This window comes from Stegodyphus dumicola, chromosome 5, assembly GCF_044657685.1.
Source record: "Stegodyphus dumicola isolate Sdum_Otavi_A_Nest chromosome 5, ASM4465768v1".
In the NCBI taxonomy this organism is placed as follows: domain Eukaryota; kingdom Metazoa; phylum Arthropoda; class Arachnida; order Araneae; family Eresidae; genus Stegodyphus; species Stegodyphus dumicola.
This window is the reverse complement of record NC_140772.1, coordinates 230,125,960-230,198,048: the sequence shown is the minus strand read 5'-3', so window position 1 is coordinate 230,198,048 and position 72,089 is coordinate 230,125,960. Positions and strand designations below refer to the sequence as shown.

The 72,089-nt window shown below is 33.9% G+C and overlaps 2 protein-coding genes across 3 annotated transcripts; both read right to left on the bottom strand.

The window, feature by feature from the left end:
* Positions 1–17,767: 17,767 nt before the first annotated feature.
* Positions 17,768–42,869, bottom strand: LOC118186446 (GATA-type zinc finger protein 1-like). Of its 2 annotated transcripts, XM_035356548.2 has the most exons (5): positions 42,601–42,860; positions 26,428–26,786; positions 22,945–23,039; positions 20,798–20,888; positions 17,768–18,015 (listed from the first exon to the last, which is right to left on the bottom strand). In XM_035356548.2, the coding sequence occupies exons 1-5, from the start codon at positions 42,745–42,747 to the stop codon at positions 17,898–17,900; spliced, it is 810 nt and encodes a 269-aa protein (XP_035212439.1). In that variant the 5' UTR covers positions 42,748–42,860; the 3' UTR covers positions 17,768–17,897. The 2 variants fall into 2 exon arrangements, with proteins under 2 accessions (XP_035212439.1, XP_085672506.1); XM_085816380.1 differs by lacking the exon at positions 22,945–23,039 and having other exon boundaries at positions 42,601–42,869.
* A 9,066-nt stretch (positions 42,870–51,935) lies between these two features.
* On the bottom strand, positions 51,936–60,477 carry LOC118186447 (uncharacterized). Its single transcript, XM_035356549.2, has 3 exons — positions 60,370–60,477; positions 57,527–57,715; positions 51,936–52,154 (listed from the first exon to the last, which is right to left on the bottom strand). Exons 1-3 carry the CDS (start codon positions 60,442–60,444, stop codon positions 52,077–52,079), a joined length of 342 nt encoding a protein of 113 aa, XP_035212440.2. The 5' UTR covers positions 60,445–60,477; the 3' UTR covers positions 51,936–52,076.
* Between the last annotated feature and the right edge of the window lie 11,612 nt (positions 60,478–72,089).

Genomic DNA, 72,089 nt, shown 5'->3' with positions numbered 1-72,089 from the left:
TGATGTGAGCGGCACGCAAATGGCTGGTCTTCTCGCATACAGACCACCTTCGTGAAGCCTTGTATGCACGGTTGACGTTAACAACAAGCTTCCGGTAGCTGCAGCAAGGGAGGATCTAAGAAGAGTCGGAGTAGCGGTTCTATTCCTGAGTGCACATAATGTCATATATCGGTCATCGGCGCTCGTCGTAGCAGTTGGCCGTCCTTGGCTGAACCTCCTAGAGGCCGAATCTGTGGTTTGAAATCGACAGCAAAGTTTATGAACCACTGAAGGACTCACATTTAGCCATCTGACCACTTCTGTTTGACTTTATCCTGCCTCTAGTCTCTCAATGGCTCTCCATCGTAGTTCTACAGGCAAATGATGCTTGGAGGTCATTGTTACGAATTGGCTATCTCAGATTTCTGATATCGCTATCACAGTGAAATATGTGAGCTTGCTCTCAAACATGGACTCCTCGCAGATCACGTATTCCGAGTGCAGCGCCACTAATTTGCATATTACAGTTTTACTCTTACTTGGCAACATATTCAAATTTTACACGGTTTGGTTTATTTTTGAGGGAGTTATCGCTATTTTTCTGATTTTTCCTTAATTTATGATAACCAGTGTATGTTTTTTTTAGGCATACTGATTTCACAAGGTGTAACACTGAAACCCGATATTACACTTTACTGGTCTAAAAATGAATTGATCGAAACTCCATTTTAGGGATCTTTTTTATTATAAAAACATTATTTTTATTATACTTACGTCTTTTTATTATACTTTTACTCAAAACATTAAATTTTATACATTCATTTTTTTTCTTTTATTCTTTCTTTTGTTTTTAGAACGTAAAACATGCACTTATTTTCCTCCTAATACATCGCATAACTACGTGCGCCTATGTGAAAAACCGTGCACTGGGAAATGAATCTTGTACGTTTTCCATGGCAGTTAAAGGGTTAAAAGTTGTTTGAGTGCGGCTAAGCCTAATTTTTGTTAACCATAGCAGACATAGTTGTTTACATTTGAAACTTAGCAGAATAGTGAATTGAGTCTTTCTGCATCTTCAATGTTTTTTTTTTGCCCCCAGCGGGACCAAAAGTAAACTTTCAGTTTTGCACACTGAAAAATCTGCTTTGTTGCCCGTTGGCCAAATTGCTTGTTTTTCCGTAGAAACTCTAATTTTACTTGTAAAAATGGTTTTAACTGTATTTGGTAGGTTTTTTTTTTTTCCTATATCTTTCAATTTTTAATGAAGATATTTCGAGGTTTTTATGCCTTTTAGCCTTACCACGAAGTGAGAACTGAATTAATTGAACGAGAAATCTATCTGTAATGAAATTCGAGGAAATAAATTTAAATGAAATGCAGCAAAAGATGCGTATAATTTTATTTGCCGTACAAGGAAGTCGTGGTGTTCGCATCAGGTTTTTTAGAATGAGTGTAAACTTGGACTATATGCAAATGTAGGGATTGAGTGACTGTACAAAAAGTTAAATTTTACAATTTTTATAAAATTGATTTTTTTTTTTTTTAAATTTGAAAGTCGCAAGACCTGAATTTTTGTAACTTAATTACTTAATTAATACGTTATTTAAAATCGTTCTGTAACTGAAAGTATAAGTACTATTTGTTTAAAAAAATTCAGCATAACAAATTAGTGCAAATATTGATAAAAAGGCTGTTCACTGGTTTAATTGGAACTAGTTTACGATTGTCAAAGCATTGCTGTTACGGGAAACACCACAGAAATTATAGTGGAGCTTTGGAATAGCATGAAGGAAAAGTTTGGTCTGAAAATATTATTTTTCACTCCTTCGATAGGAACAAGGGGAAGCTAAGTCAATCAGATTATTATGTAAAACTTTGGAAGCTTCTTGAAAATTCAAGCTCAAAGGCAAATTAGTTTGAGCAATACTTTTGGTTTCAAAAATCGAAAATTGTGGTATTCTAACAATGGGAAGCATCTGAAGACTTTTTTGACTTTCTTTTATTTTACATACCTAATATGGCCCACAAACGGCCGCTCAGTAAAGTCCTTGAACACTGGTATTTCTAACCTGGGTTCGATTCCATGGCTGCATGTGCGTTTTCATGGGTTTTTTCCCATGTGTAATGTGTATACGAACCAGTTCCGTTAAAAAGTCCTCCATGAAGACTTCTCAGTAAACCACACCATACCTATACCAAACCATACTAATACTTTCCACCATACTAAACCAAACCATACCTTCTGCATCTCGATAAACCATTCCATACCTAATATGTTCCTTCACCCTGAGTTTTAAAGGTCTGCAGGTTTGTCCTATATAGACATTCACAAGATATTTTATAAAATGTCCTTGCATGAAAGTCTGGTATTTCGCCTTTTATAAATAAGAACTTAATTTTAATGACAGAACAAAAGAAAATCGTAAAATGTTTGAATCATATTGAAAAGAGAGGTCAAGGTTTAGGATGAAGGTAGACAAATCGATGGAATTGAACTGTCCTTAGTTTGAACGCTTAAGTTTCCTAAATGCGATATCAATGACGGTACTAGAAGGTTGACCATTTGAAGCAACAACACCTTTCAGAATGTTGAGTTTTTTTTTTTTTTTTTTTTTTTCAAACTAAAAGGAGTCGAGAATAAGTGAATAGTCCGATGAACAAAAGTGTAAAAGGCTGCAATATTTTGTTTATATTGCTCGGTAGAGTAAGCGTGAGGGGGGCAAGAGATAACAGATAATGAATAAAGAATAGTTGCATGGAATTCATTTTCAGATTTCATAACAAGTATGTTGAAGAAACATATTAAGTTCAAATTCGTGCGTAAATTGCATGTCATTATCAAACAAGATCCGGTAACTCATCAGTAGATTTGCCCCATAGAACAACTGTTTTATCAACATACCTTACCGTAAAGCGCAAATTAAACATCCTAAATTCGAGATTGTTCTGACAGTAAAAAAAAAAAAAAAAAAAAAAATGCCGCCTCGATCGGTATAGTGGTTAGATCTCCTGACTGATGTTGGGTAGAATTCGAATCGCAGAAAAGACGTAGATGCTTGTGTTTAACGTACTTGCGTCATGGAGTCACTTAAAATGCGCGGCAAGTGAAAAGTCCACTGGAGTGCTTAGTGGAGGGTGGTAGGGACTAGGAGATCCTCGACTGAACCCCAGTGTGTTTTCCATCAAAGCTTGGGCAGTGATGAATTTCTGGTGTCTCGCTCCACTTATATCTGTACCTTACACTAACAATTTTTTATCGTCTGAGATATGATGTTAGCGGCTCGTCACGTGTTACATCTTATATTTCAAATTAACTTTTGATCATTCTATATCGTTTGTAATTGTTAGTTACCTGCTGTAAATGTCAGAATGAAGGCTAAAAGAAGTTGTTAATACTGTGCTTCTTGCGCATTGTTATGAGAAATAAATATAATTTTTAAGCTGAGCAATTCTCCCTAATCGTCTGGCCCACCAGCGGCCGAGCGGTAAAGTCGCTGAACACTGTTAGTTTGGTCCGAGTTTCGAATCCCGTCTACGGGCTGACTACATGGGCGTTTTCATGGTTTTCCCCATGTCAAGAGTATGTATGTATTTTCCCCATATCATGTATACGAGTCAGTTCCCTTATAATGTCCTCCACGAAGGCATCCTTCCGCTTAGGCAGCTAGCCCTTGAGGCTTTGCCACAATTAAATAAACCACAAAAAACCCTAATAGTTGGTGTTTGATAAAGGAGGAGGAGTGGAATAAAATCAACCTTAATATTTTCAAAAAAGGACTTATCTTGGAAATCAAGATGTAATATGATAATTCAACAAAAGGGCTATCAGACTGAACATATTAAAAAATAAAATTCTAAGGTTGTGTATATATAAATTTTTGCAAAATCGTTACAAAAATATGGGAACATCCTCTGTATAAATATACACAGGTGTCCCGTAAATGTTGCGACAACTTCTGAGGAAAATTAAGGATTAAGAGTTGCATCGGAACCTCTGCCCAGAAAGGTCACTGTACACCGCCAGGGGTTATTGTACAGGAGAGTGATAGTGGAAAGTGAGGATTGCCTCATTCGAGAAGCAGGCACTATACGAAGAGTATGGAACACTATACGATCGGAGAGCTTGTGAACATGTGGTAAAAACATGATGGGGCGCCTGCTCATTTTGGACTGGATGTTCGTTGTCATTTGAACCAATCATTCCCGCGTCGATGGATTGGGCGTGCTGGACCGGTTCCCTGGCTCTCACACTCAGCGTTGAGCCTTGATTTCTTTTTGTGGGGCACCATCAAAAGTGTCGTGAATCACGATCTTATTGTGTCTGAAATGGATATTGTGGAAAAACTCGCTGCTACAATCAAAGAAACTCGCGGTGTGTTTGAATATGTCTGGCAATCAATGGTCCGTCGGTGACACACACGTTTGGAGTCTGATGGTGCAAACTTCGAGCATCTGTTGCCTCATTCAAGCTATCTTACATCATTTGTATCTCTTGTTTCCTTTTCCATCTTCTACCTCCGCTACCACTTACCCCTGACATTTCCGGGCATAGGTTCCTATGAAATTCTTAATCCTTATGATGTGCCCTACCTCCCCCAGAAGTTTGTCGCAACATGTACGGGGCACCCTGTATATATCACGGACACAAGCAGAATTTTTCAACATGGAACAATTACTAACATATATGCTAAATAAATAAATGTTGTCCTTCGCACCTAATATATATTGATATTTATTTATTTATTTATTTTACAGAATTGTAGTTAGGAAAAAAGCGTAAAGAATGATGTCTTGGAATCTTATAGATACACTAAGATAGTTATTCCTCAAACAAATCAAATATCTCTATTCATGTGTTAACTTCTAAAGTTTGAACTCTGCTTTTAGAAAGAACGTATTTTTCATTTTAGAATTAATCTAGTATTTGAAATAACACATATTATAGAACAAACACCGTGAATACTTTCAAAGACTCCTGATTCGAAATAATTTTGATTTTCAGTGGAGGTAACAGATTTATAGAGCTAGTGTAAATTTATGCCCTTATAAATACAGATCATTTTCAGAAGTGGTGGCAACGAAATAATATACTGTAATCATATTTCACCGTACTGTGAAGGTATCTAGTATCATTGACAATAAATGTTTCATATCAAATTATACTATTTCGTTTCATCCGTATAATTAGTTCTGATAAACGGTTTCTTCATTTTAAAATAAATCACCTTGTACTTAAATTAGAATAAAATATATTACAGAACATATTACCATAACATACTTAATTTACTACTGCTTAGAAGGGAAAAAATATTTTAAAATACGCATTTTTATTTTACATTTATTTAAAAGAAAATTGAATTTAAGTCCTTTCATCATCCCATTCATTGTTTTGGTATGTTATCTTCTTTTTATAAATATCTGAGCTATATTGTATGCATCGGTGATGAGAGTACAAAGTAAACACAGCAGATTTGTTTTTCTTCCAATGAAATCTTCATTCGAATCGTGGAATCTAGGAACTAGAAACACATTTTACTTCGATGTTTGGTTGTAGTCGAAGTAACTTGAAAAATGTGACCCTTTCTGCAGTTGCTTTGCTTACTAACAGATTTTAAATAAATTAAAAAAAAAAAAAAAAAAAAAAAAGTCAGTCAAACACATGGAAGCACCAGTGACTGCCGATGAAAATTGTTTGCGACAGACGACTTTACTGATGATGGTCTCTCGGATCGGAGGTATCAAAAGTTTATTGTGAATACTAAAAATGACATTGCATACTTCAATGACATCTTTATTCTGAATATAAAAATAATTATTGATTACTTTCTCTGTAAGACTTCTTTTAAAGAAAAACGTTTAAAATTATCAACGTGAAAGCTTACAGACGTAGGAAAAGTTTGCATCCTTTCTTGAAGCAACATTGGAAAAGCTTACAAGAAATCTCTTGTAGTATTCAAGATGAAATTTGACCATCTACAAAATTTAATCTACAGGAATGCAATACAAGCTGTTATTCAGCTTTTTAGATCAATCTTAAATTCGAATGACAAAAGTAAGTTCTATTTTGAAAGTAAATATAGATTACTTTTGAGAAATTCTTCTCTTTTTCTTAATAATTTTGTACTGTATATCACAATGTGGTAACGTTATTTAATAAATTTTTATTATTATTATGAGCCATGAATAGTTTATCGTTTAATATGTGTAAAAAAGACAGTAATATAATTTGATAAAATTTTTAGTAAGTACTGTTAATTTTTATAATGTTCTATAATTATTATTATTATTATTTAAAAAAACTCTTATGAGGCCTTTTAATAGTGCTTACTCCTTAATCCAACAGTTTAAGTATATCAGTCTTATATTTCAAAATTAAGGAAAACTTTATACACCTTTATCTCAAAATTTCGTGTTTCAAGTTATGCCAGTATTGCAGCCCGTATGAACAAAATGTAGTAGATGACATATGTATTCTTAATCATGCTTAGCTTCATCATACTTCTTAAAGAGAATCTCAATCCAAGCGGTTTATATATCTTATTTTTTTGCACTGAATTATATTTACATAACTATTTAACATGATTATAACTGAAAATGCAGTTATAATTCTTATATAAATAAGAGTTTAAGGGTAAGAAGAAAATTATGTCTTTTTCTAGTTAATCTTAAAGCATTTAAAAAAATGGCACAGTAATACAGATCACTGAACTAAGATGCTCGATAGAGGACAGAATAATTAGCTAATAAATTTTAGTTTTCATTGCGTAAAAAATTAATTCATTCGCATTCTGTAAGAAAGGAAACATTCCAAATAAACTTTTTTCTATTTTCGCAATCATAATTTTTTTCTTAAATGTTCAAATAATTAATATTCAAATATTGCAATCTATTATAATTAATAATAGCTACCTAAAATGCAATTTTAACCGATTTTAATTATAATTTTTTGATAGACCTTTCTTTAGAGTTCAATAGCAGTTCGATTAGCATTTCCCGGGTTCATTTTCTTTCATAGCATGCTTACGCTATATATATTTGAATACATTGCTCGTACTCGTCACTTGAATCTTTTATTATCTCTGGGAAAAATTCAATATGCGAATCCAGAAAATGATTCTTAGTGATGCTAAGAATATTCTTACTAAGCATTTGTATGCCGCAGAGCCTAAAAAATCCCATTATCTAAAGGTAGATTACCTTAGCCTAAAAAAAGCCGCGATTCAAAATTAAGGGATTACTCATAGGAATTCTTAATTAAAAAGCAGTTATAGGGAATGTTAATCAGTGCTTAATATTATCACCTGGATTTAACACTTACTCACTATTTGATCAAGTGCACAAACAGATCAAGTAAACAGATATTCAGCATGTATGGCAAACAGATGAGTTATATTTTCGTTTTTTCAACTGCAAAAACATCTTAAGATACTATTGGAATTAATCATTACATTATTACAATAATATTTAGAACAATGAGGGCCATTATTCTTAACTATAATTCATCAAAACAAATCCTATTTTGGTTTCAAATGGTTTTTCATTCATTACGTTAATGATGCCGATATTTGTAGAAAATATTAGTAAAAAAGTTATAAATACTTTATTATTGATGTTTACAATGTTATCAAAAAGCTTATATTTTATTTACCTGAGTTTTTGTACTGATAAGCAATAAATTTTATAATATGAAAGAACAAAAGAAATAAAATAAATTATTTCTTGATATTTGGGCAAATTTCACCAAGTTTCATGTATTTGGGCAAAATTTCATACACGAAAAATATCTGTAATTGTCATTAAACTACCCACTTCCGACTCCATTCAAGTTTTTATTGCTTATATACTGATAAGTGAACGAGACCTAAAAATTTCTTTCTTTTACAATACAGTGGTAGCCAAAATTGTGGACACTTTTGGAACTTGTTATGTTTTTGAACTTTGTATGCTTATAGAAAATGTTACGTTTCGCAAAATGCAAACTTGTATATATCATTTTAAAGAGAATTTATTACTGAATTCAATACAAAACACAAAATTCAATTATTTGCAATACAAAAAAAGTTATATGTACTTTAATATAAATAAAAAACACCGTTATGAAGTGGTTTGTAATGTCTAGCTTTCCTGGCCAATCACTGTTCTTGTTCTGAGAACCAATCAAATGTTAGTAACTGCCAATAGAAGCTGGCATCATGTTTACACTTGAAACAATTCATTATTTTGCTTTGTTCTGTAGAAGGAGGACCTGTTTCTTATGCACTACAATTACAAGTAGGAATTCTTGTAAAAATTTATAATATTTAGTTAAGAAGCAATGACATCAAATAAAAGAGTAGATTGCACACCTAGAAAGAGATGTAATATTATTGTGTTACGAGAAAGTGGTCTTTCCTATGCTGAAATTGCAAGACAGGTGGTTGGTTCAGTGACTACATCTGGAGTCCGAAAGTTTTGTTTAGGATCTCAGGAGACAAATTCAATAAAAAAACAAAGAAGGAAAAGGCCGAAAAAGGTGCACCACATCTATTGATGACAGAAGAATAAAGACTATGTCTCCAAGATAGAAAAATGTCATCAGCGGTCATCAGAAGTGATCTGAATGATGCTGGTGTTTCTGTCAGTTCAAGAACAATCAGGAGAAGATTAACAGATGTTGGACTGAGAGGTAGAATTCCACGAAAAAAGCCTTATCTTAATTTTCAACAACGAAAAAAATGACTATAGTAGGCAAAGGAACACATTAATTGGACAGATGATCAGTGGTCACAAGTTATATGGAGTGATGAAACTTAAGATATCGTTATTCGGTAGTGATGGGCGAAAATATGTAAGACGTAGAATAGGAGAAGAGCTATATCCTGACTGCATTCAAGCAACTGTGAAGAACCCAGTTAGTGTTATGATTTGGTCATGCATGTCAGCAGATGGTATTGGTCGCCTTCATGTCATCGATGGAACACTGAATGCCAGAAAATACATTGACACTATTCTAGAACCAAAACTTCTACCTTCCATCAGATATCTGTTTTCCAACAATGCTTCGTTTATTTTTCAGCAGGATTCTGCTCCTTGCCACACGGCCAAAATATCGAAAGAGTGGTTTCGTAAAAATAGCATTAAATTGTTGTCATAGCCAGGCAACAGTCCTGACCTCAATCCTATCGAAAATTTGTGGCACCGTTTTGAAAAATCTTGTCCGAATGAGGCGCCCATCAAATGAAAGGGAACTAATTGAGGCTATAATTGTTTCCTGGCATCATGTAATAACGAAAGAAGAGCATAAAACTTTTGTCAGCTCGATGAAACGTCGACGTGAAGTTGTAATCAAAAATAAAGGGTACCCTACTAAGTACTGCTAACTCACTGCAATCATCACTATCTAATGTATATCGATAACTATTATCGTTTAACTTTTTTTTTGTATTGCAAATAATTGAATTTTGTGTTTTGCATTGAATTTAGTAATAAATTCTCTTTAAAATGATATATAGAAGTTTGCGTTTTGTGAAACGTAACGTTTTCTATAAGCATACAAAGTTCAAAAACATAAAAATTTCCAAACGTGTCCACAATTTTGGCCACCACTGTATATCCACACGTGTAACCTCCAACTCACCCCTTTCATAATTGGCGCTATTCTCCCTTTCTTGACAACATATGCGTAATAACATTTGCAAGGACAACATATGCGTAATAACGTTCAAATCTGGTAAGTAAGATGGCCAAGTCATTCGAGTGATATTTTCTTTTTCCAATGTTTTGATACTAGAGATGCGTGATGCGGAAGTTGTCGTCAATTAACAAAAAGTTTAAGCTAATAGACCCCTATGTATTCTTACATCTAGTTCCAGCACCTCTACATAAATGTGACCGATTATAGAACCTTCATCAAAGATATGCAGCTATAAGTCTACTTTGTCTGTCTTCGGTAAGGCTCATTTTTGGTGAATCTATCTCAAACCTTGAAACCGCTTCCATGGAAACGGGAGCTTTCACGAATAACGAAAAGTTGACGAAAAGCGAATAGTTGTTTTTTCCTCGCTCCTTCCATGTCGAAGCACGTCTAGAATGACAGTTCAGGCTATATCTGAAATTGTCAGTTCATAGCATACGATCCCATTCCTCTTGGCTCCATTGCCCATGACGACATCATATAAATTACTTATTTTGCGATTTAAATTCCAACCTCGTGGAGCCTCTGTACAGCGGTAAATGTCCGATTTGAGTTCCCGTGGCAGCCTAACTAACTTTATAGACACTTAACGATTTCCTTGAACCTTTCTCTTGGTCATTCTTTAACAGACTACTTACTACCTGATTCAGTCTTTAAAATGGACTTGAAGTTTTGATTCAACAGAGTTAGGTATATTCAGATTTTTAAGTAACCTTCATTTGTGTTTACTCCAACTCAAGTGGACCAAATAACTGCCAGTTTCTCCATGATGCTTTTGAGTCAAAGCTAATGAATACCGCTTACACGTTGTCCTCGTTGCGAGTTGCACGAGTTAACTTATGGGCAGAAGTCTCATTTTTTATTCAGTTGCAGATAATGAATATAAATAATATTATTTAAAATAAGTAACTACATCATTGAACATTCATTGAAAACTTTAGTGAATGACCATATTTTTCAGATTGTCTTCTTGATACGCAGTATTAACTAGTTTAGTCTTTACAGATGCTTGTTATAATGTGCAGACAGAAGGAGGCGCTTCATCAGGATTTCTTCTTGAAGAAAGTATTTAAAATGGGCTTTCATGATCATTCGATGAAAACTTGCCTCTTCCAGGCTTTTCCCATACAAAAGTAAATTGAAAATCACAATTTAAATTGAAATATAACCCTTTCGCAAAGAAAATGTTTAATTAGTTATTGCAAAACACGTGAGGGCTATCGCTCTATAATGAAGAAAATTTCCTACCACTTAAATTACTTTGGCGATGCTTCTGAAATACGATTTTGGTTTGGTTTATTTAATTACGACAAAGCACACTAGGGCTATCTGCCTAAGGGGAGGGATGCCTTCGTGGAGGACTTTCTAAGGGAAACTGGCTCATATACACGTTACACATGGGGAAAACCACGAAAACGCCCATGAAGCCAGCCCGTTCGCGGGATTCGACCCTCGGTCTGAAATACGGAAGAGCCTGTATAAGCAAGGCATTTTTCACGGTTGCTGTTGGAAGTCGTTGGTGAGTAGTTAACCATATTTATTTTAAAACTAGGTTGTTACTTCGACGTAGGTTAGGAAGTTACCTTCCAGATTCATGACTATTTCATGTCATCAGCATCAGTTAAAAAGCAGTCTTCGGATGCGGACTTTACACACTTTGACCTTTCCGACGACTGCCATTAATATATTATTCAGAAATAACTTTCATGGCTTTGAGATAATTCTTCATGGAATTGGTTTTTGTTGATGTCTAACTGCTGCAGATGATTTCTAATCCACTATCCACTTATCACCCCTGATAAAAGTTATCATATAAAGTCAGCTTTCTAAGTTTTTTTAACCATATCTAAATGCTTACTATTTTATTAATTTAAAGTCAGAAAAACACACATGAACTCTAATACTCTTTCGAAACCTTAGTCGCTCGCCTTTTACTTATTTGCATATTCTGCAAGATAACAAAGGAATACGTTTTTACGTACTGTAGCTTTAAATCAACATTTTGTAGAATTTTAATCGGTTATAGTGGGTCAAATAGAATTTCTCAACTAATTTTCGGTTCCGCCTTCTTAGTCTGCCTTCGTGGTGTAGTGGTATGCATGCTGGGTGCGTATTCCAGAGGTCCGCGGTTCGATTCCCGGCGAAGGCGTTCTTAATTTTTCATCTCTCTTGCTTCCAATTAACCTAATGTCTCTACAGTGGCGCTCGAACTAAAAGGGTGGTGGATGATGACACTTCCCACCCGGGATTTAGCGATTGGGTCCGTTAGAAACCCCAGTCGCCCTTTAAAGGGGGAGTATATAAGGCGTTTCTCCCACCTTCTTGTCATGCCTTCGTGGTGTGGTGGTCTGCACGCTGGGCGCTTATTCCAGAGGTCCGTGGTTCGATTCCCAGCGAAGGCGTTGCATATTTTTAATACTTCCTGCTTCCAAAATATCTAATGACTCTACAAGTTAAAACTGAGGAAAAGCACATGCGATCTGTCGGCTTAAAGAGAAGACTGCTTTTGTGGACGTTTTTTTCTCAGGTTAGTCTCGCGTTCATGTTTTCTGTACCATTTTACAAACAAGGGAAACTAAGAAAACGCTCAGCTAGTAAAGCCGTTCTCGCAATTCAAACTCGAAGCGATCTACCGGTGTTCAGCAATTTTAATCACTTAGCCGTAGTAAGGTGTATATACATTTGAACACTCATACACATTAGCCGGGATTATGTCTGGCTAACGATCTAGATAGGCTCGAAATTTTTGTATTAATATAGGTACGAATCAGTTTCTTATATAAAGTTAAAAAGTAAGTAGATAGGTAAGTATGGCACGATCAACCCTCCTGGTAAGCCTAACCTCGCCGTATGGTTTTCTAGGCCGGCCACGAAGGAAAAATATATAGGACACCACAACATAAATAAACGAAGTCTACAGCTGAAGCCATATTGGGTGTTCTTTGTTATTATTCTATTCCAATTGCCACAAGGTTTTTGATTAATTCTTTTCATGATCTCTTTTGCTATGTTTTTCGCTTTCCAGTATAAACCGGGTCTTGAAAGTCCCTCTTGCTACTCCTAAGGTCTTTTGTTAATTTACATTCTTCCATATAGTGCTTGCTATTTCTCAGCTTTCCGCATACTAAACAGTTTGTGTTTTCATGAATTTTAAATCTGTTTAGGTATGCCGGGAATTTAGCATGACTTGAAAGGACCTGAAAAAGGTCTTTGTCAGTTATGGTTTACATTTTTTTCGAGATTTCAATGTTTTCTAAGTAATCCTTCCTACGGTTTGAATCTCTTCACTTTCTATTCCATTCATTATATATATAATTAGATCCATTTTCCTTATTGCTTTCCCTTTAAATTCCCATTAATCCATTCTTTCTATATTTACAATGGTATCAGCCTCTTTTGCAAGGGCGTCCGCCCGCTCGTTTATCTCATATGCAACGTGCACTTTCACCCAAGAAAGTTTTATTTGATGTTTTGTGGAAAGATCCCTATACAGTTGTTTCACTTCTTGAATATCCATACTCGGCTGGAGAGGCTTACTACAAGGGGTGATCAAATGAAAAGGTACGAAACGACACGGTGGGTACAAATGTAGACTTTATTCAAGATATACACCATCGGCCTGAGCACAACGATCCCACTGATGAACAAGCCGCAGGATTCTTTGTTCCCAGAATTCCTGTGGCCGTGACGAGACTCAGTCCTTCACAGCGTCTTTGAGTACATCGTCCGAGTTGAAGCGCTTCTCTTTCAGGTGTTTCTTCAGTGGAAATGCATGGAAATCGCAGGGCGATATGTCCGGACTGTAGGGCGGATGGTCCAACGTCTCCCACTTGAACCTGGCCAGTTCCATGTGTGTGACTCAGGAGACGTGTGGACGCGCGTTATCATGGAGCAGAACCACACCCTCCGTGAGTAGCCCGTCTTTTGTTCTTGATGGACCTGCGTAGGCGTCGGAGTGTCTCACAGTACACATCGGAGTTAATGGTTTTTCTGTGCTCGAGGAATTCCACAAGTAGCGGACCTTGAACGTCGAAAAGACGCCTTGCCTGCTGACGGCACGGCTTTGAACTTTCTGGGGGGGGGGGTTACGACGCATGCTTCCACTGCATGCTGTCCCGCTTTGTCTCTGGCTCGTAGTGATGGCTCGTAAAGTATTTTCTCCCTCTTTTTCAGTATACCTTCGTGGTGTAATGGTTAGCACACTTCGCGCGTATTTGAGAGGTCCAGGTTCGAGTCCCGGATAGGACACTGTTTTTTTTTTTTTTTTTTTTTTTCATGTCTCCCGCTTCTAAATAACCTAACGTCTCTACAAATTCTATAGAATGACAATCTTCTAGGCAGCTAGCCCTCATATGCTTTGCTTTAATGAAGTAATTAAGTTTCATTAATCCAATCAAACTGCCATTGCTTTTATGTGCTTTAAAGTGTCATTTGTTTTCTCTCTATGTTCATCTGCTATTTAGTACGGCAGTATTCTGAACTTATTTCTTCACCTTTTTTAAAGAATATTATTCAAATGTATTAAATGCAAAGTCCAGCAGCGAATTAACTAATTAAGTCCAGCAGTGAATTTACCATTTAAACATATTTAAAATTTACATAGTTGTCATCAGTTTCGTATCCTCCAGCCGTCGTCTACCTGTAGTATAGAAGCATTTTCTGTTGATATATAACAATCGTTTACTTCGGTTCTGGTAAATTTTAATTTAGGATATTAAGAAAATAAGGCTATTAGGAATAAACATAGAGTCTATCCAGTCTGCAAGTATAGTGTTTTATTTCGCTTTTTAGTCAGTAGAGTTTTCTGTGGAAACTCAATTCTCACAGAAAATTTTTTATCAAAATTTAATATCGAAATCTGGACATTTTATAACAAATTTGTGTTTGTATATAATGATAACTACTCAAAAACAGAGAAATCATGATAGGCAAAAAAAGGTAAAATGTCTTTAGTATTCTTCATAATTTACTGCCACACGTTTTGCCATAATTTTTCAGTTTGTTGCAAAAAACCTAGTGTGCATTTATTCGTAAAAAATCAGGAAAACAGTTCGTCTGTAGTTTACAGCTGACTATACAAGTCAAATGAAAAAGAAGACTAGAATATTTGGCTTAATTGTTTATGATAAATTCTGAGAGAACAAGCTCATCTCAAATTATTTTTTCAATGCTTATAAGTACTTTATTTTATTCTAACCAACTATTTTTAATTTAACTTTTGTTTCCCTCCTGATTTTAGTTTCATGACGGAATATAAATTTCTAATGACGTATTATGCTAATCTATACGTGTTTCAGAAGCAGTATTTAGCTGCACTTCAAGAGTTCGGGAGAGTAGTAGAGGAGTTCCGATATTTATGCTGTGTGTTTGAAATTAGTTTTCTAGTCTGTGCTAGACATCTTTCAGTATATATACCGTACATCTAGACTGATATTTCTAGGCTCGGCTTTAATATGTGCAGCTGATTTATCGGTATTAAGCTAAAGAGCCAGTCGTTAGCCTTTGAAATTTATTAATGATTTGTCACATTCTTATTTTCTGTTGAATTTAAGTTAGCCACAAGTGGTGGCGAATTGTGAGCACAGAGTGCGTGCATCTTTTTAATTTAGTTTTACGTAAAAAGGTTATTTAAAACCTTCTGCAGTAGTTATTCTACAAAGACATAACAAGCATTCGCTACTTCGTCTTCTACGTAGCCTCCATGTTCTATGCCACCAAAAAGAAGACAGACTCTATATGCTTTGTCATAAGTATCCGCTACAAGGACTAAAAGGATGTCTTTCGTGGAGGAATTTCTGGGGAAAATGGCGTACTTTACACAATTAAAACATTCTTTCAGCTAATCCTTTCGACGAGAGCCGAATTCGGGGAGAACTCCGTTCCTAGAGATCTTATCTTTCAATAGTAGAATTTACCAAAAATTAAATTGTAGAGTAAAAGGCTTGCAACTTTGAAGTATAAACGGCAAAAAAAGCTCAAGTACTGAAGTTTAAAACTGCTTGTATATTTCTACAAGAATGGTTTGTTCACATCTTACATAACTACGATATATACTGACGAGCCCAAACCCCATCGCCACTTTTTTTAATGAATTACTCTGTATGACGTGGACAGCACATGATTAAGTAAAACTGGTATTTAACTGCTAAGGTAAAGAATCATTTTTGCACTTACTTTTACGAGTGATGGGAAAGGATGCTGATCTAAACGAACTTGATAGAGGGCAGATTGTAATGGTCTGAAGACTTGGAACGAATATCTCCGACTGGTAGGTTGTTCACGAATAGCCGTTGTTAGCATTTATACAAAGGAGATAAATGACTGTGAAACCAACAGCAGACTCCAAAGTGTTGGACATCCAGGCGTCATCAAAGAAAAAGGACGCGAGAGACTGCCTGGCTTGATACAGCAATATCAGCACCAGGTTAGTGCCTCACCCGACAGCCCAATACAATTCGGGTCCAAACGCAAGTTTTTCGGAACATACAGTTCAGCGAACACTGTCGGATATGGAATGTGCAGCACATGTCAGACTCATGTACCTTTGTTGACTAAGCGTCATTATCAGTTACGCCTACAGTGGGCCCCGGAACACCGAGATATTGTTATAAGTGGAAGATTGTTACTTTGATGAATCACGATTTTTCGTTCATCACATCGATGGACGTGTCTGGGTACGCCGACTTCCAAGAGAACAGTTTCTCCCCTTCTGTACAGCAAGTTATACACAGGCTGGTGGTGGCGGTATTATGCTTTGAGGGACGTTTTCGTGAGTGCTCTGGGACCCTTAGTTGTGGTAGAACAGAACAACTTTCATGCTCTGGGACTTTATTTTTCATGCTCTATTTTTCATTTTTATTTTTCTGGGACTTTCTTTTTCATGCTCTGGGACCCTTAGTTGTGGTAGAACAGAACAACTACCAGTTGTGGTAGAACAGACCATGAAAGATGCTGACCATCTGAACCTAATCGCGGATCAATTGCATCCTTACATGGCGTCTGTCTTCCCAACTGGAAAAAAAGTCTTCCAGTTGGACAGCGCTCCATAACACATGGCTCGAGTTACGTTGGAATTGTTTAAGCGACATAAGGATTAATTCCAACTAATGTTCTAGTCACCTAACTCGCTGCACCTTAACCCGATACAGCACATTTGGAATGTGATAAGGCGGCACCTCAGAGCTCAAACACCACCATGTCGGAATATCTCAATATGTTGGTGTTTTGACCGCTGCTTAGGCATTTGGTATCTCGCCATCTACCAAGAACTTGTGGCATCCATGCCATGGTGAGTTGAACTGTTTTGTAATCGAAAGGTCACGCAAAGCGTTATTGAGTGGGTTATCACCATGTTTTGGCTCTTCAGTGTGTATATTATATATGTAATAAAAGATCTGTTACAGTAAGTTATTTTCCAATTTCGTTAGAATAGTTTATTTCTGATAGAGAAGGATATCGTAGTTTTCCTTCTTCTTATGGCGTCACTTTTCTTAACGTTACCAATCACAGCCTATTTTCACAGTTTTCGGTGAACTCTATCAGTAATGGATTAGCAAATTGTCAACTCTGGAAACGTTTGCAGGTTACAATGCATATCATTTTAAACTTTATAACAGTTCATTTCTCAATAGGGTAAAATACCCAGGCCTTTTAAAAATAAATAGACTTTATGTTAATAACACATGATGGGGAAACAGAATCTGTTTTCGTGAAAACATAATGAAAGAACTGGACAGAAGTCGGTGAAATCTATACGTCCATGGAGATTTTCAGTGTGAAACATTACTTTCTTTCAGATTAAAAAAAATTAAAAATATGCGAGTTACAAAATAAAGTGAAAGTCGATTAAGCACTTAATCGTATATATAACTAGTTGAAAATAAATTTCTCATTAATTTTGATATTGCAAAGGCAATTGTTTAGATTTAATTGAAACTGGAGTAAATATTTTAATCAATCAATTTAACTTTCATTTCTCTCAACTTACATTCAACTGAAATTTCCGAAATATCTTATTACGGTTTAATAACCTGATATTACTCAGTTCTCAAATTTGAGTATTAACGCAAAAATTTCCAAAACGTAAAGTACGCAAAATAATTTCAAATGTGAGTAACGAGAATAAATTTAATTTGCATTCATGAACCACTGTACAAAGGAAAATTATTAACACAAATAATAAATTAATGAGAGATTTTCTCGACGTAAACACGCTAGCATGTTTTTGTTTTTGTTGAATCAACAGTCAACGACGCAGCGACACATACTGATAGAAAGATCCGCAGAATCTGCAGGTAGGGCTGAATTCGTCTTTCTTTGGAATATGCCAGCAAGTGCCGCACCTTAGTTTGTATTTTTTGTACCTGAAAAAAAGAAAATTTCATATAACATTAAGAATATGGCTTTCATAATGCAATACAGTTTGCAAATTAATTGGAATAAAGCGAGTTTTTTTTTATAGTTCACGTATATACAGTGATAATAAGACATATATACAGTGAATTTGTAGAGATATTAGGTAATTTGGAAGGAGGAAAGATGAAAAATGAGCAACTGATTTCGCCGGGAATCGAGCCGCGGACCTCTGGAATACGCTCCCAGCGTGCAGACCGCGAAGGCATGCCAAAAAGGCGGGAGAAATATCTTATTGACATACAGTGGTAATAATAAAATTAATAGGAAATATGTCCCCAATCGAACGAGCTGGTTGCATGATTTTCGTGATTTTTCCCATGGCAGCAGGAATACGACCCATTTTCCCTTAAAGATAGCGTCCGTGTGCTTTGCCATATTTAAATGGCCAACCAACTTCATGCGTGATTTCTAAACTAATAAAACTAGAAACTCACCGAAGACTAATGTAGTTATCCAATCGGATGGAATATGATAGACACCTTGCCAATCGTCCAATTGCCAACGCCACTCAGTTTGTATTTTTGGCAGATTTAACCAAAAGATTAGAAGTTCAGGTGTTAGAATTTTGACCGATATAAAATTAGCAAAACGTCCACAGAGAAAGAGAACCTTTTAAATTTTTGACATGATTTTGCAAATATGCCAAATTTCAAAGCACGCCACTATATAAATTTCATGCATTAATCTTTGGAAATTTTGAATAAAAAACCTGATGTGGGCACCACATGACTTCCTTGTACGGCCTATTAAATTATCCACATTTTTTGCACATTTATTTTTTCGAATTTCATTAGATATATTTCTCATTCAGTTCTGACTTCGTAGCAAGGCAAAAATGCACAAAAATTGAAAACATCTTCATTAAAAATTGTAAAGTACAGAAAATCTAAAACACCAAATACAGTTAATGTTTTCTATTTTACAATTGAGTTTATACGAAAAAAATAAATCATTACGGCCAATGAACAGGAAGATAAAAATTTTAGTGCACAAAACAAAAAGTTAAATTTTGATTCCACTGGTCAAAAAGACACTGAATTTGTTTCAAAAAGTGACTTAATTCACAATTCTTCTAAGAATTTCAAATGTAAATAAATCAGCCTCGTTAGGTTTAGCACTTTTAAACTGTTGATAACTTTACAACTATTACGTGCAGATTATCTAAAAACAGTAAAGGCATAAAACCTTCAACGAAACATAAGAACAACATCATTCAATCACTTTTAAAGCAGCAAAAATGCATAATTTACCAACATATAAAAACAAAAAGAGTTTAGCGAGCCAGGTAAGATTGGTTATATATACGAGTATATCCACTGCGGCCGATTGTGACGAAAAGTGAAGTGTACAATTTTATATGTTATGGCAGTTCCACATGCAAAATCTTCAACATTTTACTGCTAATCGAATCCCTTTTGAATCCGTTTGACGAAATTCAAATTGCGTTTTTTCATGTCTCTAAAGCTCGACTTAGGATTTATATTAGATTTATATATAGCATTGTTCTAATATAGGTATTTTGACACAAAATCAGACTTTTTCTGAAATGACATGGCAATGTTTTTCCATATTTCGATTCTAAGACACAAATTATGCCGAAATATTAAATATAAATTTGATGCGAAATTTACAGAGAAATTCAAAAATTTATCTTGGCGCATTTTTTTCTAGTTTGCGCCAAGAATTCACTTAGCGAACTTCCTAATTTATACCAACCTATTTTCCTCTCCCTTTTTACAATGTGCACGTGCGGGAGAAAAGCAACATCTTTCCCACTTTCAAATAATCTTAACAAAGTGCGTAAACCCCATTTGATGTTTATATCGCTTTTTAACAAATATGCCATATTTCAAAACTCGCCAATATGTAAATTCATGTATATCTTAGGAAATTTTCAATGAAAAACTCTTAATTTTTTTGCAGGTTATTTTAAGATGGTAAAAATTTTATTTGAATTTCTCTGAAATCTAAGATAAATTTTAAGAAATTTACTTTAGAAAGGTGTTTTCGAAGGTAATTTGCTCACTGCAAATACTATTGCGTGCTATGACGTATCTCCGAAGATGATACTTATGAGGCATGGGAAAACTGAATTTAGGTGATCATAAAATGATTTGATCAACTGCGAAAGCGAGGAAGCATTTCTAATTTTTGTAAGTACAGACTAGAAATGATCTATTTCAATGGTTGTGGTTTTGTTACAAAATATCCGATTTTAATGCGGTTTGCGGCAAACGATTCAGGAAGGAGGAGACTTTAGTGGTCCATCCCGTTTTTTTTTTATGTGCACACCGAAACGGAAAATAAGAAATAACGTAAACTGCGAAATCCTGTACAAGGGAGGGGGGCTTGCGCTTATAAAACACTGTTAAAACTCAATTGCCCTGTGGCATACCGAAACGTTACTAGTAAAGGTTATAAAGGTTTATGATCACTTGCCCTACTGGACCTCTGTAGTTAAGACTCCAGCTGGAAACCAGGTGAACGAATTAGTTTCATGGCTGGTTTTTATTGTGTTTTTCATTGTGGCATGAATGAGTGCTAGTTTTTCTAATAATGTACTCCATGAAGGCATTCCTTAGGAAGATAGCCCTCGTATGCATTATATTCAAATAACGTAACTACTCATATACATAGTGATGTCCTTCGCAAGGAATTAAATGATAGGTAAATAATAAATATGAGTTATTTTATTTCTTAATAGATTTATACACATTAGGAATTACTCACCGAATTCCGCAGGCATTGCACAAAGGTGTACCATCTTCGGCGTCTCGCCATAGGGGCGTTTTTTTGGCGCTGCAAGAGGCACAATGTTTCTCTAAAAAAGAAAAAAACATCCCAATACCTTTTTTTATTTCAAAATATATCACTTTTCTAAGAATTATGAATTTCATATGTTTTTATGAACTTTGATTAAAAACAAAATTAACTGTAATAATAATTAAAAATAAAATAATTACCTAACTAAGGAGGTTAATAGTTTCCAGGAATAGGATCAATAAATCAAAAAGTCCAAAATTTAAGCGTCCAAAAGTAGAGCCCAAATTTTAATTTGCATAGGATTTCAACTAAATTTTGGTTCTGATAGCAGAAATTTTAAGTTTACTGTATTCAAGTCGTAAGGTTTTAACAGTTAATTTCGAGTTAAAGCCACTATCCTATCACTCCTAATTTCAGCTTACAATTTCCTGCCAGAACATGTCTTCAGAATCAGGGTTAAATGCAAATGAAGGAAGTGCAAGTATTTAAAATTGAAGTTCTACTGACTTCGTTAGAGAGCCAGAGATTCTGACCAACGCGCGTTCGTCTTTTAGGTTACTCTCTCTCTCTCTAAAGCTATTTTTTTGGCCCTTGATATCTTCGCCGTTTAGTTAGCGTTAAGGGGTCAACTCCTGTAGAATTCCGATAGCTTCGGTCACATCGTTTTAGTTAAGTTTTGTTTTAGTATTTCTGAGTTCAAGCCCAAGTAGCGGCTTTTCTGTACGTCCTGAAAGAGGACAATCTGTTAACTTTTTTTTGAACAATAAAGGGTAATCAACCCTTCGTACGTTTACGTTTCTATTTTTCTGAACTAAGCGTTAGTTCTCAAGGTTCCACACATTTAGCTTTAAATTCTAGGGTGGAACATGACAAAGTTAGTGCTGCTTCATTCCTAAGGGAATGACTAAGACTGAATTATTTCATCATTACAAAACATATTATGGCCATCTAAGTGCACAAACGAGTTTGAGAACTTTCGGAAAGAAACTAATCAGTAATTACATCATACAGATCACGATGAAAACTCTATGCAGCTGGATCACAACATAGAGCGTAGTTTTTACCACTCGGGAAATGAAGATAAGGAATTTTGTTAGAAATCACGACATTCAATTGAAAGGGCTAAACAACGCAAACAAGCAAACACTGCCTAATGGAGGAACTCATTTCTGCTCAAAGAACCTGCAGCTAACTCATTTCAAGGAGGCATTTTTGTTGTGTCGCAAAAAATTATTATTTGATAAAAATAAAAGCGGAAAATCAAAGGAACTTAACGGATTTGAAACATTAACTTTACAATTTCATTTTTAAATTCTAAACCTATCGATATAGCAGAAGTTATCAAAATCTTGTAAGGCGTAATAACAGTTATTTTTAATTTTGAAACCATTTCCTATCAATTCTTGTTTCCCACTTACAACTCCTTACTAGAATGATTTTTCAGAATCGCGTTGAAAGCAAATGAGTTAGAAGTAGTATTTAAATAAAATTCAACTTACTTCGAAAGAAAGTGCTTAGGAGTCTCTAGTGGCGCGTGTTTGCCTTCTGGCTATTTCATTCTTGAATTTATTATATACTCGGCCATATTTCTACGTGCTTGTTGATAATCGCCAGCTAGTTTAAATTAAGGGCAACTACATTAGATAGTTGCGCCTAACTTCGGCTAAGTCTATCTTAGTGTCTTATTTTCTTGTCCTGACTTAAAAGCCCGAATGGGGGCTTTCCTGTAAGCCCGAGAAAGGGCCAACTGTTATCATTTATTTGAGTGAATAAAAGGGTATCTTAACCCTTCTCGAGTCTACGTTGTCTACTTGAACTACTAAGTCGCTACTTAGTTCACCACATTTTATCATAGACAAAGTAGTGAGGAAGATTATAATCTCATTCCTACTAAGTGAACACAATAAAACATACGGAGTACAATTGTATTTCGTAAGCGTTTTATTACTGCAGTCTAAGGAACTCTCTTTTTATGTAACTTTGTCTTAAGGTAATATTTCGATCAATTAAGAAGAGAAGACAACCACGATAACAAAATAATCTACAAAAAATTTCGAAACTACCATCAACACTAGAATAAAATTATTGAATAGAAGATAAAGGTGTTGAAATACCTTCTGGTGCTTGATAATAATTGGTATTCATTTCTTCCTCTTCAGAACTATCAACGTAAGTTCTTACTCTCTTCTTTTTCTTCTTTGGCGATAATCTATAATTTAAAAGCTCAAATCGATCATTTAGAAGTTTCGAGAATTGTAAGCTGATTTGACAGTTTATCAACAGCCGAAAAGGTAAAGCATTGAGTAATAGAAATTAAGAAGTGGATTGATTACTGATGGGCAGAAAGAGTTTTGTTTGTTATCCAAAACGGTTGATAGAGTTGGGCTCTTAATACCTATCTATGGGTCAGCGCCCATTATTTGTACGTGCCTGTAGAATAAAAAAGGATCAATATTGAATGGCCAATGAAATGGTATGCTTACACACTGGAAGCGATTGAGTAATCAGTAAGCAGTTTTTTCTGATAGAATCGATTTGGTTTGCTTATCACTCCAAAATATGGGCTGTATAATTTTTACTCAAAAGTTTCACAGATATTTACCCTGCAACAACGTTCAAATGTATTTTTAGCAATCAGCAGCTGATTGCGCTTTAGAGCGATATCTTCATGAAGTATTTTCTAAGGAAACTGGCTCATTGGTTTATTGAGATTGCAGCAAAGCACACTAGGACTATCTGCCTAAGGGTAGGGATGCCTTTGTGGAGGGATTTCTAAGCGAAACTTGCTCGTATACACGTTACACATGGAGAAAACCACGAAAACGTTCATGCAGCCAGCCCGTTCGCAGGATTCTAAACTCTGATCGAACTACTAGTGTTCAGCGACTTTACCGCTCATCCGCTGGTGAGGGAACACGGGCTCATATTTACTTTATACTTGGGGGGAGAAAGCACTTGTAGCTAACTTGTTCTTCCGCAACTGAATCCGCGATTATTTACGAGTATTCAATAGCTTATCCGTTCGATGACTGGCTGGCTTCTTATCTTAATAATCCACTTGCATCAATTGAATTTGCTGTAGTATATCAGTAACAGATATATTACAACAAATTCAATTGGTGTAATCTGTAATTGATAAAACCATTTAATTTTTGCTCGTTATTTTATTCTAGGTTTGTTTGGCTATATGAATATGGCAAAGCATAAAAAGCCATTTGCCTAGAAAGGGGTAAGCCTCCAAGGATAAACGTTACACATTGGAAAACCCATAAAAACCTAACCATACTACACGACCGTTCATCTAGGACCCAATCAGGCTAAAGCCTCCAAAATTCAGTAATTTTAATCACTTGGCCACAGGCGGAGCTTACATGATTTTAGAAATTTGAAATTTTACTAATATTTGAACGATATATTATTGATTCTCAAAATAGAGTTTTATTGCCAAATTAGTGAGAATTCAGTCAATAAGAATTCTCAAGTAAAAGCTTAAGAAGTTTTCAAGGAAAAAACTGAGGGACTAATAAGTACTGCCCATAACAGCATTAAATTGTTTTCACTAACACTGTACTGAATTTAAGCAAGTCACATTTTTAAAATTTTTATGATTATATTTCACACAGCCGTCTTCTGTTTAGTACATGTAAGTAATCAGTTGCAAACATAAGAAATGAGTATCTTAAGCTTAGCTATACTGAAATTATATTAATTTTTAAACGAAATCAGATTTCTCGTGAATAGGAGTAAGCTTATTTTAATGTATTTTGAAAGGTCATGAAGCAAATAAGGCTTTTATGAATTTTTGAAGATTTTATATCCTATTCGAAAAGAAAGACCAGTCTAGGGACTAAGAGGCTTCTTATTACCAACATAAGGAAGCCTCATTACGAGCAAATATATTTCATACACGAAATTTTGTTTTCAATTTATTTCTCATGTTTACCATATCTATGGTTGTAGAGTCATTAGGTTAGTTTCAGGCAGAAAACATAAGAAATGCCCTCGCCGAAACTCGCACCTGGACTTCTCGAATACGTGCCGAGTGGGCTAAGCGTTACACCACGAAGGCATGCTAGAAGGAGGGAGAAAATAGCTTATAATGAATACTTTAATAAATAAAATTGTTAATGAAATTAAGCAGATATATTTAAGACTACGAAACAAGCATATTTTGAATTTACATTAGATCGAACTCACGCTGGTCATTATGGGAATGAGAGAGCGAATGAACTAGCAAAAGATGCCGCCTTGGGGGTTGGAATCGAAAAACTTCTATTGAAGATTCCAAAAAGGAGACATGTACTATAATAAAAGTTAAGCTTATTCAAGACTGGGAAAATCTGTGGGATCTCTCTGAAAGAGACAAAAATTATCCAAATTGTTCAAAAATTAGCAAATAATTGCGAATTTTAGGAGATGTAGACGTCAATCAAATTCTAACTGTGCACGGAAGTTTCCCTGCTAACTTAAATTCCACCTCCACGGAAATGATATATTAAAGTTTGTAATAAATTTGGCTATTCAAAGAATTTCGCCGAGGACTAGAAAAATATAAATTAAAAAAAATTGAAGATTTATTTAGCAAATATAAGATTTATTTACTAAATATAAATTGTTTAGAAAATTTGCAACTGATATTATGCAAATTGTGAATGAGAATAATGAGAATATTTGTATCAAGATATAACAAAGCAGAAAATCATATTGAAAACAGATATGATTGAAGTAAACCCATAAATTTAAGATGGATTTTGATAATATAAAGAAAATTTGAATAATGATAATTGAAAGTAAAACTTATAAAGATTTAAAACTTAGGAAAGAACATAGAAATGGAAACGTTACCTCTACATACAGATTTCACCGAGAGCATTTGTAATGTATGTATCTGTTTTACGTGTTGTGATTTTATTTCTTTTGTAATCCGTTTTTTTCTTACGAGTTTCTTATATTCGTTTCGTGTAATTGTATGAGCTGAACTTGTCATCAGATGTTTATTAAGTTTGTTATATTCCGTTATTTAACCATTTATTTTGTTATATTTCTTTATTTAACATTCATTTATTGTTGGATTGGCCCGTCTCCTCATAGCCATATGGCAGGCTTTGCCTGCTAGGGGAGCTGGGGGGGCAGTGCTCTGAACTAACCAACCTTACAAGGTATACAATGTAGTAATTTATAAGAATCAGGGCATGAACCTCAATTTCTTCCATTTGGAGGCAGAAAATATTCACGGAAGAATATGGTCCTCAACAAAGCATAAATTAAAAAGAGCTAGGAATTGTTTTTTTATAACGTATATTGGTAAAACAGTTTTTCCTGCCCGACGGCGATGCTTTGCGTTTTACATCTTTACAGCGTACAGCTCTTGGGAAGGGGGGGGATAAACCATGACTTACAGCCCAAAACGTTTGCTTGCTAAAGTAAATGAGCTTAAGACTGAAAGTTTTGGTGGTATAGTTCCAAAACAATACAAATATGCCCCATTCGCTGTTTTCGGGTGCGATTATACATGTAATTTTTTATGTGACTTAATGCAATAGCACAAAATCTTTGTCTCAGCTGACATATAATTTCACAACGAGAAATATACTTACGAAAAGGTAGAGTGGATAACCAGTTTCCATTCAGAATCGATAAATTTATTCTCCATCGTTATTGTTACTCCACGAAAACTGGGATCATCTGGCGGAGATGAACGGCATGGTGTAGAACTTTTCCTTTTCTTTGATCCGAAGACTCCACCATTTGTTACACGTTTAATTTCATTTTTCGGAGTAGTTTCGTTGAATCTTGAAATACCTAAAATTTCGTTAACTTTTGTATTTTCGGACACTTCATCTAAACTTGTAAGTGAATCGTTGCTGTCATTTGTCCTCTCCATTTGGCTGTTTTCTGAGCATTCTGAAAAACTGTCTGAAAAATCCAGGTCCATACTAGAAAAGATGGCTATATTCTGTAAGATAACATTTTAAAAATTTGCATTAAAATGTTTTATACAGTATAAATAAAATACTACTTTACTTCTTAATTATTTAATTAATATTATTTAATCATTCAAACTTGAGCTAACAAAATTACATTCCTGAAGGAAGTGAGTTTCAGTGCCCTATTCAGCTTAGGAAATAGGTGGTTTGGTTTATGCCTAAGGAGACGGATGCCTCCGTAAAGGACTATCTAAGGGAAACTTGCTCGTATACGCATGGGGAAAATCACGAAAACGTCCATGCAGCCAGCCCGTTCGCGGGATTCGAACCTCCGAACTACCAGTGCTCAGGGACTTTATCGCTCTCGGCCGCTGGTGGGCTCTTTAAGAAATGGTGTCTGCCTGCTAATTTTAATCAACTATTGAGCAAATTTAAAAGTTAGGAATCTAATCAGACTTCTTTTAACAGAGAACAATGTGTCCGGAAGGTCCTTATATCTTACAGTGTATCTCTACAAATTAAGAATAATGTAATGAACGCATAGGATGGAAGTTTGCTTGGTTAGTTGACTGTAGTAAAATACGTGAACCTAACTACAGTTAGTTAACAAGACATTTAGTCCAAGAGACTATCATTACTCCAAATCTGAAGAGCAGGGTTTCCCAACTCTAATGGCCCGCGGGCATCATGGTTCTCGTCGATCATTTAACGTGTGCCCGCCGCTGTGCGATCACAATAAAAATGTTTTAGTTTTCAATAAAATTCTATGCGAAAGTTTTCTCATTTTTAATGAAATAGAAATTGCGTCCAACACAGATATTGGCACAGAGCGAAACGTGGCCGATCTCTCTCTCTCTCTCTCTTTTTTTTTACATTGCATGTATTATTAATACCCAACTATAAATTCACATTGAAAAAGTAAATGGTGCCCGCCGTCTGAAAGATATTCTTAAATATGCTCTTAGGGACAAAAGTGTTGAAGACCCTTGCTATAGAGGTTACTTTGGAACATACGGGGACTTTCCCGTAACGGACTGTAACTGTGAACCTGGAGGATAAAAATCAACGACAGAGTTTATAAGGGTGTTGAAAGTATAATTTTATGGATGCCTAACGAAAATTAACTGGAATTTTCGTTTAACAAGCCAAGATTTATAGAACCATCTCATAAACAAGAAATCCGCTTTGAAATTAGTACTATTTATATACTTTATACGCTTGATTATTAGAGAACTATGGAAATTTACAAGAAAAATTCTGAAAATGTGGGTGATTTATTTATCAGCATGAATTTTAGCTTGTCGTGAGTACGAATTTTCGTTTTAGAAATAAATATTACGATTCAATGAAATGCTGAAAAAAAATTTAAAATTAGACTAAAATTACCCAAAATTTGTAGGTTGACTGTTGTTAAGTAGTGATGAAAAAGCACACAAAAGCTATTTGCCTAGAAAGAAGGCCTTCATAGAGGATTTTCTAAGCAGGTTGGTTTAAAAATTACACATGAGTAAAGCTACGAAAGTGCTCACACAGCTAGCCCTTTCGCCGTATTACGAATCCAGCATGAAGAATCAATCCAACCATTGATATAAAAATAGTTTTGTATTTAGATCTTTAAATTGATTCCCATTTTGAGAGCGGGAATAAAATTCCCAGGAAATTAGAATAAAGAATTATGAATTGCATCTGTAGCCTAATGAAAGGAAACTAAATGGTTAAATCAAAGCCATATTTGGACTGAAACCAAAATATTTCTAACTTATTTAGTGAAATCGACATAATAAGAGTCCTACATAAATTTCATAATTTATAAATATATATATAAATTCTGTATAACTCTGTAGAGATAAAATGATTTATAACTTACTTTCAAAATAAAAGCGTTATAATTTTGCGAATTTATGAAAATTCGTTTAATTATTGCTTAACATTAAAAAGATTTTTTTTATCAAAATCATGAACTTCTACTCACATATTTCTGAATACTGAATTTCTCATGAAACCATCACGTTTTATTTTACATATTTATTTATATGATTACAAGTATTTCCAATTCATTATTCAGTTGTGACGTTTCTTACTTTCTCTGCAGAAAGTAAATATATTTCGACCATGGAACGTTGAGGAGGAAGCTCTTTGAGCACCTGAATATTATAAATATCAAAGAAACGAATATAATTGAGCTAAGAATGGTCTTCAGATAATGTAGTAGAGAAATAAATAGTAACCATGCTGAAAAGACCATTTAATTTTTTGTGTTGGCTAGGAGTTCATATTGGTTTAAGAGGTGTTGGAAGCCCAAAATCTTCAAAAAATGGTGATTTGGGATTTTTGCATTTTCAAATTCTTTAAACGTTTAGCTTTTTAAAAAAACCATGCTTAAATCTCTATGAAATTAGAATTGTAAAAAATCTAGTTTTAATTTATCATGGATGCTTTGATAAATGAGGATTTTTACACAAAAACGCGTTTTCCTCCATGTGTGATTTTTCATTCTCGATGTACCTTTTCCCCAAAACTACTGCTCACAAGTACGCGATTTTTTTTCTTATTTATCACTTTTCCTAATATTTACTGAAATGAGTTTTTGAGATAAACTAAGGAAAAAATTACAAATTTGTTTTTGCGAGAAAAATGCTAAATATATATATATATATATATATATATATATGATATAATATAAATAAAAATAATATAATATATGCTAAATAAAAATATGCCTAATGCAATATTCTATAAATTACTCTAGAACTCAAAATATTTGAAAAGCTCATTTCGGTATACTGAAATAAGTGTGCTTTAATTACAGAAAAAATTTCAAAAGTATATCTACAGCAGAATTTGAGGAAAGGTACACCTAAAATCGCCATTCTAACATTAACGATATAAGGGGTTTCGACTCCCCTTAATAGAAACTAACAGGATTGCCAGAACTAGTCTATAGTTTTGGTTTTGTAGCAGCGGGTCTTAATAATGGGTTTTATGCTGTTATAATTATGCAACCTGTAAACGGTTCTTTGATTTATTGGGGTGATTAACACATATTAACTTACAGCATTTTAAAAAATGAACTCTGTTTTGAAATTAAGTTTTTATTGCCATATTTATAAAACAACATTTCCTTTTGATTGTAAAGAAACAAAAACAATATCACAGCATAGTAAATAATGACCGATACTGAAAAACATATGAAAAGTGGAAGCACTTAATGATTCATCCAGGTAAAACTATCAAATCTATTTTTACTAGCGAGTTTCTATTGGATACTATAGAATTCATTCACCTGGGTCTATGAATGGAGAGCAGGTGCAAATTATGTTTGTTAAAGGGCTATAACAACAAATAACATCTGTTATTTGTTGTCAGGGCTATAACATCTGTTGCTATAACAACAAATGCATTTACTATCATTCAATGACCAAGTTATAATTTTTATATTGATGCATAGTGCAAGAGATAAGGTACCCACTGCGTGAAGAGTCATAGGATAAATTCGTGTCAGTCATACAAAAAGAGTACATAAATGTTTTTTGCACAAAAATACGAAAACACTTAACCCAGTAATATTATTAATTTGTGAAATATTGTCTTTAATATATATCCTCTAAATATCCTTCTGTGGAAAATGTTTCCGATCTATAAAATATTCTATACTAAGTGACATAAAACTACCAAATAAACTTATGACAAAATTTGTATGACAAAATTATAAAATGCAATATTATGTGATAATGACATATATCACATAATATTGCATGAATATTTATACTTAAATAAATTAAACACATATTCAGTTTCTGCGATGAATTTAAGTTCTGATTTCTTTTGCAACTTTTGTTTTATTTAATATTTCGTTTTGACGAATTCACTCTAAAATGAAAGTTGCCAAATGAAATTCGATTCCTAATTTAATTAACGGAATAATGGATCGACATTTTTATATTATTTTGAAGATTAGAGTAATGATGGCTATATAATTATCTGTATAACAGTCTGATGCTATCAGTACAGTCTTGTATATTACAGTTTGTTTATAGATTAAAAGCACACTTTATACAGTTCATTTATAGATTAAAGTTTCTAGGAAATAATTTTCTTGAGGAATCTATTTCTATCTCTTAAATTAATGCATCGAAAATCGGGCACAAATTAAAACAAAAGTTAATAAGCTATGAAAAAAGGCTGATGATACATGTAAGTAGTGCACAATTTCATGAAAACAACATCGAGACGTCACATTTGGATTCAAGATGTAATATAGTGCTAAGATTTGTGATTCTAAGTCTACATTTTTAGGGTTTATATCGCATACCACAACTTTAGAAGTTCCAGTAAACTTAGGTAAATTAAGTTTGGACTGCCACAGAGCATGACAGACGGATCAGTAAAAAACCAGTTTATGCGAATAATATTTCTCGAAAACGAAACTAAATAAATATGTTTTTAAACTGCTAGGGTATATTAAATTTCATCACACTGATTGAAAGCAAATTGGTTTAGAAGATGAGCGTCTTATGTGCTTTGTCATTGACGCCAGTTGATTCAAATGATCTTGCAAAAAATCGAAAGAATAGGCCTTTCACATGAAAATGGAAGCAGTTTTCAAAATACATTTAAAAGTACTGACGATAATTTCAAATTCAAATACATAATTTGAAAGATTTCTTATATAATAACATGAGAAATTTCAGAAATGAAATACCACAAGTGGAAAGTTCGAAAAACAGATCACCAGCTTCAAATTTATGGCCCGATCTGCGAAACTTTTGGTTTTAAATAATGTTAATGTTTAAATATTAAGAGAAGCTTTGTATATATACTTGATTTTATCTTCCGATCTTAGGAAAGTAAAACACATTAAGCTATGACCTGAGTAGATCACAAGAGAGTGGCAATCAATGGTACTCAACGAATCGTTGTCAAAGTTGTACAGATAACCAATATATTTCTTACTAACATTTTTATTTCATATAAAACTATAGTATTTTGCTCTAAAATATTAACAAAGACATAATTAACAAAAACTTTGAATCTGATTAACAAAAATGCCTTACTGTGAAACTTACCCTTTGATGACCTCCTTCATGAAACCAAAATATTGCCAGTCTACAGTGTACCGTTGGAGGCAAATATCACGTGATAAAGGCGACAACCAACTGTAATTGTTTCATGAATTTCATACGTCATAATGGGGATTGGGGTTAAATTACGATGTATTAGGGAAACAAAAAATACAGAAAAGTAAAGACGGAATACTGATTCTCCAAAAATATGTATTCATTAAGGGTTCAGATGGCTCGATTTAACTCATACGTAAAATGTAACAGGGTTACTAAAGAATCCGAGTTTACCATTTAAAACTTTTTATGGCTGCTAATAAGCAACGATATTCCATCTAATATTTAAGAAGTTGAATGACTCAGGAACTATCAGAGGGCTTCTTTCTGCAAAGAGACGGTAAACATATGAACTAAAAGGCATAGTTTTTACTTTACGAAAAGCTTATAATAATTTTAGATGTATAAACGTTTTCTTTGAATGCTTTAGGGAATATTGGCGCCAAAAAGTAAAAAACGTCCCTTCTCAAAATGCTGACCCCAGTTTTTAGAATTTAGAGAACAAAGTGCAGTATAAACTGCTACCAGTCAGAAATAAACATATCAATAAAGCTTAACATTTTAAACATTTCGTGCTTTAATTCATGTTATTTTGTCATTTTTTTCCAGAATTTCAACGATACAGTTGTAATAATGGTTTTACAGAAATTATGACGCTTTATGTGAAAATTTTTAATTTGGAACCAATCTCCTCATATATTTAAATATTTTATAAATATGTTACACTTTGACGTGATCTAAATCCATAAGATAATTTAAAACTCGAAAATACATTAATATTTTTATATCATAAAATATTCCAATTTTATTGTTTTCTCCAACCAGTGCTACTTGACTCGGCCCAGATTTTTAATAATCTACTGGAACTTGGCAACAACATGTTGACCAATGAAATTTAAAAATTTAACAAAATATTACCTAGAAATTAAAAGAAAGATAATTTACAGGTTTTCAAAACTAATTTACATTTATATCGGTAGTTCTGAAATTTCTATTTATTCTAAAAAAAAATACTATTATTTTAAATAATGCAAGAGGAGAAGAGGTAAAGATTGATTAGCGACAGAGCTTAAGAAGCAATTTCAGAGTAGTTTCCTGTCATACAGAAACTGAAAAAGAGACATTTAGGAATCTATTTTGTAAACGATCTACCAAATAGCATTTATGGCCGCATCAATAAGTTTCGTGATGCCGAAGATCAGACTGACGTCACTGGCGCCTGATAAGGATTCTGAAAATGGAGATAATTTAGGGTTGCCAAAGGCGGATTTGTATTAATGTCACCGGCAAAATATGAAACGCCCGCATTCTGTAGAATACCTGGACATTGTATATAATGCCGGACGTTTTTAGGCAAAGTAAGAAATATAAGAATTATTACATGCTTTTCCTAGGCATTCTATTGAATGGCAAATACTCTTTAGGCAAAGAAGGAAAAAAAAGAGTTAGAATAAGATTATTTAAAAGACGTTCATTCCTCAAAAATACAAATGTTATTTTGAAAAATTAATGAAAGAGTGCCATTAAAAAATGTTATTCGAAATACGTAAAAAAATTAGATGATCTTGATACAACATAAAAAATTTATATTTTCCATTTAGCTGAGACTGGGAATCGGTAAGATCTATCTGACAACGGAAGTTAAATTCAGAAACAGTCATAAGTTTCACAACAATGCCCTTTTTAATACATTTTTGTTTTTTATGTCAGGGCTTACAAAGGTGGTTGTACAGTTCAATATTATTACGCGTAACGTTTTTGTATTGGATTGAAATTTCTTTGAACATTCTGTCACGTCGTTCGTGTGTAGACTCAAATAAATGAGTTTTCATGAAGTGCAGGAAATAACTCAGCGTCCGTGACGTAATACTGTATAGTACTGAGGCTTTCTTTAACCACGTATCTTTGCTGCTTTCCCATCCAAAAGTGCCAAGGAGCGCTTTTTTTCGCTTGGCTTATTCTCCGATTAAAAATGCCAAGTAGCACTATTGCGCTGTTGGTTACAGCCGAAAACATCGCCGCAAAAACATCGCAGACGAAAACGTCGCGGAGAAAACAACGCAAGGCGAAAACGTCGTGCTACAAAACATCGTGAGAGAAAACATCGCAAAGAGAAAACATCGCAGTTCTAAAACATCGTGGTACAAAACATCGTCGTCGAAATTAAAGCGGTTCAAAAACTTCGCAGTTTGAAAACATCGTCGTTGAAAATATCGTGGTAAAAAAGTATCTACAAATCATCGCATGACGATAACATATCAGACACGCTTTTTTCAGACATGCTTTTTTCAGACATGCTTTAATAACTGTAAATGGATATTCCCATAATGACTTGTGAGCGCAAGATGGAAAGAAGGATAACTTTTACTTTCATATTTTTTATTAACTGATAAATTTTTGCTGAGAAAATAAAAAGAAAACTTAAGCATAGAAAATTAATGCCACTTATAGCACTTAATAGAATTTTAAACCGGCATAGTTAACTAACAAAGGCCATTAATAAATCATTTTTATGACGTTTTTACTGGTAATTTTTCATGAAAAGTATAATCTATAAAACGCATTTAATTTTCTATGCTTAAGTTTCCTTCTTACTTTTTCAGCAAAAAATTTATTAGTTAATAAAAAATGTGAAAGTAAAAATTATCCTTCTTTATACCTTGCGCTCACAAATCATCATGGGAATATCTATTTACAATTATTAAAACCTGAAAAAAAAGCATGTCTGCGATGTTATCGTCATGCGATGATTTGTAGATACTTTATTTTTTACCACGATATTTTCGACGACGATGTTTTCAAACTGCGAAGTTTTTGAACCGCTTTATTTTCGACGACGATATTTTAGAACTGCCATGTTTTTTCTTTGCGATGTTTTCTCCCACGATGTTTTGTAGCACGACGTTTTCGCCTTGCGTTGTTTTCTCCGCGATGTTTTTGCCCGCGATGTTATCGGCGGACACCGCGCTGTTATCTGCTTTTATACGGTTAAATTGTGATTCTTTCAATTCAGTGTTGTTCAGACATCTTTCTGAGTATAAGTACAGATATCAGCGTCTTTAAATAACATAAAAATATTATTTAAATATTTTATTGCACTGTTTAATCAGTTCAAAACAGTGCTATTAGTAGGTCTAGATTAATTTGTGTAGCATGCAAAAAAGGTTTGCATGCATTGTGCTTTGACAAGCATTTCTGTACATTTAAATGATATTTGCATCCAAATGTTAGACTGAAATTAAACTTGATTCTTTTAACAGCTGTCTCATTATTTTACTTTTAGCTAGACTGGAATGGTAACCGTAGTTTTGCATCGACGGAAACCGAGCCTGTCGCGGTTATCGGCTTCGCGGAATAGAGCGCTAGCACTTTTCGAGCGACACAGAAGAAGCGCAAAATTGCTCCTTGGCACTCAAACGGTTAACAGGATAAATGAATGTACAGGGTGGTTAAATTAAAGTGACCCTATTTAGACTCCTGTAGAACCTGTTCTGCTTATCGGATTTTGACGAAACTTGGTATATATGTTATATGGACTATACGGAAAAGATTTCTGCAATTAAAAATAGTTCAAGTTGTGACCATCAGATGGCAATTTTCAAAACTTCCTTAAGGAAATTCGTCAAACCTATAAGGAGACTTGCAGTCAGAGCCAAAAAATCGTCCTGTGTGCCTCTGTCATCGTTAATCATGCCCTCATAAGGCTCCAAAGGTAAGCCAAGCTTCAAGAAGAAGAATCATGCCCTTAAAGAAGAAAGATCGAGCTTTACTGGTAAAGCTGCTTTATCAGAACGGCAGCGATAGCGCAGCTGCGTTGCGTGAATATCGTCGTCTAAAGGAATTGCGAAAAGAACCCATGTCGAACTATTTTTGTATTGGAGAAATCATTTTCCAATGGTCCATATAACATATATACCAAATTTCATCAAAATTCAATAAGTAGAACAGGTTCTAGAGGGGTCTGAATAGGATCACTTTAATTATAAACCACCCTGTATTTTTGTTTTCCACAAACATCACATCCTCATAAGCAGCCAGCCAGTAGTCCCGTGGTTCTTTTTTAGTCATTTTGGCTTTTTTTGCATAATTTATTAAATTATGTAATCACTTTAAAATTAATCATAGAATGACTAACGTTGGTAAAAAATATATATATTTACGAAAGCACAGTGAATTTTATGAAGCAACAGCACTAATTCGCATAAATTACAATTGGAAATGTAAATGTTAAAAGGAATTCCATTTTAATATAATATAAATTTAATATAATTAAACTAACTCACGGCAGACACTTTTCATTGTTGTGAAATCTTGTTTTTAACACGGAAAAGGTCGCCAAGCGGGCGCTTAAATTTTACCACAAATTAATGATCTGAAGCTAAATCCTATATTAGTTACCATAAAGGCCCAAATAATGTATTATACGTCATTTTTCAATGAAAGTTGAGTGACACTTAATAAATACACAAAACTATATATATATATATATTGTAAAATGGAAAGAAAAGAAAAAGTGCCTTCCTAGGCGCATACAAGACAGCAGAATTGGGAGAAGGTGAAGATTACTCCTCGCAATATACCGCACTGGGGAAGAGACAGCACAAAAATTCGCGTTTTTATTTTCGGCTTGCAATGTAGGAAAAAAGTGTCATTTTTATCTTAAGATAGCCAAAATTTCTGCTTGCATGTCAGACCTCCGCATAGTTCTGATAATTCTGAAATACAGAAGCATGTTTCCTTTCACAGACCTACCTTCATAGAGCCTTATAAAAGTTACTAATTTATTCTAAACAACGTAAAACAGTTTTTAGGTTTGATTTTGTGACAAAAAGATATTTAATTATCATTTTAACGAAATTTTCAGTAGAGGTTAAACAGTAACGTTTCAGTAAAAGTCAGTTTCTACAAACTGACTTTTGCATCTGTACTAGTTCTGAATTGGCCGGCCACTGTAGCGAATGACGAACAGCTGTCTTTGCAGAGACTGTTCACATATTTTGTTAGACGACTTTCATTGTAATTACAAAAATATTTTGCCTTACATTTTTGTGTTTTAAATGTTACGTTTAGTAACCCTTGTTCTTCACTATCTTTCTGCACTAATTTCCACGACAATTAAATTTTTTTTTTTTTTAGTATTGGAAGAGTTATTTTATCCCAAAAGTGTTTATCCAAGCAAGCGGTTTTTTTAAAGCAAAGCAAATTCATCTAAAAAAATTGTGGGAGCAGCCTGTGTAGAAGGATACTTTTCCCAAGGATTTCCTATGAAGAACTTTGCTCTAATTAATGTTCGTAAAGAAATCCTCATGCAACCACCTCATTCGTTAGAACAACCCTAAAGTTATCAGTTCTGATTAGCCTTATTTGTTCGAATTGGTGATTATTTTTACGGATCAGAGTAAAAGTGACGGTGATAGTGAAACAGAATTCGATGATGTGCCTGAAGATATAACGGAAGACAAACAATGAAAACTTTCAAGTTGATAAGGTACGTCATCTTTTAAATAAACAGCAATCAGATACACTTAAAAATATTTTCTTATTTTTAAATACATCATTTTTATATCCATCCTACAACGCGCACCCGTAAATGTAGAACTTATTTTTTTTGCACTAAAAGTGCGCGTTATACGCCGGAATATACGGTATATGTATATCAATAGATAAAACCTAAAGAATATTTAATTATATAAATAACAGTAATGTCGAGTTGCAAGTAATAATAATTTTAATTTGGGAGTTATTATTAGTCACATTAGGTAGATATATACTTTATATATTTTATCTCATTATTAGGTATCGAAATATTTGCAGCAAGCATTTCTTGCTTATGGGTTATATAAGACGTGATTATACCAGTGACGCACACATTTTTCACGTTGCAAGTTAATGGCTCAGTTTGAAAGTTTTCAGATTTTATATTACGCCCAAAGGGTTTTTTTAAACGCTTTGTGTGCTACCTTTATTTATTAAATATCATAGTCATCGCACTTGAACCATAAAATTCAATTCAACAGTAATATCTCAAAATAGTTTTAAAAGAATATTTCTTTAGAATTTCCGATACACTTGCTAGCTTTAAAATCGTCGAGTTTGTTCAATTACAAATTAGTTAAAGTTTGCAAAATATGAAATCAATAATAAAACGAATCCCAAATTAGGACTTCTATATTTGGGTGGAGGATTACGTTATTCAAAATTGAATGGCTCTAGGTTCCGTTGTTTTATCACAATGAGAGGAACATATTTTTACGCAGATTATTCATTATTTAATTTCATTAAACATAATGCAGAGCTGTAACATTTGGTGGCAACAATTTGAAAAATGCTACGCAGTTTGTAGTGATTGGATGCAAAATGCCAAAACTAAGTTAATAGCCCTTTGGGCTAATAATAATTTTCAAAGAGATTCTTTTATTTTTTCATTTGAGTGCTAGCTAAGCTGTAATGCAAATACTCGGAAATTTAACTTTCTGTTGCTATATTACAATAAATACGATAAAATTAAACTCATTCCAATTAAAGATGTATTGAAAAAAAAAACCGAGATTAATTCATGAAGCAGCATACATGTACATCTTAAGAACTGTAGTGAGCTGTCACAGACAGTGAGGGTAATTTGCTTTTAGTGATGAATTTCGGGGGATGTAATTTTTAATGTATAATTCATAGTTTTATACTATTAGCATTTTAAAAGCATAAATAATTAATATACTTGTCGTTATCTGATATACTGTATTCAGTGAAAAGTTAAATTTTTCATGCAATTTACGTCAACACCCTCTGAAATCCTGACTATGGGGAAGTGAGGATCGTTCCCTCTGCGAGTGATAGTTACGTTTGATTCTACATAAAAATCTGGCTTATAAGAGCGGCATTTTATTGTAATACTACTAGATCATAAGCAAGCATAACTGCCTATTTATGCGTTGACTAATTAAAAGAACTGTTTTAAGTTGCGATTTTAAATTCAATAAATTTTACACGGTTTTATTACTAAACAAATCAAGGCGATTCCGTTTGGCTACACTTGGCGACAAACTGAAAATGTTTCTCCGAAATTTAGCCAAATGGCGTTTTATCAAAGCACTATTCTAGAGAAGATTAGACTGCTGAAAAAGAATCGCTTACTATTAGTTTTAAAAGTGCATCTAAAGTATAATTTGTGCAATGCATAAATTTATTTACAGATCCTAGAATAGAACTTATGGCTATATGCAAGTTCGTATATCACGGTTTGAAGTAAAAATAATGCTTTAAAACCTATTTAAAATTTTTTTGTGTGTTCTATTATAGGACCACGCAATTCTTCTAGAGAGATGCACTCTCAGACTTTGTACTTTCAAAGAGAAAACATACCGTCATCAGCCCATTTTGAAAGAGAAAAATTTTCCAAGCTTAGGAAATACATCTTAAGATAAATATTTCTATAAAAAAGAATACAGTCACACATTTTATAAATCCTTTTTACACTCTTTAATCTAAAAATAATATAATGACAAAAGATAAGAGCAGCACATTTAATTTAACGGTGGCTAACGGGCAAGAGTGGCACATAGATCTTCCTGTTGGAAATTGTTTGGCGCGTGTTATTCTGCAAGAGAAAAGATCCTAAAATTCGGATGAAATGATGAATTTGAGATGAAATTTTCACCAACGTGTGTCATTTGGAGAGTTAAATTATTTTCATTTTCATAAATTAATAAGTTTCATGCAAAAAGCCGAAAATGTAGTATTAGATTCTTTTATCTTAAATACTTAAAAATGAACAAGTTTTGGTGTTGCAGGCTTGGAAAATTATATACAGTGGCCCCCAAAAGTGTTCGTACACTTATGAGTTTCATTGATATAGGGCTATATCCATTAATTAAAAGTAAACTTCCTGAATGAGATTTTAATAATAAGATCTATAATCTATTCGTAACAAAATTACATGAAATATTTTTAAAATATAGCGAAACTTTATTTTTAAGAAATTAAATAATCAAAAAATGACAAACATTTTATCTCACAAAAGTCTTCGTACACTTCAAAAAAATCTTGACATATTAGTAAATATTTTCGTTTTTAGTTAAATTAATATTAGTAGGATATCCTTTAGCATCCACAACAGCTTTTAACCGTCTGTTTACTAGTTATTTTTGTAATTTCTGTATCAATGTTCATCCATTCTTCCATCAAGACTGTTTTGAGTTCGCTCTACGTTTTGATGTCGTGTTTTCGTACTTTAACCTCCAGCTATTTCCAAATGTGTTCTATGGGGTTTAAATCTGGCGACTGAGGTGGTGTTTTCAAAACCCGTGGACAATTATAGAGACACTACAGGCGAACGTTGAGAGCCGTATACTTAAGATCGTTATCATGATTAAAAATAAAGTTTTTTCCAATACCCAAATTTTGGGCTGATAATTTTAAATCATCTTTTAAAATATTTAAATAAAGACAATGATTCATTATGCCATCAATAAATACCAAATTATTTAGTCCTGATGCTGTCATGCCCCCCCCACACACACACACATAAGAACACCTCCACCGCCATGTTTAACTGTTCCGAACTAAGTTCTTAGAATGAAGTTTCCCATTTTTCTTCTCCATACAGTTAGTTATTCGACCATCAGAACCAAAAATGTTAAATTTGCTTTCTTCAGCAAATAGGACATTATTCCAGTAAGTTTCGGGTGTACTTATCATTTGATTTTGCGAATGAAAGTCTAAGCTTTCTGTTTTTCTCGCTAACAAATTTTTTTTTACGGGCAGAACGCCCATGTAATCCAGCTTCGCTGAGAACTCGTCGAACAGTTTAAGGTAAAATTGAAGTAGAAAACTTTGCATTAAATTCTGCAGAAACTTTTACAACACTCAAACGTGGGTTTTTCACACATTTTCTAATAATAAATCTATCATCACGTTTAGCTAACTTTTCGGTCGACCTTTTCTTACCTTGTTTTCAATCCGATTTTCTTCTTTAAAGCGTTTTATTACATACTGCACTGTATAATGAGATAAATTAACTAATTTAGCGATATTTAGAATTGATTTACCGCTACTATGGTGAAAAATTATCAATTTTCGAATGCTGTTTGTAATTTCTTTACGACTGCGACCTATTTTTGAATAATATATAGTAATAATTTTAATTAATTTATGGAGCCCCATTTCAATGAAAATCATAAGTGTACAAACACTTTTGGGAGCCACTCTATTTTGATTCGAGGTAAAATGTTTATGGATTTCCGAATATCCATTAAAAATTGAGGCGCATTTTTTTAAAATTGACGTTGATATGAATTTTTTCTCAAGATACACTATTAGTTAATTTTTAAGAAACTACTGAAACAGGTTAACCTTTTGCTTAAAAGTAAGTTACGACTTTAGTTTTGTGTGATTAATGCAAAGCCTCGAGGACTGTCTGCTGAAGGGAAGGGATGCCTTCGTAGAGGACTTTCTAAGGGAACTTGGCTCGTATACACGTTACACATGGGGAAAAAATAGGAACTGCCCATGCAGCCAGCTCGTTTGCGGGATTCGAACCTCAGAGCGAACTACCATTGTTCAGCGACTTTCTTCTTAAGTTTTGGGATTTTTGTGAAAAATGGATCATGGAAAAATGATAAATCTAATAAGGCACTAGTTTCATGATTAAAAATACTGTAACCAAATTAATCAATTAGATATATTACCACATTTATTTATATGTTAGTGGAAAAGGATCACCTATCGTAACATGAACATCAATTTTGCCCCAAAAATAACACTATTCGTAAATTCAGAATGAAAATCTCAAGTTTAAATTTGAACCCTAATTATAATTTTTACCGATATAATATCACAAATAATAAATCTAATTTCAAATAATCATAAAAAAGTATGTATATATCATAAACTATGAACTTTAAGTGTAGAATTAAGATTGGCTTTTCCAGTATTTTTTTATAGTAAACACTGGACTTTTTCGTTATAAAACATAATTTAATTTCATTTAATTTGCTTAGTATTCAATAATTATAACTACTCAATTCATAATTTAATTTCATTTCACAATAATCCACATTTCACTTTCGGATCATGCAGTCCTCATAAACAACCAGACTTAAACATTTAAAAGAAAATAACTTATTTCATACGAGATTTATTTTTCGTATTTACACAGAGATTTTAGATCGTGCGTTTTATTGACTGCATCTGACTGTGCTTTCGACTAGACAACTGATATAAATAATGCGAAACACAAAAGTTTTAAATAATACTACTTTTAAAAGTAATACGACATTCAAAGTTTGATAATTGGAAATGAATCTTGTGTATACGTATAATATCTGATGCCGTTTTATCTTCGAGTTGGTGCCGAGATGTTAACATTTTCTTAACATATACTTATTTTGAGTAGAAATTAACACCTTGATTACATGAAAAATTTTAAATAGCTAGTTTAGTGTATCTTATTAGATTATTTTTCAGAAATATTGTTATCTGAATAAAAATTTCCATAGAAGTTAGAAACAATTTTTTAGATATATTACAGTCATTATTACATTAAACATTAAGTTTACATTAACCGATCTCGCTTCCACAACCAGCACATTAACCGATCTCGCTTCTTTGCCATAAGCCAGCACAAAGCATTATTATATTTACACACTATTGCAGTAAATCTATTGATCTAGGAGTTGAAAAAAGTATAACAACTTTACAAAACAGATCAGATGTATCAAGAATTACATACCTTGAATACTACATATTCTTTATCTTCGTAAAAATCCAAATTAACTTTAGAAGCTTTAGAAAAATTCCTGCAGTTTAACACGTTTCTATCACCTTCAGAGTACTGATCACAAAAGGCAGCGTAATCGCCATTCACAAAAGCCAACATTTCATTTGCATAGTGATTACGTAAAGATTTGAAAAGGACTTCAGGAAATTAATTTTACAATAAATGTTTTACAAAAAAATTTGTGAATTTTTAAAACTTATTTCTAAATTTATGGAATTTGTTTTTACCATAAATAATAAGATTTCCAGAAAATGTACCGCACTTAGAAACTGAAAGTTTGGTAACACTTTTAAACTGCAATCCTTTAACGTTAAGACGTATGGACTAGAACTATGCGCATGATCAGATGATGTCTTTCACACAAGATTCAACATTTTGTCTTTTAGGATTTTCTGCGTTCTAAGTAGTGATTTTATTTGAGTAGTTATAATTATTGAATACAAATTAAAATTACAGACTGAAATTCATGTTCTTTCGAAGAAATGATTTCCCTGTACATTTATCTTTCCTAACTTAACTAAACAAAATGTTGAAATAATATGTTTTACAATGTTCGAATTTGAGGTATTCCTTTCAAATCACAAATAGAGCTAGCATATTTTAGTGAATTCCTGCTAAACAAAAACCTGGAATGGCTTTCTTATTGCAGCACTTGGTCAGGCAATTTTCTGCCTCTAGTAGAAGAAAAGAATTTGAAAGACTTACACGAATATATTATGAAGCATTAAATAACAGCAATTCGTGTCGAGATAAATCACAATTTCAAAAACCTTAGCAAAAGCTTTATAACATTCTTTGGGACAAAATATAAATTTTTTATGTCAGAAATATCTTTATGAGAATCTTTCCAAATCTGTGTGTCGTTTTGTGGCACTAACTTACCGTTTTTGCTCAGACAACCTGGGAAAGGTTGCTTAAGAGTTATTACACATAAGAAATAAGTTTTTTTAGTTTATCTTTGTCGTGATCAAGCAAGTAACTAATTTCCCAATGTTGCCATTGGACGTGATTATAAGATCATTAATTTATTTTTCATATTATAAAGTGCTAAACAAACTAAAAGGTTTAGAAATTCTAAACGAACTTAGTATTAATAATCTAAATCTTTATTTTATTTTTCAACACTGAAACTGATCGATATAATTTAAAATACATTCAATTTTCCCAATTCATAATCATGATCATTTGCAACATTTTTTAGTTAATGAAAAATGCATCGAACACCACATACTAATATTACCTTATTTTCGGTGCAAGATCTTTATTTATGGGTCTGGGGGGGCATTTTTTTATAAACATATTTTAGTCCTTTTTAGAATTTTTTCACAAAACACAAGATTTAAAAAAGTTTTGCTTTTAATTTTCTCAAATGCATTTAGTTATTTGTTTGCATTGTTTTTATTTAACATATATATTTTTCAGTGATTGTTATGAAAGAAATGGACATTTAAATAACGAAATGGAAAATTTTGTTGTTATTTACACATTTGTACCATTTATTCTTTAAAAAGTTCGTAATACAAAAAACCAAAACTATCAATGGCTCTAATTTTATTTTACAAAATAAAATCCCTTTGTCTTTAAATTTCAAACTATATATTGAAAAAATATCTTCTTAACCTCTACAGCGAATACTTGTCGCTGAATTAATGACAAACCACAAGTAAAAGTATGAAACTTATTTTAAATAGATTTCTTTCCTTTCAAATATTTGTAATTTATTTTAAGCTTTTTGTCTGTGTGTGTGTGTATGCGTGTACGTTTAAAATTTTAAATAACGTGATTGAAATTTCGCTCATTATAATGATAAATTTATAAGAGATTTGTAAAGACTGACTTGGTTTGAGATTGCGGCAAAGCACACTAGAGCTATCTTTCTAAAAGGAGGGTGATGCTTTGATGCTTTGGTTGCATATTCTGGTTTACAGCGGAAATTAATTCCGCTCTTACCAGAGCTTATCGGAGAATCCCATGAGGGGCCTCACACATAAGGGCTCATCAAATTGGTCCACCATAAATGTGTGTACCTTATACACAGTTAAAAAATAAGAAAACAATGAAACGCATTGTCTCTGAAATCTCACTGGCGGATGAGGATACGATGACAGAAGACTAGCATTGTCCTATCAGAAAGGACGGTTGCTTTCGTGGAGGACTTTTTAAGGCAAACTGGTTCGTATACTCTTTAAAGATGGAGAAAACAATGAAAATGCCATGCAGTTAGTCCAGTCGCCTAGAATCGAACCCAGATCGGAACTACCATGTTCAATGGCTTTACCGCTCCGGTAACGGCTACTTACCGTTCGGTACCATGTTCAACCGCTCCGCACTTGAAGGCTAATTTTTAGTTTAAGCATTAGCTGGACGAACAAGCTGGCTGCATGGAAGTTTCGTGACTTTTTTTGAATACTGTAAATTAGATATAATTTTCCCCCGACGAAATCCTCCACGACTACATTTTTTTTTTACGTTAGATGATACGCACTGCATGCTTTGCCGTAATCAATTAAACAAATGACACGTCATTAATTTATGGTATTTTAGTGGTTTTCTAGAAAAGCTTTTAATGAATCATAAAATGATGCTTCAGAGTAAAATTATATTATTTATTTGTACTCTGTCGATTCCGTTACTTGGCATTCATAATAGGTCTTATGACTACAACGCTACCAAAGCAATCTGAATTTGCATCACTATGTAAAATTGCAGATCAAATATTTACTTGAAGGAACTAGAACTTGGCAATGAAATAGTACACCAGGTTGTCAAATTAGTGAAAGATTCGATCAGGTTTCTATCAGATATTGTTGTTAGCACACTCAATGTAAAACTACAAACTACTCATCTAAAATCGAATACAAATCCACATCTTTATAATATATAGTTAGTAGACCAACAGGACGAAGAGTATTCACTGCGTACCAAAAACGGCGCCCCAGAGCTCATCCAGTTTTTCACTGGAATGGGCTGGTTTGGCTTCACAGAAAGCGATCAACGCACATGTGATTTTGACCACTGCGTATTATATTGCACAATTGCCTCGAACCACTATCTCGGGAAGCCGACTGCTAAAAATTATCATTAATACTAACGAATTCTTGAAACCGGCATGAAACACTATATTGGATTAAGATCTATACCTTCCAGGCTCCTCCTTAAGGAGCCTGGAAGAGGAGACAAGATCGATTTGTTAATACCGTCAGCCACACTCTTTAAAGCGTTCCTGAGTCAACCATATAACTTCAATTAACAGTGCACAGTTTCAGAAATTTTTACGAATAGTATCAACATTTTCTGCAACTAGTTAAACAACATGCGTTACCATCAGCTGTATCAGAATACTGTACATAATTATTCTGTTCTGTTTTTTAGCGTACTGTGTGAAGTTCATGTATAATGATACATTTTTTGGTTTTGTTTTGTTTATATGATTATGGTAAGTCCCGAGGGCTATCTGCCTAAGGGAAGGAATGCCTTCGGGGAAGACTTTCTAAGAGAAACTGCCTGGTATACACGTTACACATGGGGAAAACCACGAAACACCCTTGAAGCCAGCCCGTTTGCCGGATTCGAACCTCGGACCGAATTACCAGTGTTTAGTGACTTTACTGCCAGGACGCTGGTGGGCAATGGTACTAGCAATGATACTGTTGCGAGCGTACGGGTTTGTTATATATTGAATGCACAAATCCGATAGTAGGTTAATTAAATTTATGCTTATCAAAAGAAATATGTCCAGAACTCTGACATTTTCCTCAGTGATATTCGTAGAAATGTTCACAATATCACGCAGTATAATCAGTAGTTAAGCTTCAAACTATTAAACACGTTAAATACAATGAAAATGAAAAACTGCGTTTTGCTGTGTTTTTCTCAGTATATTAGCCATTAATGCTAGGTTGATTTAATTTGACGGATTTCTTTGCCGAATGACAGCATTCTGAAATTCGATATATTCTAAGTTCGTGGGAAATAAAGATTTTATTAAAGGTTCATGGTTTCACAGCAGCTGCATAAGGCTGCTTCTAAATTCTTTCTCTTCTTCTTATCCATCAGTTTTTACAGTAGAAGAATTTATTTGTTAAATGAAAAGAATACATGCCGAAAGACCTGGATTCGAATCCCGAAGAAGGCATGGATACTTGTAAAAGTAATGTGCCAGTGGCGGAGTGGTAGGGGAAGTAAACCGCTGAGTTGGCTTCCGACCCAGGTATAGATATATCCATGCAGAATTGGTTACCAACTCGGCGGGATGTCCCCTGTAAGGGGTTCAAGGCTGTTGCCAACGATAGGAGTAAACTTGCGCTCCTTGCGACGCGGAGTTTCGTGGTCAACAGGTAAATAGGTCATTCGTGGGCTTGGGCTGCCTATAGGCCTATAGGTCTATAAATGAGCATTAGCAACAACAAAAACATTAAAGAATATAATATTTTTTTTGAGGCGGAAACAGTTAAAGTGAAATAAAAAGGGAAATTTGACGAATAGGCAATAGCAGCTCATTTTTTTTATATCTGCGTTTTTGATTTTACGTGCTGATGACTTCTAATACGGTTAAGTGAGAAATTAAAGAAAGAAAATGTTGTTGCAATTTTCAAATATAAACACAGCTTTTCATGTTTTACATACAAGAAAAGAATATATTAAACAATGTGATTTTGTATTTGAAATACATGAAGCTCGTTAAAATCATGATAGCACTTTTCTGTTCATATAAAGGGTGAGTGGTAATACATTCTATATTTCTAAAGTAACGTGATCAGGTTAATCACTTTTATTCGAGGAAGGGAAGCTTAACCTCTTCGTCGTCCGTAACGCGTTTAGCGCGTTCAAGTGAAACTTCCGCAGGGCGGCCGTAACGCGCTACAAGCGTTCTTCTACATTTTAAAACTTTTAAATGTTTAAAACGCTTTCTAAATGTTTACTTGTTTGAGTTTTTATCTTTGTTTGTTCTAATACCTATTAGAGGGTAGCACTAATCAGGCATTCTATTTCTAATTGAATTTGCCCCGGGTTTTATGAATATTCGCGCCATTTTACATAAGATACAAGACAATGATAGATGGCTTCAACGTCTACTCAGCAGAAAAAGAAAAAAATCAGGTTGTAAATTGGAAAGACAAGAAGGATATACGTTTGATGAGTACAGTCCATAATAACTCGATGATTGATGTTGGAACACGGAAAAAAACTGTAAAAAAACCAATAATTGTAAAAGATTACAACAACAAAATGGGAAGAGTGAACCGCCTGGAACAGATGTTATCAAATTATCCTGCTGTTAGAAATAAGCAGAGATATTATTTTTCCATTATGCTTTATTTCTTTATAATTTTACATAATATTCATTGACATTCATCCACTACGAAAGTTATGTATGGAAAGTTATGATGTACGGAGGAAACAACATTACACGCTACGAAAAACAGACCGCCCGCTGGGGAGAAATTTTCGCGGACAGGAGAGGACGGCGAAAGGGTTAATAACACAATTGAGCACTGGTACTTAAATCTGGGATCAAATCTCGCTGAACAGATTGGCTGCTTGTTCATTTTAGTGATTTTTCCCTTATATAACATGAACGCAAACTAATTTCTCTTAAAAATTCCTCCACGAAGGTATCCCTTCCTTTAGGCAATTAGCCCTCGATTACTCAACAAGATCGTAATTACAAAGCTTGCTAACACTCCATTTTGTAAGATCTTCTTTAACGTAATATTAAAACTTTACGTAAGCTCCAGCATGCTAGATACATTTCTTTAAATGAATATATGCATTAGTACTGACTGCCAGAAAACATCTCTGCAACATGCTAAGTATACCGGAGATTATTGCTTCCAATTATTTAAATTCTGTCTAATTTTTATGCTTCAGTGAGGAATGGTCTCTTAGCACTTAACGGCTCCATTTGCTAAAAAAAATCATCAAATGATTTGTTCTAAAAAACTAAATTACAACAAGCATACATTTAAAATTAGATCAAGTTAAGCTACTGGAAATGATATTTGGAATAAACCATTCGTACTGAAGAGCCGGAGGAAATCATACTGCGATCAGAAAAATCCCCGATTAGTTACTTACAAAGGAACTGTTTCGAGAATGCTGGGGCTTATATGAAGCTTTAAAATTGTGCCAAATTCTTTACATAATTGAGTACCTCTACTAATAAAATTTATTCATAAGGAAAATAAAAAATAAACGCTATATAAACATTAAAATAAAAATTATTAATTATAAATTATTTAATAATTTATAATTAATAATTTAAAATCATAATTAAATTTAAAATTATAAATTATTTAATAAACGTTATAATAAAAACTAAACGTTAAGAAAACGCCCAAAAGGGCGTTTTTCTTAACGTTTTGTGTATAATCTTTATTTATTAAGTACCATGTTCGCACTTAGACACTTAAACAACATAGCACTTAGACAACATAAAATCCAATCCAATAGCAATATCACAAAATATTTAAAAGCAACATATCCTTAGAATTTCCACTACATAGTCTCGCGCGCTAAAGACAAAAATGTTTTGTTGCCATTGCTCGGTTTGAAATCATTGAATTTGTTAATAAAAAAATCGTTAAAGTTTTACAGAATTTGAAATAGATCATAAAAAAATTCGAAATTCAAATATCGGGCTTCTAAGTGAGTGTCATGCTCTGTTGGAGGACTACGTTATTCAAAATCTGATGGATGTAGGTACCGTTGTTTCTTCACAATGCGAGAAACATTCATACATTCATGCAGATTCTTCATTATTTAATTTCTTTAAATATAATATTTGGTGGCAAAAGTTTGAAAAGTGAATCGACGCAAAATGCTGTTTTAAAATTAATAAGTCTTCTGGGCTAACGTCTTTTGGGCTAAAAATATTAGAGATTGATTTTTTTAATAACTGAAGTAGCATTTCCGCGATTCTGCTGCCCCAAAGAAATATTTGTGATGCTCGTTCAACTTCTGAGAATATTGTTCAGATTCGAACTACTAAATCTCAGGTTGATTTGTTTTTATTTGTCTGATGTAGGAAAACGCATTTACTCATCACTGCTTGGAAAATTCTGTAAGTAACTGTGCATAATTATCCAACTATAAGATTTTAATTGTCTTATCAGGTTAGAGTGTAGACTATTTCATTTATGCTGTAATTTTTTTCTGCGAGGAAAGAACTCCGCAAAAATTGAAGATGTCAGATATTTTGCTAAATTTCGCCAAGATTGCACTCTTTTGAAAGGAAACACAATTTTTATACCTAATCATTAATTTAAAAATGAGACCTGAAATACTTTGGGGGAACTGTATCTTCCCCTTTCTTTATTCTCTATTAGGAAACGAGGTTTATTTATTTTCAGTAAATATTTCGCAGTCTTATTAAGATTAAGATTTCTGATTTTTACTTCGAATATTGTAAAACAATGATCTCTACTAATTTCAGTGACGATAACCCGTCATATTGCAAAAAAGTATCCAAAATTTTAGTTTTAATTATCATTAGTGTATCAACATTCACTTCGGAAGCCTGTCGTTGTTAATTTATTGGAGTTTGAGCCAACTCGCTATTTTGGTTGGCAGACACGCACAAGTTTAACAATTGATATTTATATTATATCACTTTTTAAACTTCACCTTTCTTATTACAGAGATTCTAACTTATGATACTGGAAAGGGATGAAAATTTTTAAATAAATATTAAAATTTACAGTTTAGCAACATACAAACAGAAACCCCTCCTTTTGTGAGGTTTTTACTGTGATATCTTGGAAATTATTAAAGTTATTTAAATTTGACGTCATTTGCTTATTCTAATTTTCAGGGGGATCTTGAATTAGAAAATCTAATAAAATTTATGTTTCCGCTATTTTTGATCAGCGTACTGGAAATAACTGATTTGATTGAATGTGATTCGATTACGCCAAACCAGGTAAGGTCGGTCTGGCTGTCGATATAAATGCTTTCATGGAAGTCTTTCTAAGCGAAACTGGCAGTTATATATGTGATATGCGAAATAAAAATAGCATGCTGCCAGAAAGCTGGAGTAAAAATCGTAGCGAATTTTTAACGTTTAGGTAAATGAAATGTAACAAAAATGAACTGTAGAACCAAAAGTATGAATAGATATTCCTTAGTTTCTGCTTTGCTTTCCAGCTACAATTGTAGAAATCCCATCTCATTTAAAACAAAGTTTTGCCCCAAACTCATTTATGTTGTTATTGCTAATATTCACTTGCCTTACCTATAAGTCAGCCCAAGCCCACGAAAATCCTCGTAGCAAAGTTTACGCCTGCCGAGCGGAAGTTTACGCCTGTCGCTGGCAACAGCCTCGAGTACCTTACAGGTGACAGTGCGATTTAGCTCAGTTCCGCACCCCAGTTTTGATGGACAGCAGCTCGGGGGAGGGGTCCGAGGGTTTCGCATCCCTCGGTCTTCCCCTACCATCAACCTCTCAAGAGGACTTTCGGCTCCCCGCATATTTAGTGCCTCCATGCAGCACGGACACTATACATTTACAAACATCCCTGCGTTCTCTAGGATTTGAACACGGACCCTTCCTCGCGGCAGTCGGCGACGCTAACTACAATATCGGTTGGGCAGCAAAATTTATTTATAATTTCCATTTCGAGAATTCTTTTCTGTAATTTTCGTCAGAAATACATGTTACGTTTTATACAGTATGTAAACCAAGTCACGTAGGGATATCACAAAATTTTGAAGTATTAACTACATAGTCATAGCAAGGAAAATTTAGTGACTATAATGATATTTAACGTACACGGGAATTATTGAAGATCGTGGTTTCACTGTTTCGTATTAAATAGCGCTGAATTCAGAGCTTTGCTGACTTTTGAAAATTTTATGTAAATGGATAACACAGCTCAACACTAGTAATTTAACTTCGGCTCGAATCACTTCAAACAGACTGGCTGATGTTACGTTTTCATGGTTTTGCTCGTGTGTAACCAGCATACGAGTCAGTTTTTCTTACAAAGTCCTCCACAAATGCATCCTTCCCATTAAGGCAGTATGACTTTACGTGGTTTGTTTTACTGTAACAAATAAAAATTTTAAATCACATTCTAAGATGTTTGAAATACTCATTATAAACTGCTTTAGCAAGAATGGTAAGACGAATTAATAGAATTACATTGTTTAGTTTTGTGTCTTTGCGAATTATAGAATTACATTCTTTAGTTTTGTATCTTTGCGAATTATAGAATTACATTGTTTAGTTTAATATGAATGATACCTCTGAGGTCTTCACAAATAAATAAAATTATATCTGCGTTTATTGATTGAATTAGAAAAACTTTTCAATGGTTGTAATAAAAAGTGGCGATTAATATTAATTACAAAATAAATGGATGATTTTCATCTAATCTGATATTTCTACACTGAAGTTTTTCGACAATTTGCAATCTTTCTTGATGATATTATTCAAAGTCTGACAGGTCGTCTTCAGTAATGGCAGAATCTTCGTCATCATCCGGAAGGCAAACGAAGCACTTCCTCTGAAAAAGATAGCATTTTTATTAGCATACTTCGCTTTAAAACATTTTGTACTGTGAAATACAGTAAATACATATTCCTGTACATTAAAGTTTATGGGTTGCAAAGTTTTCACTAAGTGCATGATTTGTGAAATGAGAAATGAAAAGATACGTTTATAATAAACAAACATAACAATTCATAATTCTGAAGTTGTGATGAGTAAAATCTGGTCACATCGTTAATAAAAGATCAAAATCACACAAGGGCCATTTTACCGGGATATTTTAATGGATTTCTATATATGTAGACAAATTTTCTCTACATGTACACAAATACAAACGAAATTACATGTAGCCCTCCGATATTCCTTTAACACGTTCTCTACGAAAACCCCATTTAGTGTTTTATAATTATACATCTTTTAGTTAAACAATATACTAGTTTGAGAATACTTTAAAATTCAAATCATAAGAACTAAGGTATTAGAGGCCCTCGAAAATGAGTCGACAACCAACGGAGATATCTCGCCAAAGTCTGGCTGCGTGTTCTTATATCTCGTCATGTAATCGTATATTAGCGTGTTGCATTTTTTGCTCTACGCTACAAGTTCTTATATTATTCACTTTTGATGAGGTTTTCGAATTCGCATTGTATATTTAAAAATATACTCTTTGCTTTTTTGTGAATATGAAGTTAACAATGTTTAATTTGCAAAGAAATGAGGTGGATACCATATCATTTTCAAGAAAGATGTCTTTTAACCGACAAACGAGTATGTGAGAATGTCCACAATATGAAACTTTATGCTAAGGAAGAAACCATCTGGAGGTGCAGTTTAAAAATTACAAAGAGAAGAAGGGCCTCCGATTTGAAAATTGGTTCAGCGGTTCCAGAATATCATTCGTCACTGCTATTAGATTTATGTATTCTTGGACATAGGACATGACGTCCATCAAATGACGTAACAAGCACTTACTATGTGTGAAAGTGCTGCAGTTGACTGGAACAATCATATGTGATAAAATAAGAATGATAAGGATTCTTAAAAATATTCTTAGCAAACGACATGTGAGCGAGTATTATTGTTATTATTATATATTGTATTATTTTTACATTCAAGTTTCGCGAGCTTGGTGAAATTATAGCTGAGATCTTTGTGCAAATATAAAATTGCCAAATATAGTTGGAGGCCGCTTTAAAAAAAAAAAAAAAAAAAAAAAAAAAGAAGGAGTACCTTTTTCTTTAGGGTAGATATGATCATGTTTATACAATCGAGTTCTCTTTAGTACACATAGATCTAACATGTACAACAACGGGACCTGAAAATAATTTAAGTTAAATCTAAAAACAAAAGAATTTTCCTTTAGATCCTGTATGTCTGGTGTGTATAGTCGTAATATTAGGATGCCATTTGCTATGAAATTTCCATACATTTAAACTGGCGATGGCTTTGGGGACTAATATTTGTCTCCAAATAATATTTTTTAATATTATTTGTCATATAAAGGACTAATATTTGTCATATAAAGTCGCTAGTTTCGGCGATCTCATATATATAAACTACTAAATTAAATATATATAATATAAATTCTAAATAAAAGTAAATGAAATTATCTGCGCTAAAGCCGCAAAATAATAGACCAATAATTTATAATTAGAAAACTTTTTTTTTTTTTGAAAAATTTGATCCTTACTTGGAAAAAAGACTAAACAGCGTCAACTTAATTATTGTTAACTTATAGTAGATTGGTTTGTTCTTCTTGAAAAGTAAATTAATCTGAGGTCAATGACAATAGCCACTCTTTCAATACTTAAAATTTTTACTTTTGAATTTGGTATTTTTGTGATTAAGGATTTTTCTTCATACATTTTTATGTTTTTAAAGCAACAGAAGTCTAGAAAATGCTACTTTAAAATAATAATTAATTTTCTGACTAAAAATGTTTTTTCTTTTAGTAATTCGTGGTTTTAATTGAATTTCTGTTCCTCTGAGATAGTATATAAAAAGTTTTCTAATTATAAATTGTTGGAATATAGATATATGTATATAACAAATAATTAAATGTAAGGATATCCTATGGGTTGTTCATTTTTAAGTAATTTTCTTTATATAACTTTAATTATCAGTGACAAATTTTTATCACAATTTTATGTATATCGACTGCTATTGGCCATTGGTAGTAAAAACAATTTTTCCATACCAATTTGACTTTTACTATTTAATACCTGTAAAAAAAATTTCTAAACTTGAAAAAAAATTAATATTACTTTAAGAATAACGAATTTGTAAAATGGAATTTAAACTTCAAATGGTAATTCTCTTAATTTAATTTTAAATAATAGAATTTTAATAGGGATACTTCCCTTTAATTATATATATATATATATATATATATATATATATATGTTTAACGTTCTTAGTAGTTTGAAATGGTAACTACTGGTTGTGCTCTGTCCGAGAATAACTGTACGAGTACTTTTGTGAAAAGTTTCAGAACTATAAAGTTCTTTTGGTAAAATAAATACTAGTATTCTGTTTTAGGGGCCGTAAAAATTGCAGCGAAAATATATGCGCAAAAGCGCCAAATCTAGCAAAACGCGCCCATTTAGCCCATTTCAAGTTGCGTAAATTTAGATAGTTCTATATTTATAAGTCTCCACTGAAATACTAGTTTAATTTTTAATTCTTTTTTTTTTAATAACGCTATAGATTTAACAATTTGGAAATTGCCCAATTACTAAAAGTCTGCAATAAAATTTTTTCAAAGAACAGGCATCATTCATGATGTAAAATTATGTTCGAACAACCACTAGATGAAATTCTGCTTTAGTGCTAACTCAGTAGCGAAATGGCGGTGCAGAAAAGAAACCTGTAATGAAAAGATAGAAATAAGACGTCAAAATTGGTTCGAAGGATCGAAAATCCCCTTCCTTCCTTCCTTACAACCGTTAGGTTCATCTATTTTAGGTGTCAGGAGATGACATCTATCGAATTTTATGAACTCCAGCTGAAGATAAATAGATGGTGTTAATATGTTCAGCTTGATAGAACTTTTCTTGAACTATTATATTACATCTTGATTCCAAGATAAAAGTCATTTTCTTATAATATCAAGGTTGATTTTATTCCTCTCCTCCTTCACAATCTTCTAGAGTCCATACAGTTTTTTGGAATGCCGCTTATAAAGAGCCTGTTTTAAAAGTTCACTTGCCCAGTAATCCATAGCAAACCCAGCCCACCAGTGGCCGAGCGGTAAAGTCGCTGAACACTGGTAGTTCGGTCCGAGGTTCGAATCTCGCGAACGGGCTGGCTGCATGGGGGTTTTCGTGGTTTTCCCCATGTGTAACGTGTATACGAGCCAGTTTACCTTAGAAATTCCTCCACGAAGGCATCCCTACCCTTGATAGCCCTAGTGTGCTTTGCCATAATTAAAATAAACCAAACCAAAGCAAACCATAGCAGACCCATCGGAGGACTTGGGAGGAATGCATTTAAAGGAAATGGGTTCAATTTCGGTTTCATTTCTCATTTGTTTAAGCAAATAGTAGATTTAGAGGTATGACCAGGAGCCTTATCCTAATGGAACGTTACACAGTGAAGATTGGATAAAGTGATGAAGTTTTCCGTTTCGCCGGCGAAGATTTCGCCAAGCAGACTTTGTTGGCGACAGCATGCAGTATACACATAAAAAATGTTAACAAATGTTAGTTCTAAGAATTTTTTATTTTGAAGGCATAAGCATATTAATATGGTTTAAAATTTTGTAAAAAGCTAATAAATAAAGACAATTTGTAAAAAGACATTAATTTAAGAATTTACTATGCTTTCCTGGTTCAACAGCCTGATTCCCCGGTTCGTATCACGTGACCCCAAGTGATCTCATCTCACTTAAACTACGCTACAAAAATATAATTCTCTCAGCAATTATCTACATTAATTTCAAGTTAAATATTAATATGGAATACAAGTTTAAATGCAAGAATTATTTCAATTCGCCCAAATAGCTTATTCAGAAATTATGTAAAACCACAGTGCTTTACTTCGCTAGTGCATTCTCATTAGAATTGATGAACTTAAACCCTTTGCCTTTTTCTATACAGTTACATGCGATCGGCGAATGTGGCAAAATTAATGAAGTAGACGAAAGTCTGGTAAAAGAAAGAGTAATGTTGGACGTGTTTTTCCACCACAATGAATTTTTGACGGATTATGCACAGAATCTAATGAATGTTATTTCTTATTCGCTGTTCCAGATACTGTCAGCCACAACTACAATTTTGTGGACCTCAAAAGTGAGTGTCATAGGCAAATTTTTATATCGATTACTATTGGCCATTGCTAGCAAAAGCAATTTTTACATACGAATTTGACTTTTACTATTTAATACTTGCAAAAAAATTTCTAAATTTCTAATTAAAAAAATTTAAATTACTTTAAGAATAACAAATTTGTAAAATGGAATTTAAACTTCAAATTGTAATTCTCTTAATTTAATTTTAAAGAATATATTTAGAGCGGCTGTGAGTCAGTGCTAAATGGCGTAAAAGATGCAGCACTACTCGACAGCATTTCTATTTTTATTTGTCCGAGTTTATGTACAGACGTTTGCACAAAATACTGAAATAATCTCTGCTATGTTGGAAGGCATAAAGATTTTTGTACCTCCCGATTAATTTCAGTTATGTTTAGCGATTTTTTTATAAATTACAATAATAAAAAATGTATTACATGAAATTAACCTTTCACTTAAATTAAAACAATAATCGGTTAGAGTAGACGGAAGGGTATCCCTTGTATTATCACGAAGTTGTTGTTTCATTTATCGCCAGGTCAAGGGAGTGCGCAATGCCAAGTTTTTGCTATTCTCTGATTTTTTTTAAGTTAAAATAGATCGATGGATACCGAGTTTGTTCAGTTCTTCGACTTGTTATTTTGGGTTTGTGTAACGGCGATTTTTGGCGCTAAAATCGCCGCTACACAAAGCCAAAAGAATTGAACAAACTCGGTATTAATGTACCGACAAAAATCGCCAATATTCACCAAGGGGTGCCCGTAAATATAACTTTTGCCCAATAATCTTAGTAGTTATTTACTATTATGCTTCCTTTTTTGCGTTAGGATTACCGTAATTATTTTTGTCAGTATTGGCATCAACAACAGTTTGGCGATTTTTTATGGTCCCTATAACGGAATTGTATCCTATTTGGTTATCAGGACCAGATACAGAAATGTATGTATGTGTTCATGTATGCATGTATATATGTAACCATGAATGTATGTGTGTGTATACATATCCACACACGTGCACATACATTCGTGAATTCGGTCCCGATATCACTACAGTACCAAATACATTTTATCAAGCATAACATATGATATGTTATACCGTACTTTGATGTCAATCCAGCATTCTGGGCAGTAACAAAAAGGACATTCGTCAGAACACATGATGAAAGGTATTTTCCTAGATTCTACTTCTTCACAGACGAGGCATTTTTTCTTCCCCAATCCTAGCTTGCCTAGCCATCCAAAATATTTTGGGTACAGGTGACGTAAGGAAAACAAGACTCCACTGTCAATCTGAAAATAAGAATTTATTTAAAAATGCTGCTTAAAATTTAAAAATAAGGTACATATTTTTCATAGATGTAATTTGGGATTATAATTAATAATGTAAAACGCTTTCGTTTGAACATCAGTGTAGAAAGGGTGGAAATAAATTTGTCATCTTACTTTCCTTAACAATAAAGCAAAATACGTCTCATAAGAAATACGAAGAAGAAATATTCTTAGATTATAGCTTTAATTAATAGATCAAATGTATAAGGGGTGTTCAAATGAAAAGGTACGAAACATCCAAATCAACCAAATCTGTTGTAACAACCAAAGCGGTTAATATGCCGCTTTGGGATATCTAGGGACCCGAATGTAACGTCCAGCGTGATTGTGCGCCATCACATGATCCATGCAGGAGAGAAGTAGGCAGTTGTGTGTTCCATCCAATTGATGCGGCGGTGCATGTGAGGAGATCATGGCATTTACGTTACAAAATTTTATGATTGAGGAGCAGCGAGGTGTTATCAGATTTTTGCCTGTAGAAGGGTTTTAACCAACCGGATATTCATCGCAGGATGGTAGCCGCATATGGGGGAGACTGTGTATACTTTGCATTCGACAGGTCAGTGAAAAAGTGGGGTGCCCGTTTCCGTGAAGGCCGGGAGTGTTTGAGTGATGACCCGAAACTAGGCAAGGCAAACACGGTAATCCCGGCCCAACTCATGCAAGGTGAACGATCTGGTGAGAAATGATGGCGTGTCACAATGCGAATGTTGGCAGTGATGGTAGGGGCTAGCGTTGAAACAGTGCTGACAATTGTGCACGGCAGTTTGGGTTACTGTAAAGTGTGAACGCAGTGGGTTTCGAAGAAACTGCGTGTGGGACAACTCTTCCGATATCACGAGCACCCGCTTTCCTGGAGCTGATCGTCACCGGTGACGACGGCTGGTGCCATTACTTCGAGCCAGAGGAAAAGCGGGACGGCATACAATGGAAGCATGCGTCGTCACCTCCCCCTAAACATTAACAGTGAAGTGTACTGCGAGATCCTCCGTAACCTACGCAAGCCCACCAGGAGCAAACGGAGCATGCTGCTCAACGCGGGAGTGATTCTGTGCAAATGGAGTATGTATATATATATATATATATATATATATATATTTTTTCAGAAAATTAATCCCAATTTGCAAGGCAAGAATTTGGGCACTTAATACTGCCCGATCTCTTGTCTTGTAAAAGTAAGAGAAAGGGCGCTAACTGTGAATACAGAATAAGTGTGTTTATAGTAGAAGGAAAGATGCCTGCCTGCTATTGTTTCATGATAGTTGTTCTTCATACGTTTAGCTATCTCTCCTGGCGTATATAAAGTGCCTAATTACTTTCAAATATCAACTGTCTCGTACCAAGGACACATACGTACCAGTTGTACTAACGAATTTCACGCAATCCATTTCATTAGACTTTGTTATAAATTTCTTCGCTCAAAGTAATACTTGTGGTTATATTTGCAAAACAGTATAGTCCTACATAGGACTGTATCGGATAATATGTCGGCAGAACTGATATAAAACGGTGAAAAAGTTATCTGGATTATCAAAAGTAAAAAACAAAAATGACAGGAAATTCAATTTTATTCAAGATTTTACTGTTTGAAAATTTAGAACGAGTCTCACTCGGCTATTTTCAGTGATAAACTTAAGAATGAACTATTTTGCTTGAAGCTGTGACAGTTAAGAATTAGGAAGACTTCACTTTAACTCTTAACTTAAAAGTTTTGCATTCTGTTACATTTTTGTTACATTTTTTATTTAAGATTACCCATCCGCACTAAAGATAATCTAGTAAAATATTGTTTCTGATATGAACTCAAATCTGCAAAATCAAATTATGTATTTATGCAACATCTGCTATAAAATTGCCCACCAGCGGCTGAACGGTGAAGTTCAGCCGCTGGTGGGTTCCCCATGCATAATACAGATACGAAACAGTTTTCCTTAGAAAGACCTCCACAAAGGCATTCCTTCCCTTATGCATATAACCCGACTGCGCTTTTCAATAATGAAATAAGCCAAAACCTGCAATAAATTGCATTATTCGGCATACATATGAGGAATAAAACTAAAAATATGTTGTCAAATTAAACTTGCTGATTCTAATCAAAGCATTTATTAAGCTTATTTAGAATATTATTTATTTTTCGTATATATAATTGTTTTTAATGGCTTGGCGATTTATTTAATAGCCATTAGTTTTGCACCACTACAAGAGCCGGAGATGGTGGCCATTTCGTTATGGAAGCACCTAATAGGTGACCACCGTTGCCTCCCATGAAAGGACGAACAGTTGCAACCATGGCCTTCTTCGGGATTCGAACCCGGGCTCTTCGCTACGGCAGTCAGGGTTACAAACCACCCATACAGGCTGGGCGACAAATGAATTTTTTTTTATAGAAAGCTTTATATTTCACGAACATTGCGGACCATAAAAGTGTTCGTAAAATGAGAAATTCAGTAAATGGGAGTAGCATTAAAAAGATGAGACATTTCTCGAGAACAACGCAGCAGTTTATAAAAAGTATATTTCGTCAATTGAAGGTTCGCGAGTCTACAGAAATATTGCGCTTAATACTTAGAACAGTTGAAAAGATGCATAGAAAAATGTGAACATTTGGAACTTACAGCTATGGCTTGCTCTCTAGCTGCTTTCCTTACCCTCGCTCTCATGTGTTGCAGGAATGCTCTTCTTTTCTTCATACGATCATTGTAGAGGTACAAAATTCTTTTCTTCTCTCTCTGTTTTACAAGAAAACGTAAGACATCATGTATACTTTGTAGTTTGCTCGTTATGCGATTGTTTTACATGTATTACTAGATACTGGGTTACTGAATTAATTGTTAATGTTCACAATATACAGAAACAATTGTTGTTGATGATGCTCACAAGATGCTGAAATAATTGTTGTTATTAGTGCTCACAAGATGCTGAAATAATTGTTGTTATTAGTGCTCACAAGATGCTGAAATAACTGTTGTTGTTAGTGCTCACAAGATGCTGAAATAATTGTTGTTGTTAGTGCTCACAAGATGCTGAAATAATTGTTGTTAGTGCTCACAAGATGCTGAAATAATTGTTGTTGTTAGTGCTCACAAGATGCTGAAATAATTGTTGTTGTTAGTGCTCACAAGATGCTGAAATAATTGTTGTTGTTAGTGCTCACAAGATACTGAAATAATTGTTGTTGTTAGTGCTCACAAGATACTGAAATAATTGTTGTTGTTAGTGCTCACAAGATACTGAAATAATTGTTGTTGTTAGTGCTCACAAGATACTGAAATAATTGTTGTTGTTAGTGCTCACAAGATACTGAAATAATTGTTGTTGTTAGTGCTCACAAGATACTGAAATAATTGTTGTTGTTCTTAATGGTCACTTATCTGTCCTATAGTTACCCCAAGCCCATGAAATTCCTCGTGGCAAGGAGGGCAGGTTTACGCCTGTCGTCGGAAAGAGACTTGAGCACTTTGCAGGCGATTTAGCTCCGTTCCGCCACTAATTTTGATGAGGAGCACCCCAGGGAGGGGGACGGGTCTGAAGGTCTCCCCCCTCTTCCCCTACCATTACAATCTCTCGAGAGGGCTATCTGCTCATATTTAGAGTGCGGCGAGCCATGCTTATAATGGTATAGGATGTTTGTAATGTATGTTATTTTAAGGATGTTTGTAAATGTATAGTGTCCGTGAGCCCCCATGCCTCACGGGCACTATACTGGTTGGGCGGCACAGAAGTAATTAAAGATATGAATAAACTTCCATTTTCTGACACCTAATTTTAGCAAATTTGCATTGTTTGTGGATTGTAGATTGACTCATTATGTTTATATACTGATCGTAGTATTGAATATTGCCACTGCAGATTCACACATTATAACATAAGTAAACTACGTTTTGCTTTCTTCGCTTTGTAGTTCAGCAGGTCAGAGCCAGGGCTAGGCTTTCTGCCTCCCAACTTCTCCCTACACTTACCGCCGAAAGTCTGTGTACACTTAAGAACGAGACACAAATCGTGTGAATCAAGTCTGGGTACCCTGCAAAAAAAAACCTTTACGATAGTGGATTGTATCTAAAAGTTTATAAGGTATTTTCTCTCTCCTTTCTGCATGCCTTCGTGGTGTTACGGTTAGCACACTCGGCGCGTATTCGAGAGATCCAGGTTCGAGTCCCGGCGAGAGCATTGCACATTTTTTTTCTTCCAGCTTCAAAAAATCCTAACGATTCTACAAGTTGGGATCTCACTTTTCTGATGATCAGATGAGACTTTCCGAAGGAGCTTGCTCCTACTTGGTCGTAAAACTCCGTCGACCTAAGGTCTCGTATTCCCTTGGCCGAGAAACTTACCACTTAAGAGAGGGGGGTGAGACGACGCTGAAAATAGAAGGCGGTACAGAGGGTCGTAACTTGAGAAATGAAATCTTGTAGGTTATCCCCATAATCTCTCTCATCCTATCTGGCATGGATTCAATTAGCTTAGATTCTCTTCTGTGGTTATTTTGTTCTACTCTTCTACCATGACAGATTTAAGAATTCCTTTGGATGTTATTACGTGCTTCCTGATTTTCCGTTCGAGTAAATCCTACATATGCTCTAATGGGTAGGATTAGAGCATTATGTAGTTCGAGTAAATCTTACATATGCTGTAAGTCTTGGGAGTGGGTTGATGTACCTTGTTGATATGGTTCATGGTAGAGCAGACATAACCTCACATTGTACGCCTCGTTGTGCTGCTGAAAGTAAAAACCATCACTCATCCCAAGCTTCTCGCCACTTTTCTTGAGATTAATCCTTGAACATATTGAAGATATAACATATTAAACACCCTTCCTAAAATTGCTTCACTTGGGGATGGGATCGATAATTTTGACATCCAAGATTCAAGAAAAAAAGATCATTGCTGAAATGGAAAACTGGATTTATACAGAATATAATTTTTGCTGGGAGTCGTCTAATAAGAAAAAAAGAGTTAATGAAAAATATAAAGTTAAACAAGAAGATGAATATTAAAAATAATATTGATATAAATCGGATACTGACTAATCATGGGCGTTTCCTGGCTTATTTAATCGGTTCCATTTACAGAATAATGATAAATGCTTAATATGTGATAAGTTTGGGGACGCTAGACACATCGTGGATGAATGTACGTTTATCAGGAGTGCAAGAGAGAAATATGGAAAGAATTTGAACTGGAATTCGGCACTAAGACTCAGATTTTTGACTTAAATTTTGATTATATGTTTTTTTTTCTGGCCAGTAACCGATAAAAAACAGTGAAGCAACATGAAAAATTATGATAAAAGATTTAAGTTTTTTTAAATGCTATATCCGTAACTTGTACCTGTTAATTATCTAACTAAAGAAAGAAGGATATTTTATTCCTTTAACCTATTGACTGCCATGATCCCCATTCGGGGATTTGTCTTGGTAGCGGAAATTTGGTAACTTAAATTAGGTTGGCAGCAAAGGTTACTTTTTTACATTGTTGTTCCAACCTTTATCAAGCTTTTGCAAGAGTTTGTTGAGCAGTAGTTGTTAAATCACTGGAGAGTACTATTTGGGAGAAGTATATTTTTTGCGAATTTCAAGATTTCAGCATTTTCGAAACGCCGGTATGTCATATTATTATGTATATCATTTCCAACTCCTGTGTACTGCCGTTTTCTCTAACAGTTTTAGAATATATTTATTAACCATTTATTATCAATGTGGATTTTTTTATCCGGTAAGAGCTACTTCAATGTCAATTCCCATTTGGAGTTCATAGCAGATTCCATCTATATTCCATTTATATTCCAATTTCCAGTCTCTATGTCAAGCTAGACACCTAGAAATAAATGTAAATTGAGAGAAAAAGATTCGGCACTTAATGGGTTAAATTTTTGCCGAAATGACTGGTGGCATTTTGGGATATCTCCACTATCTTTCATGGTCGACGAGATTTATCTGATAATGGTACTGCATGCTAAGGCTTTTTAAGGGAAGCAGTTTCATTCCTATATTACACATAGGAAAAATCATGAAAGTGCCCATGTAACCAACCCGTTTGCCCTGGAAATCAAACCCAAATCGAACACTACCAGTGTTGGACGACTTTACCGTTCGGCCGCTGGAGGGCCCAATTATACAGGGTAATAACAAAAACAGTCTCTGATTTAAATAAGGTGTCATAAGATTAACAGTTACTTGGATATGTTAATAAATGTAATATCCACAACTCAGTTAACTCAAATATTTTTCATTTCTTTTCTTTACAGAATCGCTACGCATGACTTCGACTGTTAGAGGGCAGTGACATCGAAAATGGCGTTCACCCCACAGCAACGAAGCTGGTGTGTGTTACAATGCAAAAACAAGCAGTGTTGTGAGAGTGCAGCGTGAGTTCAAACGAAACTTTGATATTGATTCACCCACACACAAATCCATTTTGAAGTGGCATAAAACATTTAGTGAGACAGGGTGCATTTGTGATAAAAGAAAAGGACATTCTGGCCGTCTCGTAGGAAATTGTTACTACCCAACTCTGAATGATCTTCAAGAAAGCATCAGTGCTGCTGTAAACTCCATCACACCGGATATGCTTCACAACGTGTGGTTGGAACTGAATTACGACATAGATGTTTCCCGCGTAAGAGGTGGCGCGCACATCGAGTGTTTGTGATTCAAATCAATACCACGAAAAGGTTTATGTAACTAATGTTAAAAATTTGGGCAAGATAGTCCTTTCGGTATTAAAGTTATCTCCTTTCGAAACCGGGGACTGTTTTTGTGCTCACCCTGTATAATTGAATATGATGCTTTACTTTCATTAATTTTAAGGTCTGCAAAATACATCGACTTTTATGTGTGAAATGCACTCTTTTCCCCGAAATCTTGCATAATTTTAATTGTAAAGTTTTGATATTCAAGTCGATAGTAAATGCCATTATTATTTTTGAAGATTCCGAATAGTCGAGCTCCTTATATTCTCTGACTATGATTAATTCAATTTTTCACAATTCAGTTAGGGGAAAATTATGTTATTGATCGTTGGGGATGTACACTGAACAGTATGAGTTCAAAGCGTGTTTCAAAAAAAGTTTGCATGACAAAATACATTTTAAGTAGTTGATAGTAGAACATTAGTTCCGGTTAAAGAAATATTCAAATAACTAAATTTTAGCCTACGATAATTTTGTTCACCTGGCACCTGTTAGTAAAAATGTACAAAACTTTTTGAAATAATCGTATAATAATACTCGAGTTAATAAGTTTGTTTCTTGTCCTACTAAAATTCTATCTGAAAAGAATTCCGATCCTTAATGTTCAAATTGGCGTTGAAATATCAAAGTTTCTAATTTGAAACTAATTTCACCTGAAGAAAAGGAAAGAGAAAAGAAATTTTAAGTACCATATTTATACTTCATAGTACCAAGTGAAGGAAGTACTGCAATTGCGAAAATTTTCGGGTATCGTATTTCAACGAAAATATCCATTTTCACCGCTATCGAATGCAATTTAACGATGTGTTTTTGTGTGACATTTGTACGTAAGGATAGAATAAAGGACTCTTTCCCTCCCCCCCCAAAAAATTGTAAAACTAATTTAAAATGAATTCTGAAGAGAATTTTTCGTGGCGTCTGTGTGTACGTATGTATCTCGCATAGTGTAACAGAGTGGGTATATATATATATATATATATATATATATATATATATATATAACAAACACTCTGTTACTCAGTTCATTGAGCTCAGATTTGTTTTATTCTTATATCATTCCAACAATGATTGAATTATGTTGTTCTTATCTTCCAGTTAAGGTTTTTATGTCTCTAGTTAATCTGCATGCAATAGTTGTAGAATTATCAACAATTTAAAAGTTGTTTGAGTGCAGCTAAGCCTAATGTTTTTTACCATAGCAGCCATATTTGTTTACATTTCAAACTTATAGCAGAATAGTGAATTAAGTCAGTGCCTGCACCTTCACACTCTTTTTGCCGAATGGTACCATAAAGTAACCTTTGAGTTTTGTGCGCCAAAATATCTGCCTTCTTTCCCGCTGGCCGAATTGCTTGTTTTTGCCTAGAAACTCTAATTTTAATTGTAAAAGTTACTTTAAAATTGTTTTAACTTTTTGGTGTTTTATGGTTTTCTATATTTTTCAAATTCTAATGAAGATATTTTGAGGTTTTACGTACTTTTGCCTTGCCGCGAAGTCAGAAGTGATATAACTGAATGAGAAATCAATCTCTAATGAGTTAGGGTTATTCAATTATGGCAAAGCACACGAGGACTATCTGCCTAAAGGGAGGGATGCCTTCGTGGAGGACTTTCTAAGGGAAACTGGCTCGTATACACGTTACACATGGGGAAAACCACGAAAACGCCCATGCAGCCAGCCCGTTCGCGGGATTCGAACCTCGGACCGAACTACGAGTGTTCAGCGTCTTTACCGCTCGGCCGCTGGTGGGCCAATCTCTAATGAAATTCGAGGATAAGTTTAAATGAAATGCTACAAAAAATGCGTATAATTTAATATTCCGTACAAGGAAGTCATGTGGTATCCGCATCAGGTATTTTTTTTATCAAAATGCGTATCACTTGACCAATGCTGCTGTAGTAGCTTTCGCTTGCCTATTTGCTTCATTGTACGAATCGTTAACTAACAACTTCTAGAACCCCAAGGACAGACAGACAGAATACTTAACGTTCCAACGTGCATTCTAAATGTACTAACTCGCGCCTACTGAGCTTTCGCTTAAACCGCAGTATTTCCTGAAGCAATGGCAGTTAGCATAGGCGGATAATTCATTAGCAAGAATACATAATTGAGTAAACAGTTACAGCATTAGTTGTGTATTGCCAAACTCAAGAAACCTGTGTTTATATGCATTAAATAACTTAACCCTGTGAAAGTGAATGGAAGTAGAAATGATATTATATGCAAAATAATACAATAAACTACGTTTTAAGCCTTGTGTTTAGTAAGAGGAAAGCATTTTGCTGTTGGGTATATTGAATATGTGCAGTTCATAACATTACATTCTTGAAATAGGAATTAAGATCAAATTGCGAAATGAATTTTTATATTACATTCCAACATTACACCAGTGTATAAATGCAATACTTGAAAACAATTTAAAAAAATAGCCTACTTTTGGGTAAAAAAAAGCACATATCACTCTTCTGAGTCTCAAGGCATAAGCTTCGATTGCCATGAGGATGAACATTAGCAAGAAAATCAAGTATAATTCAATCACGGCTCGACGTTCTAATTTTCTTGGCAAAGGTAAACATTCTGTAAGACAGGAGGTGAAAAATTTATTTAGTTAGTGTTAGAAACGTAATACTAAAATTAAGCATATTTTATAACTCTAAAGTAACTCCCAGGTTATCCGAATAACATTTAAAATTTTTAAGTATCTTACAATTATATTCAAGATTTAATTCCAAATTTATCTTTATTTATGTCAGTCAATTTAAAGGAATTTTTGCCTTTCCCCACTGCATCTCACGTAGTGGAATGGGTAGCAAGTCCGGCTAAAAATGAGATAATCAATGATTTGACACCCGCGAGTGCATAGCTTACTTTCTATCGCTTGGGCTGCAAATAAATATCTAATAGTTCTGTAATGGTAAAATGCGATGGATGCTAATTCGTCATCACCTGCATTTGGGGATTGGGTCCCTACTTAGTACTTTTTAAGTTGGGGAAACTATAAGGAATTTTCTCCTTTCATTGTACACGCAACCATAATAGCTCTCTAATAAATAATCTGTCGATGAATATTGGCTACTTGTAATGTTCTCTGCTTATAAAATTTCAGGCAAACAATTAAGTGAGTTATTAAATATTTATATCTTTTTTTTTAGTTCAAAGGAGCAATTTACCCAGAAGGGCTATTAACTTCGTTTTTGCATTTTGCGTCGGTTTACCTTTCAAATTGTTGCCAGCAAATATTAGAACCTTGCATTATATTTAAAGAAGCAAAATAATGTGTGCATGTTTCTCGCACTGTGATAAAACAACGGTACCTAGAGCCATCCAATTTTGAATAACGTAGTTCTCCATTCGAATATGGGCATCTGGAAGCCCAAATTTGGAATTTGTTTTATTATCTATTTCATATTTTGTCAAACATTAAAGAATTTTTGATTAACAAACTCGATTTCGAAGCGAGCAATGGCAACACTGTTACGAAAACAAGAACATTTTTATCTCCAGCGCTCGAGCCTGTATATCGGAAATTCTAAATTAAATATTTAGTGATATTACTGTTGAATTGAATTTTATGGTTTAAATGCGAAGAACATGATATATAATAAGTAAAGGTAACACACAAAACGTTAAAAGAAACACCCTTTTGGATGTAATGTAAAATCTGAAATCTTTAAGATTTTGTTTGGTTTTTATCTTCTTTTCTTTGTTTAAAAAGAATCCGTGACCTTTTTATCTTCTTTTCTTTGTTTAAAAAGAATCCGTCCTTTATGGTATTCATTACATATTTCGAGGAAGAGAAATTCCTACCTCGGAACTAGCTAATCATGTACGAAATATACAAGATTTTCCTGTTTTTTAAAACAACATAAAGGCTCTACTACTATCTGTTTTTTTTTTTTTTTTTTTTTTTTTTTTTTTTTTTAAACGCTGTAAAGTCAGCCACTACTGACACATTTTTTCAACCCACCTGAGAAACTAGTCGCATGTTATCAGATCTACAAATTTTGCAAAAAAATTAATTAAAATAAATTACAGCAATATTCCCACAGTATAAATTGTTTTACTTCTGGTACTGTTTGTTTTGTTATTGGGACCGGATTCAGATATCGCCAAAAGCTGACGATCTGGCGAAAAATTCGAAGCATTAAAATTATGGCCAAAATATTTACGATACGGTTTAGTTGAAGGAAAACGCAAGGGAAAAATAACAGATACTCGTATACTTAGAAATTTTTAATGTAAATTAAGCAATTTACCAAAGAAATTAGAAAAAAAATTGGTTAGAGAATTTGGTCAATTAAAATTAATGTGGAGGCAGGAAACTGCGGATATCATTTAAAATGACTGAAAAGATTGGCGTTTTTAGAACGCTGCTGCTTCCACATTAACTCAAATAAAAATTAAATTTGTTACTTTCAATGGTGCATTGAAGTCTGTTTCGCACTGTCGCATAGCCTTTCAAAAGTTTGTGTATGATAACTAGTATCGGGATTCATAAAACTATACTTATAGTTAATGAAGAAATCTTCAAATATGGATCTTCACATCGCCATTCCGGTGCTTCTTTCGAACTGAAGAACTTTATTTTATGGTTTTTCGTGCACTTTCTTCCAGAGTGAACGACTCCTCGTTTCTGAAGAAATTGTATGGAAGATGTTTAATCGTTAGCTAAGTCCAAAATTTTCAACTGTGCGGTAAATGCAAGAATAATTAAAACAAATTTCATCGTTATAGCTTTAGAATTTGTATTCTAGTTGCCAATTTTGAAATGAATTCTTTTATATTTTTAAAATGTAAAAACTGTAACAGTTTAAAAGTAAGCATTGGTAACTTCGTATAAATCAGTCTCTAGGCGAGTTTAGGAGAACATTTGGCGACGACTCCGATCCCGATAACAGTACTCTATCTCTTTTGGGGCTCTCGCCCACCAGCGGCCGAGCGATAAAGTCGCTGAACACTGGTAGTTCGGTCCGAGGTTCGAATCCCGCGAACGGGCTGGCTGCATGGGTGTTTTCGTGGTTTTCCCCATGTGTAACGTCTATACGAGCCAGTTTCCCTTAGAAAGTCCTCCACGAAGGCATCCCTCCTCTTAGGCAGATAGCCCTCGAGGCTTTGCCATAATCACACACACACACACACTTTTGGGGCTCTCGAAGTATGTATAAAATCCTTGAAATTCTAGACACAAATTTAAATGGATATTAAAGAATAATAAACATTATTTATGTTTAAATATCAGTTTCAGTTGTTTGTATAAAAAGAAAAATGACATATTTGGCACGAATAAAGACAAGAGAAATTTTGTAATAGGCAGGTGGTGGATAAATTGAAATACGAGGCAGGTGGTGTAATAGGCAGGTGGTGGATAAATATACGTATTTTAAATACAGAAGGTATATGGCTATCGAACTTGGAAATAATGACTGTAAAATGATGTAATCATAATAATTCGTTCTTTAACATTATGAACTTACGAAAGCTCTTAAGCTTATAGTAGTTTGCAATAGTTTTAATTACAGTCTTATTCACTCAAGACAATAAAACTGCACGCTTTGATATCTAGCGGTGTTTATTAAATGCATCTACTTATAGAAGAGATCATTATTCTGCAGTTTTTCATTTTATCTAATCATGTTTTCATGAAGTAACATACGGACATTAAAGTAACTAACAACAGCGACGTATAATTTTCTTTCCCCCGAAATCAAAAACTTGATAAGTCTCAAATCTAAATACCGCAACAAAAATAATGTTTCACACGAAAAGAAATCAAATTTGAGAAATAAAGAGATGTATTATTTCAAATCTGGAAGCATATTTTCCCATGGAATATTCAAGGATCCATTATTAGATTGTGCCCATCAGCGGCCGAGCGCTAAATTCGCTGAAATTCAACGGGCTCAAATTTCGGCAAATAAGTTGCCTGCATGTGAGTTTTCGTGGTTTTTCCCAAGTACTATAATGTGCATATCAGCCAGTTTTCTTCAAAGTCCTCCACGAAGGCATCCCTTCCCATAGACAGATAGCCTTAGAGGGCTTCCTATAGTAAAAATAAACCAAATTTGACGCTTTTAAGATGTGAATTAAATTCTTTTTTAATAAGCTTGCGAATTATTCGTCAAGTTTTCCATGTATAAAATATTTTATTATTGTACATTTAAATAGATTTGAATAAAGTGTGCATGTAGTACAATATTTAGAAAAAGTCTTCTGGAAAAAGTTTCGAAAATAAAAAATGCATTCATTACTTATAGAGCTACCCATGTAACAAACATTTAAAAGAAATAGCATTGCGTTTTGAGTCTCTTTAGAAGAACGTTTCGTAAACTCTAATAGTAAGATAATTTTTTTTACAGCTACATAAAATAAAAACTTTGATTTTTTTTCCCAATCTTACTCATAATTCTAAGAATCCTGCGAGAGTCAAATTTAAAAATCCCCAAAATAATGTCTGAAAAACGTAACAAATTGTAATGAATATCGGTAAATCTTCTCGTCGCACAATTGGAATTCAGCAGGTTGCCATGGTTTTGAAATGTATGTTCATATTATCATAATACAATTACATATTTCATAGAAATTAGATTTCTGGTCTTATGTTAATTTTGTTGCTTGTAGTTAATAATGATGAAGTTTAAGTAAAGTATCCGTTTACTATCTGTTTCAATTTGTTTTAGTAGCTTATGTTGCGATGTATACAATATGATCTAGTGAATGAGCAACATAAAATATGCAACTGCAAAAGGAATGCAGTCTCCAAAGGAACTATTGCTTCATGGCCCAACAGCGGCCGAGCGGTAAATTCGCTGAACACTGGTAGTTCGGTTCGAATTCCGCAAACGGGCTGGCTGCATGGGCGTTTTCGTAGTTTCACCCATGTGTAACGTGTATACTAACCAGTTTCCCTTAGAAAGCCATCCACGAAGGCTTCCCTCTCCTTAGGCAAACAGCCCTAGTGTCCTTTGCCATAATTAAATAAACCAAACCTTTGCTTCATGTTCTAAAATATATTAATTACTGTGGCTCAAACAGTTAAAAATACTCTTTACTTTTACTTGATAAATCTTATTTTCAATATAAATAACACATTACCAAGAAGCGTAAACATATTTTTTTACACGTAATAAAATTGATTTAATTTAAAATAAAAATAAAGAACAATCAACGAAAAAATACTAAAATGAAAAATTTCGGAAGCATTTTGACTAAATATATGCAGATTTTTGCCTCAAAAAATTTAAAATGCCCCAATGAAAAATATGTTTAAAATCCACTACATTTTTTACTTCCTTATACGAAGTAAAAAGGAAGTATTGTAATCGCGAAAAGCTTCAGGCAGCATATTTCAACGAAAATATCTACTTTTGACCACTTTCGAATGCAATTTAACGATGTTTTTACTTGATATCTGTTCGTAAGGACAAAATAAAGGACTCTGTTCTCACCAAAAAATTGTAAAACTAATTTAAAATGAATTCTGAAGAAAATTTTTCGCGGCGTCTGTACGAACATACGTACATATCTCGCATAACTCAAAAACGAGTAGCCTCAGAACGTTGAAATTTTGTATATAGGACTGCTATAACATGTAGATGTGCACCTTGTATTTTGGTTGCAATCGGCCGCACCAAACGTATATAAATATA

What these genes read in the sequence shown, in the direction of transcription:
- LOC118186446 (XM_035356548.2), bottom strand. Translation starts at nt 42,747, where the DNA reads ATGTTGGCTTTTGTGAATGGCGATTACGCTGCCTTTTGTGATCAGTAC. An exon ending in TTATTATCAAGCACCAGAAG is followed by an intron (nt 20,889 to 22,944) that starts GTATTTCAACAC and finishes TTTCTTTTTTAG; the next exon opens with AGAAACATTGTGCCTCTTGC. An exon ending in TGCAATGCCTGCGGAATTCG is followed by an intron (nt 18,016 to 20,797) that starts GTGAGTAATTCC and finishes TCTTTTTTTCAG; the next exon opens with GTACAAAAAATACAAACTAA.
- LOC118186447 (XM_035356549.2), bottom strand. Translation starts at nt 60,444, where the DNA reads ATGAAGAAAAGAAGAGCATTCCTGCAACACATGAGAGCGAGGGTAAGG. An exon ending in CTAGAGAGCAAGCCATAGCT is followed by an intron (nt 57,716 to 60,369) that starts GTAAGTTCCAAA and finishes TCTTATTTTCAG; the next exon opens with ATTGACAGTGGAGTCTTGTT. An exon ending in AATGCTGGATTGACATCAAA is followed by an intron (nt 52,155 to 57,526) that starts GTACGGTATAAC and finishes TATCTTTTTCAG; the next exon opens with AGGAAGTGCTTCGTTTGCCT.